Source organism: Lonchura striata, chromosome 1A, assembly GCF_050655825.1.
Source record: "Lonchura striata isolate lonStrDom1 chromosome 1A, ASM5065582v1, whole genome shotgun sequence".
Taxonomy (NCBI): Eukaryota; Metazoa; Chordata; class Aves; order Passeriformes; family Estrildidae; genus Lonchura; species Lonchura striata.
The window spans coordinates 1,545,735-1,616,889 of record NC_140741.1 but is presented as its reverse complement, the minus strand read 5'-3'; the positions used below and the strand labels follow the sequence as shown (position 1 = coordinate 1,616,889).

Here is a 71,155-nt window from a genome sequence, read left to right as displayed (position 1 = left end):
CACAGGCAATGGAGGTGACAATCAGTTCATCAGGGAAAGCAGTCGCTCCCCTGCTGCTCCTTGGGGTCTCTCCCATGGGAGACAGTTCTCCATGAACTTTTGCAGCATGAGTCCGTCTCGCAGGCAGCAGATCCCTGTGAATTGCTGCAGTGTGAGTCCATCCCACAGGCAACACTCCCCATCACACTGCTGCAGTCTGTGTCCCTCCAGTGGGTGAAAGTCCCTTCAGGCTGCTGCAGCGTGGGCCACCCTACCACGGGTACAGCCTTTCAGGGACAAGCTGCTCCAGCAGGGGCTCCTCCTTCCACAGGCCTCCCACGGGGTCACAGCCTCCTCACAGGCATCCCCCTGCTCTGGCATGGGTCTCCTCCACAGGCTGCAGGTGGATCTTTGCATCCCCATGGATCTCCATGGGCTGCAGGGGCACAGCTGCCTCACCATGGTCGCAGAGCAATCCCAGCTCCTGTGCCTGGAACACCTTCTCCCCCTCCTTCTTCACTGACCTCGGTGTCTGCAGAGTTGTTCCTTTCACGTACTCTCACTCCACTCTCCTCTGGCTGCAATTACAACTGTGCAGAAACTTATTTTTTTCTTTTTTCTGAAACACATGATCACAGAGGCACCACCACCATTTCTCATGGGCTCAGCCTCGTCCTGAAGCACATCCATCTTTGGAGCTGCCAGGGACTGGCTCTGCCAGACATGGAGGAAGCTGCCAGCAGCTTCTTGCAGAAGCCGCCGCTCTGCCCCCCACCCTGCTACCAAAGCTTTGCCTTGCAAACCCAGTACAGTTGTATTTAATTGTTGGTCTGTCTGCACAGGCTATTAATGGTGGGGATCTGCCACCTCTTTGTTCCCCAGTACAAAGGTAAAAAGGATGTCTGCAGCTCCACGTCCAGTTTTTGGGGGTAAGGAGAGGAGTAAGCAGCAAAGGATGCACAAACCCAACTCCCATTCTGCCACGTGCCAGGTTTCCACAAGACAGGAACATAACGCACCCTACCTCTGCTCAGAAGAGTGTGGGGAGCCTAAAATTCTCTATCCTAATTCAGTCAGACTGCCCAATGATACGGGCCGAACTGTCAGCAGCCTAAATAGCTTTTCATGGCTGTCATTGTGGTTGGGGAATTGATTCATGTCTGGGTTTCTTGCCAGAGCCTGAGGAAAGGAAGTAGCCAAGACCAGGTGAGAAGCGGTGTAAGGTAGGCAATTAATTTTTGGATTCCTTTGCCACTCACAGAGCAGCTGCTAATGGGCTGGGCTTGGGGAGTCTGGTTTACAGGCACTTGGAAGTGCTGATACCATCTGGTGAAATGTTAGGTGTCTTTTTAAGAGAAAAAAATGAAAGTGTTTCTGTTACAACCGTGAATAAAGAGCCTGGGCGCAGCAGTGACTGCCTAGTAGCAGAGGGACAGAGGCTGCAGGCAGGTTTGTATCCTCCATAGAGCTGGAGCAATGGCAGGATTACTTTGCCTGCACGTTCACTGCTTTGAGGGAGGAACAGGGTAGGAGAAATTAATGTAATAGGAAACAGAAGCACAGACTTGAGACTGTGCCATCTGTTTTGTTGCGTGGTGAAATAAAGCAGGGACATTTGATGATTTTTAAAAATGTATTTATTTAAAGAAAAAAATGTGGCAAATCTTATCAGAAGAGTTTAGGTTTCTGGCAGCTTTACAAGTCAGGTACCCTGTGCCTACATACAGTATTAATAATGGCTTTGCAGTATTTTTGGTTAAAATTTACGTTCATTAAAAAATTCTTCAAAACACTCTGTAATTGGTGAGCAGCATATGAAAGGTTAATGAACATTGAACATGTTTTACAGTTTCCTTTGAGAAGGACCCTTTACATCCGTAAATGCCTGCCTGAGGTGGCCTCTGCTTTAGGACTTTAAAGCTTAAAGAAATCCTACATACAGAAGAAATTCTTCCCTGTTACGGTGACGAGGCCCTAGCAGAGGTTGCCCAGAGAAGCTGAGGCAGCCCCACCCCTGGAATTGTCCAAGGCCAGGTTGGATGGGGTTTGGAACAACCTGCTCTAGTGGAAGGTGTCCCTGCAGGGGATGAGAAAAGCTTTGGGGTCCCTTCCAACCCAAACCATTCTCTGATTCTACGATTGTACATGTTGAAAAAGGAGGCTGTGGCCTTATGTGCTTAGGTACAAACCTCCCACCTATTCTTCTGAACATACCAGTTTAGTCATTTATTCTTTCCTTTGTGCTTTCACAAGAAGCCCTTGTGCCCTTCAAAATCTCCGTAGGAGTTTGTGGTCAGTTTCCAGAATAAACAGGGATGGAAACCCGAGCAGTTTGGTGCATCCCTACTTGCTGCTGGAATGATTGTGGATTTGACTGACAGGGTTTTGTTCCTAAACACAAGAAAAGTTTTATTCCAGTGCCACACTCAAGCGTAGCAGTGGGGCCGTGTGCGTGGCTGACCCAGCAGATGGGGCAGAGTCTTCATAAAGTAAATATATAGTAGCAGTCCTTAAGGATGTGGCCCTTCTGGGAGTGCTTGCATGTTTATGTATCAAAACCGTTTACAGAGAGGGAGGGCCCTTTTAATGCCGTTGAACTGCTACGGAAAAATTTTGGTTTCAAGACCATTTAATTAAGGTTAATGAAGTCTGGGACTTGGGCACTGTATCTCGTGCAGTAACGCACGTCTCTGTTCTTGATAGATGTCTTCCATTTGCAACAGTAGTTACATACTGGGGACTCAAATCCCCATTGTCCCCATGCCTTCAGAGTAGGGCAGGCTCTTGTCTTAATTTTACATTATAATCCTTTCCAAATGGAGACATAATGACGTAATTCATTGTTGCATTTTGAAACAGTGTGGTCAGCGTGAGGATTTGATCGAGCAGTTCCACTCTTCCAAAAGTACTAAGGTGCTTGCAGATATTTGATATTGAGCTATTTTGGCTCTCAATTGCAAAATGAATAGGTCAGGCAAGGCCTTTGAAAGGAACTTAATAGATACATCTCACAGTCACAGAGAAGCAGGAAACTCTTCTGCTAAAATGAGACTGGGTTTATGAAAGGTCGCAGTTAACCTTTTAAAGTAAGTTTTTGCAGGTCTGCAGAGCAAATACTGCATTTTTAATAGGTATGGGGAGAATCTCTGTTTTACTGATAATGCTCCAAGTTTTATTTTTTCTCCAAATTGGAACAGAGCTTCTTGTAAGCTAAGCAAGCCAGCCTTAAGGCTTTTGCTTTATTGCTTCATAGTGAACTACTGAAATAGCAAGGCATTGAGCAGTAAGTACAAGAAGCAGCATAAGCTGCCAAATACTTTATTACTGTTGTTATTATTACTACTGTTGGTGACTTTTAAGTGCTGTCATCATTTTTTCAGAGACTGTTGTGACACAAATAGCCACCCCAGTTGGCTTAACTTAAAAGTTCATTTTTTTTGCCTCTATAAGCACCAATCACTTACAAATTTGGGGAGGGGTCTAAAAAGGACTTCATATAGATACCGGTGTAGGTGGGTGTACAGATGTCTGTACATATTTAGCTATCTATTTATCTATCTTTACATACAGATATATGAAACGCGTATAATAACTATACTTTCCTCCATTCCTAAGCTTCTCCCAGAAGTGCTTTTCTGCTGTATTTGGTGTTGCACATGTGACACGGGGGAAGGGTTAGAAACCTCTGGTGGGGAGACAGGAGTTCAAATGCAGTCTTGGGCCTGGCATCTAAATCAAAACAAGCTTCTTCCAGGCTCCTAAAGCTTGCTCTGAGCCAACAGACACTTCTCTAGGCTACGTGGGCTGGGGTTCTCAGTAAATAAGTGACCGTGTCATTGCATCATATGGAAAGTTTAGATTGGGAAAGCTGAAATTGTCCTCGCTAAACGTTGGCATGTCCTTGTATTTGGTAACATAGAGGCCCAGAGGATGTTTGTCATTGAGTGTCACAGCAGGAAGGAATGCAGGAAAAACCCCTCTTTGGTGGGGTCAGGACAGGATCTGCACCCTGTTATGCTCCTGCCCTGACAGAAGCTCAGCAAGCTCCTGTTGCTCTGTCAGGCCCCTGCAGGAAAGCTTTGAACAATGGTCAACGCAGGAGAGATGTCACAGGTGATGGAGCGTGTTTGTGCCAAGGCACAGTGCAGAAGTGAGCCCTGGCTCCAGTGAATGCCACGTATTTTATGAGTTTTCAGTGTGTTTTCAAAAGTATCCCTTGGAATGCAGAACTGAGGACTAAAACTAATAGCAGGCTCTGTCAGTACTGAGTGGTTTTACTCTGTAATGGTAGAATTCAGTGGCCTCTTCACTTCAAAGGTGTCAATTGAAAGATGTTGCGATGAAAAAGAGGTGGAGATGAACAGTGCTTTGAGAGAGCAGAAATGAAGGTTGCGGGCAATACTGAAGAAGAAGCAGATGCAGGTGGTGAGGGAGTTGGGTTTTTGCGAGAAGAGAGTGTTTCTCAGGAGCAGAGAGCCAGCGGGCTCTCCGGGGACAGCAGTGCTGGGGATGAGGGGAGTCTGTGCCCTGCACAGCTCCCTGGCCCCGTGATGGAGAGTTGTCCCGGTGGCTGTAGCTTGGGGGCCGAGTCTCCATCCTCTCAGCTTACCATGGGAGCCTATCCCAGCCCAGCAGAGCTGCTGGAAATCTCCCTGTATTCGTGCAAGAGCAGCTGTCCATGCAGAATATAGCTCTGGCTTTTGGGGCGTTCATTAGAACATACAATTCAAAACCAAAGGAACTCTCCAGACCTGAAGGCCGATAGGAAATCAGACAGAGTCAGGGTGCCACCAGGTGTAAGGACACTTTCCCTCTGTGTCTCCCTTCTCCCTCTTGTTCTCTCCCCCATTCCTTTTCCATTTTCCTTCCTCCTTCTGTGTCGGCGAGCCGAGCTTTGCCGAAGAGGCGAATGGAGGCGAATGCGGCCGGAAATAGCCGAGCGTGGCCGAAAGTAGCCGAAGCTGGCCGAGGAGGCGAGTCCAGCCGAACGGAGCCGAGCTCTGCCGAGCGCAGCAGCCCGGGCGGGGCTGAGCCGGGGCGGAGCCGGGGCGCCGGGAGGATCCCCTCCTGTTCCTCTCTCTCCCGCTCCATGCTCCTGCCCGTGTTCAGTTACCTCTCTTTCCCCCGTTTCCGTGTCCCCCCCAAACCCGGCTCCTTCCTGTCCTGTCCTGTCCCTGCCCCGCTGCTCCGTTCCATTCCCCCTCTCTCCCTCCTCTGTGCCCCGTCCCTCTTGCTGCCCTGCCGGCCTTTCCCTTCCCCGACCGCTTTCCTCCGCAGCCCGACCTCCCTCCCCGCCCTTTCGCATGTCCCGCTCTCCCTCCTCTCTTGCCGTCGCCCCTTCGCTTCTTTCCCCCGCAGCCGTGGAGCTCGGGGCGCCTGCCAAAATGAAGACCTGTCAAATCCTAGCTCTGCCTTTTGTTTAACGTGTTCTTACTTCCTATTTATGTCATCAAAGAAAGCAAGGAAAGAAGAAATGTGACTGGTTCCCACTATTGCTCCGTGCAGGCATTTTTAAAGGCTGCTGTATTTCTATCCTCTTTTTCCCCTCCAAGCTTGACTTTTCCCCTCCTTTTTCGAGGTCTGCTGCTTTGGGTGTCCCAAACAGGGCTGGGTTCTTCGGCAGGGGTCTTAGGACTCGCTACTGCTTCTGCTTTTTGCGAAGGTGTATCAAAGTGTGCCGGCAAAAGGACTGTTTTCTCCAGGGGAAAGCTTTCTCTCAATGACCATCAATGCACGTATGTGTTTTAGTCGTGTACCCAGACGGATTAAGAAAAGCCGACACCCGTAGCAGATTTCTGTTGGATCTGTGTCTGTGCGAAGTGGGCTGTGTGCTGGAGACGGAGAGACGCTGTTGGAGAGTGGCAACAGCGGCAGGTGTGAGCTGTGAGGATGAGGAGGGCTCAGAGCAGCCCCCGGTGTGAGCTGTGAGGATGAGGAGGGCTCAGAGCAGCCCCAAGTGTGAGCTGTGAGGATGAGGAGGGCTCAGAGCAGCCCCAGGTGTGAGCTGTGAGGATGAGGAGGGCTCAGAGCAGCCCCAGGTGTGAGCTGTGAGGATGAGGAGGGCTCAGAGCAGCCCCAGGTGTGAGCTGTGAGGATGAGGAGGGCTCAGAGCAGCCCCAGGTGTGGGCTGTGAGGATGATGAGGAGGGCGCGGCTCCTCCGGCAGCTGATTTAGGGGGTTTTCCTCGCAATGCTTTTGTACGGAGCTGCTGGAGGAGAGGAGTTTATGGGGGGCTCCCGGGGCTGTCTCCTGGAAGGACAGCGGGCGCTTCGGGCAGGGTCTGGGGGATCACCTGGAAACCCACCTGGATACGTGGAGCCTTGCTCTGAGGAGGAGCCGAGGGACAAACCTTTGTGCCGAGAAGCAGCAGGTGAGCCGGTGCGCCTTTGCAGCCGGGACTTTTCTCCTTTCCCTTTGAAACTTCGTCCTCCTGAGGTTGAATTGGAGGGGGCAGTCCTGTTGTCCCCCCTTTTAAGGGGTTTGGACTGAGGTAAAAAGCCCCCTTTTGCCATCGTTTGAGGCAAGCCGCTTCTTTTCTTCTCTTCTAGGGGACGCGATTGAAGGGAAGCCTACGTTTCTGTGCCCTCGTTGGGGTGAGGTGAGCGCCGGAGCGTGGCGTCAGAGTCGGGGCTTCAGAGGAAGGGAGCTGCAGCCGTGGCAGCGCTGGCAGGGCGGGGATCGGGCTGTGCCGCTGCATTCGGGGCGCTTCTTCTGCCCCCGGCCCGGCAGCGAAGGGTGCGGCGCGGAGCCCTGCCGGCAGTGCCGGGGCTGGCCGGGGCGGAAGGGGAGCTGGGCGCGGCTGGGCTGCCGCGGGCCCGCCGGAGCCGCGCCGGTGCGAGCCGTGCGGAGCCGAGCGGAGCTTTGGCCGGGCCGGCGGGCGGGGGAGGCGGCGCGGGCGCCGCGCCGGTGCCGGCCGGTGCCGCCGCTCCGTCCGCTCCGGGCGCGGGGCTCGGGCGCCGCCGGGGCCCCCCGGGCCCGGTGCCGGCCCCGCCGGGCCGGGGGCAGCGGGCGGGGGTCTGCCGGCGCGGCGCCGCCTCTGCCTGCCGGAGGAGCCGCTTTCCTGCCGGAGCCGCGCTGCGCCCGGGGCCGGGAGCGCGGCTCCGCATCTTCCAGCCTCCCTCGCTGCGCTGCTTTTGAGGCGCTCCTGAGGAGCTCCTGGGATCGGTGGCTTTTGATCGGCGTCGCTGTAGGAGAAGGGCCCCGGGCGCTTCTTGGTTGTTACGGTTCTTGCTTCGGGTGCTCGTGACAAGGTTTTTTTTGGATTGAGTGTTGTTGTTGGATTTCTTTTTGATCGGTTCTTATGTTTTTTAAGGATGCGTTTCTAAAGGTTTACGCTGGTTTTTATGGGTCGTAGCATGATGTAGAGGGTTGTTTTTCAATTCGGTTGTGGAGGCTTTTATTAGCGCGAGTGCATTGTGTTTGTTTTGGTGGGCTTGAGGTAGTGTGCTGTAGTGAATTAGTGAGGTTTTTTTTTTAATCTTGGTAATTGCATTTTTTAAATTTTCCTATAGAGGTTTTGTTCATTTGGTTTGTTTTATTGTTGTGGACGTTTTATTGTTACCGGTAATTTGGGACTTACTGTTTGTGGTTACATTTCTCTTTTGGTGATGTGTTTATTTCTAGGTGGTATTTGTATTTTGATGGTTTGAGGCATTATGGGTTTATTGAGTTAGGAATAATTTTTTTTGTTGTTACTGTATTTATTTGGGTTTTTGTTTCAGTTTGATCTATTTGTTGGTTGCTTTTTATCAGTGGTTTTTTTTTAGGAACTTGTGTATTTATACAGTGGATTTTTTTAGGTAGTTATTTATCTGGGTGCTTCTCTTTTTATTGTCTAGTGGTTTAGGTTTTTGTTAATCTCCTTTATTAGTTTGGTTTTTAAAGCTAACTTAGCAGAATGCTGGTTACTCTTTGAGTTAGTGTAGAGGTACGGTTTTAATTTTTAGCAGCTTTCAGGGTCTGTTGTATGGTTTGAAGTTTAGTAAATTGGTTGGACTTCTTTTTCTAGTGGGTTTTGTGATTTGTTTTGTGGGTTTCTCTAGGGCTGTTTTTTATTTTTGTTTCATTTTTGTGATGTGTCTCACTGACAACTGTTAGTGAAAAGAGTGTAGTGTGGGGTTGTTTTTGCTGGTAGTTAGTTCTATGGTGGTGTATTTTTAGTTTCTGTTGTTTGTTTTTGGGTTTCTTTTGTTAAAGTTTTCATTTTGGGGTTAATTTGTAATTATTTTTAAGGTTTTAGGGCGATTGAGATTTTTTTTTATATGGATGTCCTGTATGATAACAGTTAATTTATTTGCTTTATGTGGCATTGATGGAAGGGTAGAGGACATTTTTGTATAGAATGTGTATTTTAATCATAGTACTAAAATAATACCATGGTAAGAGGGGCTGTGTTTTATTGTTTGTTTCTGAGGTGGTTTGGCATTTTCTTATAGGTTGGGGTTTTTTTTGTTGGCTCGTGGAGCCATTCTGGCTGTTTTTGATGAAATTGGTGGGACTTTGATGCTTTTTGATTTTGCTTTTTTTTTTTTTTTTTTTTTCCTTTTTTGTGGTATAATAGTCTTTTAGAAGAATTTGGATGATTTAAAAAATATTTTTGTTATACTTTTCATCTAATGATGTTGGATTATTACAGATGTTTTGGAGCTTTATTTTTTTGAAGTTTCATTTGGATGAATTTATGCTGGATGGTAGGACTGTGTTTTTATTTTTGGGGCAGTTGGTTGTAGGTGTATTGTATGTTTTTCAAGTGAAAGTAAATCGAGGCTTGTATTTGGTTGTTAGAGGAATGGAGAAAAATGTTTTGGTGATGTTAACAGTGGTGTGTTTTGGGGTTTTTGATTTATAGTAAGTCTGGTACAGTAGTGTTTAATGGTGGAGTTCTTTAGGGTATGATAGTTTATAGTTAATTCTTACTGGTTTTAGATTTGTGTGTAGGTTAGAGGAGGTTATTGAAGGGTAAGTGGGTGTTTTAGATGAGTTTTAGTGTTTCAGTTTATAGAGCATTTTTTGGATGGGAGTTACAGTATTTTGAGTTGTTTGGTGTTGCTGGTGATGTATTGTTGAGGTGGTAAGAAGTATTTGTTGGGTTTTTTTAAAGAAGGTTTATTGTAGATAGTTTTAGATAGTTGTGGTGGGTTGCTTGATTGTTTTATGTTTTTTAGCCTTTTTGTAGTTATTTGAAATATGTTAGAGTTTTTTGGGTTTATTGAAATACTTGATTTTGAGGAAGTTCCTGTTTAGAATGTATGAATTTTTCTTGGCTTAAAATAAAAAATTTATATTCTAGTTATAGTGAGGATTATTTTTTTTTTCTTTTCTTACTGCTATATTTTGTGATATTTGTGTTAGGTTAGTAGTAGGGATAGCTTTACTTTTATACGTTGAAACGAGGGTCGTGCGTACTGGTGTTCATAAAGGTTTAATATTTTTATGGTTCTGATGTGTTAGGTTAATGAATTTATAACGTTTACAAGACTTTTTTTTGTTTTTATTTCAATACAGGCAGGGTTTTCTTAGTTTTCAGGATTTGTTTGGCATAGATTTTAGAGGCGTTATTGAGGGGATAGGACAGGGTGTCTCTGTTAATCTATTTGGCAATTTGGATACTGGGTAAAAAAAATTAATATTTTGGTAGAATTTTGGGGTTTTGTTAGTTTAATTATTTATGAATTTGTGTGCCTGCAGCTGTAGTGTCTCTGCTGCAAGTCTCAGTATCCATTCATGTTTGTGTGCGTTAGGCAGTCCACTCGTGTACCAGCGAGTCCCCCCTGCAAGCGGCCGCAGAGCCGCTCCTTCGCTCTCCTGGGAATTCGGGGAGCGGCACACGGCTCTGCGACGAAGCCTTGATCTTTGTCACTTGGAGGTGACACCAGGGAGCCTCAGGAGCGGCCGAGGAGTTGCTGTAAGTGGGGGAACTACTAGTGAGGGGGACCAGGGTCCACTCGAGTTTTGGGAACGCCGCCTCACCTCGCCTGCTCTTCAGCCAGGCAGACCCTGCCAGGAGGGCGTGGGCGAAGCGTGCGGCCCGAGGAGCCCGGCGTTCTCAAGAGAATAATGGTGAGCAGCAGAATTGCTGAGTTGTGGCTGCTGTGCGGCTGAGATCGTGCAGTGATGTTTGGTGTTCTCGATTGTAGCTGAGCACGGGACCACAGCCCAGTGACCATAGGACATTCCCCGCAGGCGAGGCAGCCTCCATTGCCAGGCGACGTGGATTCTCATCCCCAGATGCCAGAGAGATAAGTGGAGGGCTAAGGCCCGCAGAGGGGGTGAAAGCGGGGTGCTGGGAGGGCATTTTCAATGAGCTTTGGGGATGGGGATGTGCAAGAAGTGTCCCCTTAGATCAGCTAAAGGGAAAGTGTCTGTTTTGATCACAGTGCTGAGGTGCTCAGGGCAGAGCAGTTCTGGTGTGTGTCCTGTCACTTGTCTCTGGTGCACTCTGTGTTCTTTGGGTCTCTCGGTCCTTTCTTCTCCTCAAAAGCTCTCTCTGCCTGTCCTGTGTCACGGGTGTCTGCACGTATTTGTCCCACAACTGCTCTGCCCTGCTGCATAGCCTGTAATAGCACAAGTCCTGGGGACTTGAAATTTGTCATTTGCAGGGTGTAGTTGGGCTCTAGATTGTATGGGGAGATTGACATAACATGTTTGGTGATGCTAAGTTGTCCTGCAGCCATTTGACACTAGTCCTAACTTCCTTTCACATGAAGACAACTCCAATCAGTGGCAGAGAGCCCCCAGTCCTGAGTGAGGGTGTTGCCATGATCAGGTCAGTCATTGTTTGCATTTGCAGGGGCAGCCTAAAGGGTGACCGTGTTACAGCAGTGTTCTTTGCCTTTATTTTTAGGTGGTCCAGGCAGATAGCAGCAGTCAAGGCCAAGTGTGCCAGGTGAGCAGTGGACCAAAGCAGTTGTTTTTGCTCAGCTTTTGGTGGAACTGTAAGCATCCACTGTTGTTTGTGTGCTTTAGGGAATCCACTCAGTGTACTCATACCTCTGTCTCCAACTGGCTGATGGACCGGGTTTCATGCACGTGTGGTCTTGCCAGAAGCATTACAGGACCCTGTGACAGAGCCTTCCAATTTTCCATTTCAAGGTCCCCTCCTGGTAACCCACAGGAATGGGCAAGGAGTTGTGGTGAGGCAGGGAAGAGGAGCGAGGGTACCCTCAAGTTGCAGCAATGCCATGTCACCTTGTCTGCCCTTAACCTAGGTGTGCCTTGAGATGACGGTGTCAGAATCCAAGCGCGCCTGAGGTGTGTGGCCCAAGACTTCTTGGGAGACGGTGAGTAGCAGAATTGTCAGGTTCTGGCCCATGTGCTGTTAAGGTAGTGCACTGACGTTTGGTTTTCTTTCTCTTGGCAGAGCAAGAGATAACAGCCTGGTGACAACTGGAACTTCCCAGACAGGCACGAGGCCTCGTTCTGCACCTGATGGGGATTTGCATCCCCAGATATGTGCAAGATAAGTGGAGACCTACAACCCACAGAGGGGATGGAAGAGGGGTGCCAGGTTGGGACTCCCCAGGAGGGGTTTTTGAGTCAATTTTGGAGATGGGGATGTCCAAGAAGTGTCTCCTAAGGCCAGCTAAAGGGAAAGTGTCTGTTTTGATCACAGTGCTGAGGTGCTCAGGGCAGAGCAGTTCTGGTGTGTGTCCTGTCACTTGTCTCTGGTGCACTCTGTGTTCTTTGGGTCTCTCGGTCCTTTCTTCTCCTCAAAAGCTCTCTCTGCCTGTCCTGTGTCACGGGTGTCTGCACGTATTTGTCCCACAACTGCTCTGCCCTGCTGCATAGCCTGTAATAGCACAAGTCCTGGGGACTTGAAATTTGTCATTTGCAGGGTGTAGTTGGGCTCTAGATTGTATTAGGGGATTGCCTTAATATGTTTGGTGATGCTAAGTTGTCCTGCAGCCATTTGACACTAGTCCTAACTTCCTTTCAAGATGCTGACAACTCCAATCAGTGGCAGAGAGTCCCAGTCCTGGGTGAGGGTGTTGCCATGATCAGGTCAGTCATTGTTTGCATTTGCAGGGGCAGCCTAAAGGGTGACCGTGTTACAGCAGTGTTCTTTGCCTTTATTTTTAGGTGGTCCAGACAGATAGCAGCAGTCAAGGCCGAGTGTCCAAGGTGAGCAGTGGACAGGAACAGTTGGTTTTGCTCAGGTCTCAATTTTTGGTGCAATTCTAAGCATTTATTCTTGATTTTGTGCTTTAGGGAATCAACTCTGAGTGCGCATACCTCCGTTACCAACTGGCTGATGGACCAGGTTTCATGCCCTTGTGATCTCGCTGGAAGCATTACAGGACCCTCTGATGGAGCCTTCCAATCCTGCATGTCAAGGTCCCATCCTGGTAGCCCTGAGGGAATGGCCAAAGTGTTGCGGTGAGTCGGGGGGGAATGAGATTCCACTCGTGTTTCAGCAATGCCATGTTGCCTTGTCTCCACTTAACCTAGGTGTCCCCTGCGATGACGGTGTCAGAATCCAAGCACGCCCAAAGTGTGAGGGCCAAGAACCCGGGCATTCTGAGGAGGATGGTGAGTAGCAGATTTACCAGGTTTTGGCCGATGTGCTGTTCAGATTGTGCACTGATGTTTAGTTTTCTTTCCCTTGGCAGACCAAGAGGTGACAGCTGGAACTTACCAGACAGGGAGATGGCGTTCTTCTGCACCCAACAGGGATTTGCATCCCCAGATATGTGCAAGATAAGTGGAGGGTTATGACCCACCGAGGGGCGTGATAAGCGAGGTGCCAGGTTGGGACTCCCCAGGAGGGGTTTTTCAGTCAGTTTGGAATTGGGGACGTCCAAGAAGTGTCTCCTTAGACCATCTAAAGGCGAAAAGTGTCTGTTTTGACCTTAGTGCTGAGGCATGCAGGGCAGAGCAGTTCCGATGAGTGTCCTGTCACATGTCTCTGGTGCACTCTGTGTTGTTTGGGTCTCTCGGTCCTTGCAGATATTCTTCTCATCAAGAGCTCTCTCTCCCTGTCCTGTCCCCTGGTTTGTCACATCCTGTCCTGTGTCACAGGTGTCTGCACGTATTTGTCCCACAGCTGCTCTGCCCTGCTGCATAGCCTGTAATAACACAAGTCCTGGGGACTTGAAATTTGTCATTTGCAGGGTGTAGTTGGGCTCTAGATTGTATGGGGAGATTGACATAACATGTTTGGTGATGCTAAGTTGTCCTGCAGCCATTTGACACTAGTCCTAACTTCCTTTCACATGAAGACAGTTCGAATCTGTGGCAGAGAGCCCCAGTTCTGGAGGAGGGTTTTCCCATGATCAGGTCAGTCATTGTTTGCACTTGCAGGAGCAGCCTAAATGGTAACCGTGTTACAGCAGTGTTCTTTGCCTTTATTTTTAGGTGGTCCAGGCAGATAGCAGCAGTCAAGGCCAAGTGTGCCAGGTGAGCAGTGGACCAAAGCAGTTGTTTTTGCTCAGCTTTTGGTGGAACTGTAAGCATCCACTGTTGTTTGTGTGCTTTAGGGAATCCACTCAGTGTACTCATACCTCTGTCTCCAACTGGCTGATGGACCAGGTTTCATGCACGTGTGGTCTTGCCAGAAGCATTACAGGACCCTGTGACAGAGCCTTCCAATTTTGCATTTCAAGGTCCCCTCCTGGTAACCCACAGGAATGGGCAAGGAGTTGTGGTGAGGCAGGGAAGAGGAGCGAGGGTACCCTCAAGTTGCAGCAATGCCATGTCACCTTGTCTGCCCTTAACCTAGGTGTGCCTTGAGATGACGGTGTCAGAATCCAAGCGCGCCTGAGGTGTGTGGCCCAAGACTTCTTGGGAGACGGTGAGTAGCAGAATTGTCAGGTTCTGGCCCATGTGCTGTTAAGGTGGTGCACTGACGTTTGGTTTTCTTTCTCTTGGCAGAGCAAGAAATAACAGCCTGGTGACAACTGGAACTTCCCAGACAGGCACGAGGCCTCGTTCTGCCCCTGATGGGGATTTGCATCCCCAGATATGTGCAAGATAAGTGGAGAGCTACAACCCACAGAGGGGATGGAAGAGAGGTGCCAGGTTGGGACTCCCCAGGAGGGGTATTTGAGTCAGTTTTGGAGATGGGGATGTCCAAGAAGTGTCTCCTAAGGCCAGCTAAAGGGAAAGTGTCTGTTTTGATCACAGTGCTGAGGTGCTCAGGGCAGAGCAGTTCTGGTGTGTGTCCTGTCACTTGTCTCTGGTGCACTCTGTGTTCTTTGGGTCTCTCGGTCCTTTCTTCTCCTCAAAAGCTCTCTCTGCCTGTCCTGTGTCACGGGTGTCTGCACGTATTTGTCCCACAACTGCTCTGCCCTGCTGCATAGCCTGTAATAGCACAAGTCCTGGGGACTTGAAATTTGTCATTTCCAGGGTGTAGTTGGGCTCTAGATTGTATGGGGAGATTGACATAACATGTTTGGTGCTGTTAAGTTGTCCTGCAGCAGTTTGACACTAGTCCTAACTTCCTTTCAGATGCAGACAGTTCAGGTCAGTGGCAGAGAGCCCCAGTCCTGGGGTGAGGGTGTTGCCATGATCAGGTCAGTCATTGTTTGCATTTGCAGGGGAAGCCTAAAGGGTGACTGTGTTACAGCAGTGTTCTTTGCCTTTATTTTTAGGAGGTCCAGGCAGGTAGCAGCAGTCAAGGCCCTGTGTGCCAGGTGAGCAGTGGACAGAAGCAGTTGTTCTTGCTCAGGTTTCAGGTTTTGGTGTAATTGTAAGCATCCATTGTTGTTTGTGTGCTTTAGGGAATCCACTCAGAGTATGCCAAGCCCCTGTCACCAACAGCTGATGGCCTGGATTTCCTGTGCTTGTGAGCTCTCAGGAAGTATTGCAGGACTCTGTGATGAAGCCTTGAAATTTTGTATTTCAAGATTGCATCAGAGTTGCCTTTGGCAATGGCTGAGGAGTTGCGGTGAGTCGCCGAGGTAGGGAGGGGGAGCCAAGGTCCACTCGTGTTTCAGCAATGCCGAGTCTCTTTGTCTCTTCTTAACCCAGGCAGACCCTGCGATGACGGTGGCAGCCTCTGAGCCTGGCCAAAGTGTGCGGCCCGAGCGTTCTCAGGAGAATGGTGAGTAGCAGGATTGCTGGGTTTTGTCCATTGTGCAGCTAAGATCATGCAGTGATGTTTGGTGTTCTCGATTGTAGCTGAGCACGGGACCACAGCCCGGTGACCATAGGACATTCCCCGCAGGCGAGGCAGCCTCCATTGCCAGGCGACGTGGATTCTCATCCCCAGATGCCAGAGAGATAAGTGGAGGGCTAAGGCCCGCAGAGGGGGTGAAAGCGGGGTGCTGGGAGGGCCTTTAGGATCAGGTTTGGGGGCAGGGATGTGCAAGAAGTGTCCCCTTAGGCCAGCTAAAGGGAAAGTGTCTGTTTTGATCACAGTGCTGAGGTGCTCAGGGCAGAGCAGTTCTGGTGTGTGTCCTGTCACTTGTCTCTGGTGCACTCTGTTCTTTGGGTCTCTCGGTCCTTTCTTCTCCTCAAAAGCTCTCTCTCCCTGTCCTGTGTCACGGGTGTCTGCACGTATTTGTCCCACAACTGCTCTGCCCTGCTGCATAGCCTGTAATAGCACAAGTCCTGGGGACTTGAAATTTGTCATTTGCAGGGTGTAGTTGGGCTCTAGATTGTATGGGGAGATTGACATAACATGTTTGGTGATGCTAAGTTGTCCTGCAGCCGTTTGACACTAGTCCTAACTTCCTTTCAGATGCTGACAACTCCAATCAGTGGCAGAGAGTCCCAGTCCTGGGGGCGGGTTTTCTTGTATCTTGTATCTCTGTCGGCTTACATTGTATGCACTTATGTTGCACCTACCTGTGTCGGCTTCTATTGTATGTGTGTATGTTGCGCCTACCTATGTTGTCTTATATTGTTTGTGCTTATACTGTATGTACCTACGTTGCCTTATGTTGTTTGTGCTTATACTGTATGTACCTACGATGGCTTATGTTGTATGCACCTCTGTTGTGGCAATTGTGATCGGAGCTGCCTTGCCCGGGCACGTAGTCACGCTCAGGTAGAGCAGTTATAAAGCTTTGCCGTTCATCTGTTCTCTACGGGGTTTGGGGTACAACACTGATGGGCCCAGAGTTGGTATAGCTCCTAGCTCTCAGATAGTCAGTCACTGACCGCCTCCCCTTGTCTCGTAGGTCCCCGGGTCCCTACAGAATTTCCTGGAATCTACCATTTGACATGGAGGTCCTGCGGTCAGAAGAAGCGTTTAAGCATATTCTTCAGTGCAGCGTTTCACGTAAGGGTGGCAGCCAGCGTGTCAGCAGAAGAATGTGTGAGAGTGTGACTGTCTGTGTCTGTCTGTGAGAGTTTGTGTGTGCTTGTGTCTGCAGCTGTGTGTGTGTGTGTGTGTGTGTGTGGAGCAGTTCCAACCTTGTGTGTATGGCCTTTGCCTTTCAGGGGGGGTTTTCATCAGGCAGGAGGATTTTTTGGGAGTCTCTGGAGCGAGTTGCCGTGAATGTGAGTTTGTGCGTAACGCGAAGGGGGCGTGCACGTCGGCGGAGCGTTTTGCGCCGTTTTTGTTCCGGGTGCGTCATAACAATAAAAGTGTTGTGGACTTTTCTGAAATGGAGACACGGTTATATTGTGTCAATATGTATTTTCCTTGTAATACATTATATTGTTCTGTCTTTGCAGTTGTTCCTGTATTTTGATGTATTTTGCTGTATGTAAATTGGACTTGTACTTGTGTGCCTAGGTATGATGTATTCTTTGTTGTATTTGTCTCTGTACTTGCATTTGTATGCATTGTTTCCCTGTGTATTGCTGAAGTTTAAATTAAGGGAATAAAGATTAATCAGCCCTAATAATGATGCCTCTTACCCTCTGTCCTGCCCACCATTCATCTCCTGTCTTTCTTTGGTGTGGTTGAGTCGTATCATTCTCACCCTTTTTCTCCCTTTGCCTCTTACTTTCCTCTTTAGTCTATTCCTCACTTTATCCTTCCATGTGTAACTCTTTGTCTCTGGCTGTGTTTTCCTTTGTTTCCATTTCTAAGACATCTCTATGTTTCTCTAACCCTATTTCCTTCTCACCCTGTCTATTTTCTTCCATTCCTCTACATGTATTTCCCCATGTCTCTTTGTCTCTTTCAATCTAGGTTTCACTATGTTTTCTTCTTTTTTTTCTCTTTGTCAGCCTTTGTCTTTCTAACACTTGCTATCATTGTCTTTGTCTCTGACCCTTTTTCCTTTTCTGTCCAACTTTAACTTTTTTGTCTAACTCTCTATTTCTTTCTCTCTTGAACCCTACCTTGTGTTCAGTCTCTCCATTTGTTTTCCTGTAGGTTTTCAGCTCTATTTCTTCTTTTTCTTGTCTCTCTATTTGCTTTTCTCTTTCATTTCAAGTGCTTCCTTTTCTGATTGTCTTTCACTCTTTTTCTCTTTACCCCACCTTTCTTTCCTCTTTCTCTGCCTTTCTCTTTCTAATCTGACTTTTTTGGTTTTTCTTTTTATCTCTGACTCTTCTTTTTCTTGCTTTGTTTTCTTCTTACTCTCTCCTCTTCCTTTTCTTCTCAGTCTTTCTTCTTCTCACTCTCTCCTCTTCCTTTTCTTCTCAGTCTTTCTTCTTCTCACTCTCTCCTCTTCCTTTTCTTCTCAGTCTTTCTTCTTCTCACTCTCTCCTCTTCCTTTTCTTCTCAGTTTTTCTTCTCACTCTCTCCTCTTTCTTCTCACTCTCTCCTCTTTCTTCTCACTCTCTCCTCTTTTTCTTCCTCTTACGCTCTCCTCCTCCCTCTCTCCTCTTACTCTTCCTCTTACGCTCTCCTCCTCACTCTCTCCTCTTTTTCTTCCTCTTACGCTCTCCTCCTCACTCTCTCCTCTTTTTCTTCCTCTTAGGCTAAATACTTGTATCAAACATTTTAAACAGCTCTTTTATACAGAAGTGAATACATTAAAAGAGAAAGGGAAAGAAAATAACTGGTAATATATTTCAAAAGTCAAACCAGTATTTAATTTCTGCATCAAGTATTGCAATCAAAGACACCTAAAAGATTCACCTTTCCATAAAATCAAGGTTTTAGTTATTGAGATGGTGGTTTACTTATTTAGGTGGTTGTTTTTTGTCCTTCTAACAGCTTGTATTTTTAACTGTTTAGTCCATCAGCAGACAGACACCCTGTCCATCTTAACAGGCCATAAAAATAGTGCAGGTGATGACATTGGTTAGCAACCTTTTCTTCATCATCATCATCATCATCTCACATTAACCTAGAGAGACGAAAGGCACAAGGAATTCAAATTATTAGCTTTGAGAACTGAAATAAAAATCTTCTTTCTACAATTAGCCTACATATAGTGGCATTAGAAATACCACTTTAAGTTCTGAAAGTACCGGAAGGAATTTATACCCAAAGGATCCTAATTCTTTGGTAAGTCAAAGCTGCCATTTGTACCTGTGAACACTATCACTTGGAGAAAATGCAACACTTAGGAAGAGTTTTAATTGTTTTTTTCATTACTTGACTGTGTCATTTTTTCTGAAGTTTTTACAGCTTCTTGCATTCAAATGAAGGAAGATTAAGGCTGGATGGTTAAGGTTGTAATGCAGCATTTCAAAGTAATATTTGTGAAGATGTACTAGAAACTGCATTGCTTAGAAACCTATTATTTCAGTAATCCTTTCTCAGAACTTCACAAAGGTCCTCTTATTGTGTCTCTGATAAATAAAATGTGATTTCTATTTAGAAAGAATTAAGGTAGTGAAGACTAACTAGAGAAGAACATGCAACCTTATAGATACTGAGGCAAAAAATAAAGCAAAATGGTTAGTTGCTGGTTCCAACTGGTATTTTTAAGTCTGTATGGCTAAGCATCTCTATCTTAAATTTGTGATCTTTCTGCAATTTTGTATTTATGGGGCTTATGCCTGTTCAGAGTAATTAGTGTCATTTACATTAGAACAAATACTGAAATACAAAAAATGAAAAGTTATTGGCAAATGGGATACAGAGTAGCAAATCTGGAAATTAGACGCTGCTGATATTTATCTGTAATGAAATTTGGCATAGGACCAGCAATAGCCAGAAGTAGGTAGAATATCCTGTGATACAGCATCTGAAATTCATCAAAACCCCCCCTCCAAATTACCTTTGGTATTGTAAAAGTTTCCATTCTTTTTATTATTTGTACTTTATTAGAGGCATCTTGTCAGTACTACTTTTTCTTAGCCTTATCCGGAGATGCTTTCTTATGTCTGACTCCTGAAAGTCTCTGTGCAGAACCAGAGTTCTGCAGAGCTTTTCCCCCTGTATTCCTTCCCTTTTCTGTCTTCCCAAAAGCTTTTGGGATTATGGCTTTTACACCATAATTTACTTAATTGCCTTTTCGTGTCAGAGAATTCTTATGCATATAACATCTCATTTTTAACTACCTGCTTGGTATTGCTACAACATCAAAGAACTTATAAAATTATTCTTTGTTCTCTTATTAGATTTTTTGCTTTGTCCTTACAGAATCTTCTCTGATAAATAGAAGTGGTAGTGCTTTTTATTTACTGCCTTAATTTCCTGCAATAAAAAAACACTCTATGTTCATTAATCATTCAACGACAAAGGGTATTCTGTATTGGAGCCAAAATTGTATACGTTTCTAAGCAACTACAGCATTTTGCTTTATTTTCTTAAATCTGTTTCAGAGCTTTGATCAAATTGCACTCTCCAATTGTTTTCCAAAGGGTGTAATAAGAGAAAAAAATAACCATTTTTATAATGAAATTTCAAGCCAATAAAATCCTTAAAGGAAATTTGATTCTGTAAATGAGGACTAGGAAGAGGAAGGTCATAAGAAGTTACATCATCTGAGTTTAACCATCCCCTTAGCACACTGATCTAAAACAGGAAAAGCGTATGAAAAACTGCAGAGGTGTCTTCTGAGAAGGTATATGCACATTTCACATACTTCTTGTTCTGTATCTTTCTTCTAAACAGTGATTAAAGCAGCTCCCAGTACAGATCTGTAACAAATTCATGAGCAAATCTGATAAGACGTGTCTTTGAGTAAACTGTGAACCTAACCTGACAACTAAGATAACTAGTTTGTCAGTTGATCTAACCGCACCATTCTTTTCTCCTGTATCTGGTTTCTTTTCTTCAGAATTAACCCAGTACTTTCTCCCCCATCGTGCTTTACAAACAACCTCCCTATCTGCTTTTTGTGCCCTATGAAGCCAAGAGGAGCAGTGATGCACAGGAACACTGAAACTCCAATGTCTGGTCAACTAAATCTGGATGATGCTCTTTAGGAGCAGCAGAATGATTTTCTAACTGCAAAAACTGTTATAATACCACTTATTTAAACTTGATTTCCTGTTCACTTGTGAATTGATTATTTGACCTTAAATTGTTATGGTTTTTTTGACCATAAAGCCAGTTCTGATTTGCTGAGTTGATGCCGTAGAAAATACTTATATTTACATGGTTCAGCTGTTCGCAGGTAAAGTTGCATGATTCAATAGCCACTGGACATGCTGAGTTCTGACTGGCGTGTTAAAATTTTTCTAATATGTGGGAACTCAAAATGTCTCTCAGACATTTTTAGAGGTTCCAGGCCTTGGTCAGAGGCATTCTAGACCCTGGCAGACAGCTGAAAAACAGCTGTGATTTTGAGTTTGAGCCATGGAATGAATTGCCAACTTTGGAGGTGGAACAAGCAATCACAAAAGGTTAGATAGTATAGTAAAAGTAGTTACAAAGTAGAGGGGAAATTTTTTTAGTATTGTACAGGGGGGTTTTAACGCATGTACATGGGGGTCAGAAGTTCTAAGATGGAGGAAAGTGGGCTGATCCTGTTCTTCCTCCTTCTTTTTCCTTACCTCCATGTTCTTGGTGATGTTGGCACTCACAGATTGGTTTAGAGTAGAAAAACACTTGGCAACGTAGGTAGTAGGTATTGGGGAATAATTATAAACGTGTTATACGTAATATATCTTATAAAAGATAGCAGCAGCCCTGGGCGGAGAGGGAGACGAAGAAGGCAGCAGATCGAGAGGATGTCAGGGGCTGTGTGTGCCTCTACCCAGGCCGCTGATCAAACAGCCGCAGTCCAAGAACATAATCTGTTAGATAACTAGCGATAAACTGCCTTGAGACCGAACAGCTAAAGCCTGCGGAGTTTTTCTTTGGAAGCACGGGTGGGAGGAGGAATTTCACCACCACATGAGACCCCAGAGCAAGGCCGGGGTTCTCACAGTAATAAAGATGCACCCTTTGTTTATCCACCTTTGTCATTTATACATCCAGCTGTGAAGCTCTCCAGCTTTGCAGTGCTGTTTACTAGGACAATTGAATACCATAACTTCCCAAATTTTGTGTACGTGACCAATCAATATGCAGATTTTATAGCCATAATTTCACACACAGATAATTTGTTAATTGGGCTGCATGCTAAGCTGAGGAAAGCAACACAGCAAATAGTTTTTGCTTTTTGATAGTTTCTGCCATGTCGAGCTCTCATTCTGTCCATTGGTAATGATTGTACCTCTCATGGGAGGAAATCTGACGGACAAACATACAAAACAATCCACTATTTGGCATAGAGGGAACTAACAACAATAGCCGAAGTTTAATATTTTGCTTCCTTTGTCACCTAAGGGTGTGGAAGGTATTCTAGTTCATTGAGTTTATATTCTGTCACTGATCTTTAGCTGAGGGACACAAAGATATATGTGTTATGCGTGTTTGCATATTTATGTGTTTATATATGCATGTAGATATAGACATATAAAAACACATAAATACACACAGGTGGGGGTGTATGTATATGTATGTATTTATATATATATATGCCTGAGGTCATATGTGTGTGGGATTCAGTTTATGTTCTGTTAAACCCAGCCCTCTGTGTGTGTGTGTGTTTGCACCTCGTCCACAGGAGCTGGTTACAGTCCTGGCTATTGAACTGTTGTTGTTTTCAAGCTGTAATTTATTTGGTAATGATATACAATGTTTCACAGTGATAAGGAGTCAATAATGAATATGTTATGCTTTAACATCATAAAGACATCCTTAGGAAAAAGTCCCTGTCTTTCTCCAACAGTGATCCATATGGTGTGCTACTAAAAGGAGAAGATCTCTGAGTGAACAAATGTGAAATAGTACAGACTTAATCTTTATTGCTCTTTTCCTATCAAGATAGCCTTTGTTGTCTGGCCTATGAAGACACTGCAAGACTACTCACTCATACAGCATTGTTTTATTGTTCACTTTTCTTTTCTCTAAAGCAGACCGGGGTTGTTTTTTTCTTTTTCCTTTGCATATGTCTTAAGAAGTTGACCTTTAGCTTTACTAATGCAATTAATAGTTTTTGCTTCCTATCTCCTATAAATGATGTTGGTGAAATAGGTCACCTGATTTCATGTTCTAGTAGGTACAGTCAGAGAAAATTCTGGCTATGTAAATTATCATATTTAATTAGCATTATTTCTATCCTCTTTATTACACATTTTGCAATACTATTGATTGTTGGACCTAGAGTATCTTTTGTCCTCAAGCCACACACCTAGAAGTCACCTAAATCTTCATTTTTTCTGAGGATAATTCAGCTTGGAATATTTTTTTTTAAATCTAAATTAAGAGTAAATAATTTAAATGGAAGTTTTGACAGGACCACACGTATAAGGTTTTGAAGTATTTCAAGACTACGAAAAATTGCTACCCTGTCATCTGACTTTTTAGTCTTTATCTAAGACATAAACCACGTGTTTGTTTGATGTTTGATTTTTTGTCATAAAAGGAGTAGGTGCTTTATCAATAGACTTTATTTTAATCAATACTGCCTTGATTATTCCCTACATGAATCCAATTTTTATTTCTACTGTCTAGAGTGGGAAAATATGAGAAAGAGTTCCCCACATCAAATCCATCTGCATCATCTCAGAGGCTGCCTTCAGTAGCTTAAACATGACTAAACCCCTCCCACTGTTACACTGGAAAGAGTCTTGCTGACTCAAAACTTTAAAAAAACCTTGTAGTTTTCACTCCATTTAAATGTGTCACTTTTAATAGCAAAACAAGTAGAGAAATTCCAATGTGAACTCATTTTAGAGCAATGACCAAGTATTATGAATATTTGACTGCATTTAATCTTTCAGTTCCTTTTCTTATTGCATCCTTAATCCTACTCCTGAAGGGACTTGGATTTAAATACAGTAGAATTTCCAGTGTTGAGCAAATCTCTGGTTTCATACCTGAAGATCTCCTTAGTTCAAAAATCCACTTTGTAATTAATTTTATTTATGCTGTGCAACTCTGCTTTCCCAGATATTAAAAAACATATTGGCAAAGAATATGACATTATTTCTTGAATAAAATGACAGGAAGTAATGCAGCAAGATTTTCTGCCTTGAGAGTCACCTGACTTCTCCATTCAGTGACTTTATATTCCTATTCAGGGATTATTATACCTAAGAGATCCAGAGTATAGCCAAGAGAATAGTAATAGAGAAGTTCTAACTAATGCTGATTTTCTACTGTTTGTTACTATTTCCTCACCCATAAAAGGCACTTGTAATTAATTTTCTGTTCCCTAGGACCACCTGTAGAAGTAAACTTCACTATTGGTGATGAGATTTAAACACGAAGAAAAAAAGCTGGGTAAGTATGAAGTTGTTAAACTCGCTGTCACAAGACTGTATTGTTGAAGACTGTTACAGGGATGATGGGAGTCTGGGATAAGTTTAGCTATGAAAACTTAGTTCCATTTCATTAAGTAGGCTTAAAAGAAGACCCAAATTGGGTTGGTTTTTTGCTGTTGTTGTTGGGGTTTTTTTGGTATTTTGGTTTTTTTTTGGTGGTTTTTTTTTTGGGTTTTTTTTTTTTTTTTTTTTTTTTAACGGAATATTTTTGGAAAAAATATGAAGTAGTTATCTCTGACATTTCTATTGACAGGTTGCCAAGACATGTCTGGGGAATCGTAATGATTCAACATCTCGTTTGGAAGCAGCAGAAACAGAGACAAGCTTTCAGGTATTCTCTTCCAGAGTAATTTGTGGGGTTTTACTAAAAAGTCTCATGAGATTCAGTTACTTAAAGTATACTTACACATTCTTCACCAAGTTCTGTCTCAAAAGAGAAGACTACTTAATTCAGACTTTGTCTGTGTCTGATTGCAATTGACCTGTTCAAAATGATTTCTGGCTGGTAACAACTTGCAAACTATGAAATATTTGGAAAGCTGGTAGTCAAATGAATTAGTAGTCAAATTACTTAATTTGACAGTGTGATGTGTATAGCCCTGGAAGCAGGAGTAAGGAGAGTTATCCAAAATAATTAAATATTAAATACCTATGTGGTTGTTTTCATACATATATACATAAAATATGCAGTGATATGAAGCTGTATGTAGCATCAGACTTGTATGGTTTTGCACTGTGAAGGTTGTTAATGATGCTTTCTTAGAGATCAGGACCCTTTTCTAGGGACAATTCCATTGCCATGGAATTTTAACAGACTTTTTTATTTCTGTTTATGTATATATGTATTCTATACACCATGTTTTTACCTTTACAGAAGTTTCACAGCCCTCCATGGACTAAACCTGAAGATGAAAAATCACCTGAAAAAAAAGAGAAAAAATACGTAGAATCAGTTAGTACACCAGAATAAAAACTCTAAATGCTGCTAACCTACATTGAAAAATGCCAATCACTTCATGTTCTGCTAGCACAAAGGCATGAAATGTCCCAGGTTTCTAAAGCATGCGTTTTTCACTATTCTATGAATGTCTGTAAATTAGTCTATAACAGACCATTTAGTACCTTCCAGCAATAATCCAAAATTGATGTTTGAAGAAGTGCTTTGTAAAGCAGTCCAGTTTTTGAACTCTTGTTCTACCTTATCAGTAATTGTATACTATAAATTACCTGTTTTGTAAACAACAGTCATTCTCAAGTATGTTTCTCACTGTTTTATTTCATGTAATTTTGTGGCAGATTCGGTTCTAATATTAAGAGGCAGTCAATGTGGAGGGGGGGAAGATATCTGTGTAACCATATTTGAAGTACAATCCTTAAGTGCAACTGCAAAAAGACAACTGTGTGTGTGGGGGGGGGGTCCATGTATGCTTACCTTTTAGTAATTCCATCTCAAATCTACTTACTTACACAATAAAATATGCTTATTGTGTTCTTTCTTTCCTCAGTGCTATCTTAACTAGTTCATTTTTGAACACTGAAAAGCTGACAGAATTGGATTTTAAGGGATGGAGATGGAGAGAATCATTACTTTAAGGATTCAAGCAAAAAAATGTGCAGGTGGTACTGAGTTACAGTGTCATAGCTTGGATGGCAGCCGTGGGAAGTCGGTTTCATCCCTTGTGTTTGTGCTGATCTCGACGGGATGGAATACACTTCCAAGGGGAAAGCCCTGTTTGGTCCACTACAGTTGGCCTTTGATCACTCCATCGGGGAGGATTGATTGGAATCAGCTCTGTCACTCATGGATTCTTTTCGTTTCTCCTTAGTCACACTCTATGACAAGAAAGCAGAAAAGAAAGGGAGAAGAGAGAATGTTTTTCTTTTTTGGGTGCATGTCATTGTTGGTCTAATTTAAGAATTCATATGCCATATCTTTTTGAGATGCAAATCTTTCAGGAATGGATGCAATGCTATCTATCCCTAGCAAGAAGTGTCTTAAGCATTTGTAACTTGTAAACTTCCACCTTTGTCTTAATGCACACCTCAGCACATTTTCAACTAGATTTGAAGTAGTTATAATAATTTACTTTGTCTTGCTTTGTATCAGTTTAAAAGCAAATAGACAAATCTTTTATTTGACTTAGTGATGCTCTGTCTTCAGTTTTAGCATTTAAGACTTTACCTCTCCTTCAACAGTCTCCTTCAATACCTCCTTGTCCTTGCTGGTGTGAAAAATGCATATTTTATGATTGGCTTTTCTCAAAGGCTATAATGAATATTATAAGTGTAATGTTAGAAAGTTATGCTGTGTTCATTTGCTTAAGTAGTGTGTTAAATACAGTTTTAGGTTCTAACATAATGTTAAAATAGAGACTATGTAGGTGGGGAAGTTTTTTTTTTAGGAATGAGATACTTACTTCAAAGAACACCTAAATCTTCCAAAGGAGAGGAATTTATGGCTTCTTATCAGAAGAAGCTAATTTCTTCAGGCCTTACTCGAAGACACCAAGGGATTAAAGGAAACAATTAACATACAACAAACAGAGTTTCTTGTTTAAAATAGAATGCATTCATAACCATAAAGGATATATAAATATGCAACAAGTATATTAGTTTAAGGGTGATTCCTTTATTCACAAGTCATGCTTTTCGTAGCTTAATGTCCGAGAACATCCGGACGTCCGTAATTCTTTACTTTTTTTATTGTCTTGTAATTGTCCTAACTCTAAGCTTTAGTACTCTAATGATATTATTATTTTTATAGCCATTTTATTATTATTAAACTTTTAAAATTTTAAAAACCAAGCGATTAGCGTTTTTTTTCACACTGGTATGAGTAATCTTTCACCCTGACATTTTGTATGTGCTCCTCTACTCAAAGATAGATAGTTGCAGTTTCTCTGCCTCGAGAAAACACAATTTTAAAAACTAAAAAACCTCATGAGCTGACCAAATGATGACAAAGTACGGCTTAAGACTATCCATGTGAAGAGTCAAAACACATGAAATCATGGCTACAAAGTTTATTTCTCTTGATTTCCTGATGCCCCTGGAATGATTTGGGTCTCAGGAGGCACCTGGGAGCCTCCGTTTGTGTCCTGGGCGGGGCCGTGGCTCTAAAAGGGGTAAAGGCTGGAGGAAGGGGGGTCCGGGGGGGAGAGGGAGCAGGGGCTGGGATCGGCGGTGCCCTGGGCATTTGCATCTGGGAGCGGCCGCCGGTTTCCCGATGGGAGCCCTGGAAACGGAGCTCGGAGTCCGTGAGAGATGCGAACGCTGCAGCTGGAGCGCTGAGAATGGAGGCTCTGCCGAGAATGTCGTCTGGTGAGTCTCCCGATGTCCCGTAGCTAATGCTGTGCTGGCACCGAGTCGCCTCATTGCTATTTAAACTCTCTTGAAAGACGCTGAAATTACAAACTGGACTACAACATGCGCGCGGGGAGCTTCGTGTCCCTAAGGAAATGCTTTAGGGATGTGCAGCTTCTGAGCTGCAGCAACAATCCCCGCTCCCACAGAAATCTGCTGGGCCGTGGTTCTAGGGCAAGGGTGCCAGAAATGTGGCACCTTCAGTGCCACCCTAACAGGGATTTCCCTGGGAGCTCTCAGGCTCGGGAGGAAATGGTGTTCCTGCCCCTCTGGGAAAGCAGGGAGCGGGATCGGTGCTGCAGCTGTGTCTTTTTCCCGCTCTCCGCAGCTGTTCCAAGGATGCCCTGGAGTGCTCTGGCTCACGGCAGGATAATCGATCCGTGTGCCTGGGTGCGCAGCTGGGTCAGTCACTGGGCTCCCGTGGAACCCCTGAGGTTGGAAAAGCCCTTCGTGCTGCTGAAATGGCCCCAGGACAAACCTTCCCAAGCTGGAAGCAAAGCCAGGGGCAGGGAGGGAAATCCAAGAGGGTGGTGGGAAGGGCTTTCTCCCAGCTCTGGACGCCCTCAAGGCAGGGGTGATTTCTAAGTGTTGTTAAATGCTGCAGCAGCTCTGTCCCTACGTGAGAGCTGCCTCAGCTTGGGCGAGTGTGAGGATGTCCAGCTCTTCCTCAGGGCTTGGAGCACGGCAGGGTGCAGAGCTCAGGTTAAATCTTGTTTAAACACTTTTAATATCAAAATGTATTAGAACAGAGACCGAGGAAATAACACACGAAAGTCTGTTGCAAGCATAGGTACCAGCTGCCTTTATTAAAGATCCACGTTGACGGATGTTTTGTCAGACCACTCTGAGGCCAGAATGTGTCCAAAAAGCTTCACTAACCCCTTGTTCTTCTGCTGGTAGGGCAGCGTCTGACCCCAGGTCTCGGGGGCTGCGTGGAGAGTCCTCCCTGGAGCAGGTTCACCCCGTGAGGATGAGCCACAGAGGTTCAGTTCTTGGAGCAGGTGAGGATCTCTTTTACTTAGTAATTGCTTTTGCTGGTTTTAATGTCACAGCTCCGGTGTTCCTTCAGGCATTGTGCCCTGCAACAGCACTCGCAGCTCCTGTGCTGGGCAGGGAGCAGTTCTGCTGTGGGAAATGGACTTGCAGAAAATTGTCAGAGTTTGACAGGAGGTTTACATAGTATGTATCTGAATGGAAAATTTGAGATAAGAAACGCTGACTTAGAAATGCCATGGAATAGGACATTGAGAGAGATAAATCTTCCTCACACAACGCACCAGTTTATCAGATTATGCCCTTTTCTGACCCAGAAATAAGGCAACTGAGAAGTGTTTTTAAAAACTTTTATTTCATTTTCAGTCTCACGTGAAGGGTGAGACAATACAGATGTTATAATTCATGCCACCGCAATCAGAAGCCAACTATTTCCTAATTACAATACATTATAAGCGTTTCTTGGCCTATTAGCTTTTGCTACACTATGCCTTAAAACCAATCATCTGAAATTACCCCTCATGAATCTTATTAGAGTGCATCTTTCATAGTTCTATTTCTCTAAAGTATCTAGTCTTATTTACAAACTCATCCTTTAAAACTTGTTTCCAGTTCCATTTCTCTCTCAACAGGGACGTGCAGTGAAGGACGGTGCAGCAGGGAAGGGGAGTCTTTACAAACTCTATCAGTATTTCTCCCAAAATTGGGAGAAATGGGGTGGAGCAGAGATGGGGGTGGTTTGGTTTTGTCTGGGCCGGTTATTCCTTGCGCAACGTTTTAAATCTGTTGTAGGATTTACTCTCCAGTATCTTTCTAACAAAAGCTGACAGAAATTTAGGTCCAGGGTTAGAAGTTGGGTCCATTCGCTGCAAAACCTTGCCCAGGCTGGAGGACCGGGGTGATGGCCGCTCTCAGCAAAGGTTACCTATGAATACCGTGTCAGATTTCCCTCGGTGCTGGGCAGGACAGGTGAGGGCTTGGATCAGGAATTCTGCAAACAAGGCCTGTGTGATGTTGGTTTCTTGTGTTTTTCAGGGCGCCAGGGCTGGCACAAGGACTCGTGCAGGTGCCGCTCTGGCACGGGAGCCGTTGCCCTGTGGAGCCATTTTAAAGGTGTGATTATGGAACATTTTGGAGGCCGTTTCTGGAATTCCATTTGTAGCTGGATCTCGCTCCGAGTGCAGCGGTCCAGGTGAGGGTTCTGACCTCTCCAGACTTGTGCTCACCTTGGTACAGCCTGGAGCTGGAGCAGTTTTCCAGGGAAGTGGAGATGGCTGAGGACCGGCGCTCTGGGAAGCAGGGACCCGCTGGGATTTGCATTTGCAAAGCTGACGTAAAGTTTGTAAAAGCGGCCCGAAATTCTAATTCCTGCGGTTTCTGGGGAGGAGGTGCAGGTCACCCCGAGAGCGAGATCAGAACTCGTTTGTGGCGAGGAGTCTGAAGGTGCCACACCTGGCAGGAGCTGTGTGCTCGAGGCAGTCCCAGCCCCGGAGGGAGGCTGACGGGCTCTGCTCACGGCTGTCCCCAGCTGTCCCCAGCCCGCTGCTCAGCCCTGGAGCTGCTCTGGATCCGGGCTGTCCGTGCTGGAGCGCCCTGCTCCCCGCAGGGCCCTGCCCTAACCCACGCAGAGAGAGCCCTGCCGGCCAGAGTTTCCTTTTTTCCTTTGCGATCGCTGCGCGCTCAGCAGGGAAGGGCCGGGGCTGCTCTTGGGCCGGGGGCACTCGGGGCTCAGGCAAACCCAGCCCCGGCGCGTGGGGGTTCACAGAGCGAGCAGCTGCCGGGGCTCAGGAGCGCTCACGGCTCTTTGTTCCGAGGCAGCCGGAATTTCTGACCCCGGCCTTTATTTGGCTTTTCCAGCCCAGCGCCTTCGCTCGGCTCCGCTGCACCGAGGGGACTTTTGCTCAGCGCCTCCTGTCAGAAGGTGCAAACTCTCCGTTCAGCCCACACAGCCCCAGCCCTGCCCTGCGAGCCCTTCCCCATCGTGCCCACGCGGTTTCTCTCTCGCTCAGCCGGGGCAGGCTCTCACTGACAGCCACAGAAACAGAAGGGATTGCCTTTTATTTCATTCTTTTCCTGCTTAATGCCCGCGTCTTGTACTTGCACATCAATCCCAGCTTCTCCCGAGGCTGCAGATCAAATCTTTCAGTGTCCGTGGGAGTTTCTGGTTTTCCCGTTCCCACGTCTCCCCTCTCCCTCTGTATTAAAAAAAAATAAAATTATTAATGGATTTTGTTAAGCATTTGTTGCATATATTAACATAAAGAAGGTGTTATCGTTATTATTATTATAATAATATAATTTAAATGTATAATTTTGTTATAAGATTTTAAAATTATGGTGTTAAATTTTATTTATTGTTATATTAGTTATTCTTATTTTTGATATTTCTTAAAGTTGTACACTTTTATAAGTAGATTTTATGTGATTAGATGCATTTATAACTTTTATTCAATTTTTATATTTATGTTTGTGTGTTAATAAAAGAAAATTTATTGTTGATTTTTTGTAAAACTGCGTATTTAATATTTTATATTTGTTAGAAAGGTATTTAGTGTAAGGGATGTAGAATTAGATCGTTTATTTAGATAATATTTCAATTGATTTAATTATTTTAGTGTTGTTGAAGTAATAGGTGGTATAAAATGTGATCCTACCATTTTTAAGTTTCAAGGCTTAAAATTACTTTTATATTTTGATTACTATTGATGGATAAATGACTTTTTTGTTTTAAATTGGTAACTATTTTTATATTAAGAGCTAATAATGTAAGGGCTTTTTAATTATATGGATTACTTGTAATGTTTTTTATTGGTATATTAAGTAAGTAGGTAAAGAATGGATTTTTTTTGAGAAGCGCTAGATAAATACAAAGTATTTAAACTTGAAACTTTAGTTAAAGTTACTGAAATGTTTGTTTTAGGTTGGTTAATTGGTAAAGTGATATAATTAAAAGTAAATAAAGTAAAGAGAGTAGAAGTATAATATTTGATAGAATTTTATACTTTGTAAGTTATTAAATAAGATGTTTATAATATTGATTTTTATATTTATAAAAAAACCTAAAGTTTCTATATTTTGGTGGGTGCAGTACAAGACGTCAGGCGTATGTTGCAATTCTCGCGTAATCTACCATTTGTATTTACATAGTGTAGTGTATCTTTGTATTTACATTGGTGTTTTATTTGTGGAGTGGCGAGTGTGTTTTTTGTGTGATCTGGTTTTATGGTCCTTATTGAAATTGACTTGGGTTTTTGTACTTGTTGAGATATAAGTAAACTTTATGTTTTGACATGAGAAATAAGTCTTGTTAAGTTTTGTTTTATAAAATTGTATAGAGACTTGCAAGATAATGGTATAAGTTGTTATAATTTTTCAGTTATAAGCATGAAGAAATATAAGAATAAAATAATGTACGTAGTAAAGAAGAAATTGACAATAATTAGGAATTACTTAGATAACATCTATAATTAGTAACATAGGTGAAATTATATCATTAGTAAGTATTAAAAGATGGTACGTTATTTTAGAGTTTTTAACAGTTGATAAATGTTAAATTAGTAGCAAGTTAAATAATTATGTGTGGATAATGATTTTTTAAGTTTAAAATAAAAATAAGTTTATTTGTTATATCGATAAAGTTAAATTGTTAAGTTAAAATTATTTGAATTTTATTTTTGACGTAGAAAATATTTGGGTTTCTTGTTAATTATTTTATTTAGGTAGAGTTAGGGTTAGGTTCTAGTTTAAATTTTAATTGGTGAATGTTACTTAATGTATTCTTATATAATGTTTCTAAAAATAGTAGTTAAGAGTAAAAATGTTAGGATTAAAGATGAATTACATTATTTAATAATTGGATTTTTTAGAAGTGTTTTTAGAATAGATTTGAGTATAGTAAACTTTTGTTTAAAGATTTGAAAGTGGTTATGGACAGGATTGTGAGTTTGGATTTGGATATTGAGAGTGTGAAGGTGGAGAAAATGTATGAGAGAGCGATTACTTAGTGTGAAACTTAGAAATAGAAATTAATGTTGTAGTCGGGTTTTACATTGAAGTGATTTTGTAATAATAACTGAGGAAAGTGATAAGATTAACAGTCTGGAGGAGGTTTTTAATAAAATATATTTTTTTTTAGTCTTGAAAAATATTTAAAACTGTGAGATAACATTAGGTTAAATTATAGAGTTAGTGTAGAGATTAGTTAGAGGGTTAACTTGTTTTAAGAGCTGTATAAGTAGAGAATAAAAAAAGTAGGAATTAGAAATTTTATGTGTTTTTTAGATCATTATATAAAGAGATAACAAAGTACATGAAAGTTGGTTGTAAATATTATAATAATATTTAATAAATATTGCTTATTATAAAAATTATTATATAATTAGTATATTAGTAGTAAGTGTTTGAAGAAGTTAGGATAACTTTAAAAATATATATTAAGGAAATAGAGTAAAATTCTTAAATAGCATGATATGAATAGTAATTGCTATTTTTTGGTGTTACTTATGAAAGATAAAAAGAGTAGAGATTGTAATGAAGAACAGAATTTTTGATGAAATTGATGACATAATACACTATATTTTTTTAACTTCTGAATAGGTGTTTGTTAGTGTTTTCTTTTAGTTGTTGTAATTTGAGTAGTTTCATTTTTTTTAAATAAAATTAACCATATACTGTATAGTTTAGAGAAGTGATTTTTAATAAAATTTAGGGTAAGTTATATTACATAACATTTAAATTTAGACTGAATGAATTTTGATAGTAAGGAATAATAAACTTAATTTTAATAGATAAAAAGAAACTTAATGTATTTATTTAAATGCATTGACATTTAAGTTTGTTTGATTTTACTAACACTTAACATATTGAATGTTGTTATTTATAAGTATTGAAGGTTTTTTAAGTCTTTTGGTTTTGGAGAAATTTTAGCTTGTTGAGTTGAGATTATTACTTATATCTTTACAGAGTGGTTTTATTTATTGGGAGATATGTTTCTTAGTCATAGATTTTTATTTATGTTACATTTCAAATGGTACTAATTTGTGTAGTGGGTTTTGTTAAATGTAGGATATTGATTGGATTGTTTTATATTTTTTGTGGGCTTGGACAAATGGTTTTTGTTTTTTAAGAGTTTTTGATTTAGAATTTGAAGAGTATTTGGCATTTGGAAGAAATAAAATCGGGGGTTTTTTGGATACGGTCGAGCTGTATTTTTAATGTTAGCAAGGACTAGTTTTGGTACGTTATTTTGATTTTTTTGTTTGCTTACGGGGAGGGTCTCCTGTTAGATGTGGAAGCCTGAGACTGGCACAAGGAATTTTTGTCTAATGCTTGATGAGTCTGTTTTATGGGGAGGAGGTGTTATTTTAAGTTTTATAAAATACACCGAGAATTAGTTAAAATCGTGGAAGAAACATTATGGTAATTAAAGGGCGCTACGTTTAAAGAGCTATAAATCTTTTTAAATAGCTGCTTGACGTAAGGCGAGCTTAATCTCCCTTTTCTGCCCCAGAAAGCATCGGGCACGTCCGCATCAATGGCACCACCTCTGCCCACTGCTCCTGCTCCACCCGACCAAAAGCAAGAGCAAAAGTTGGTCGGGCTTTAAGAACTTGCAATAACTTTGAAGCAAAAGAAATCACGTTTGTCTCCCGCGCTTTTTCCTTTCGGGTGCCGCACTCACCTCTGCGGACACGCGCCGAGCTCTCGCTGCAGGAACCCGTCAGGCCTCGGTGGCTGTGAGTTCACGCTCCTCTCCCCGGGGAATTGAAAGAATTGCTGAGGAATCGCAGAAATGTTTTCTGGAGCCTTTCCCCTTCGGTGCCCCTGTGCTGTGTGTGGGACGAGGGCAGAGGAGCCTCGGGCTGGAAAGGGGCAGGAGAAAGGCAAAGGGACCCGCCGGTGTCCCCAGGGCACCGTGGGGAACACAACGGACACCGCGCGGGCACGGGGAGGTGAGGAGTGACAGTCTGGGCCAAAATCCCAGCTCACCCCAGGGAAATAAGCGAGGGACATTTTGGAGGGGAAAGCTGAGGTCACGAGTTCACCCAGCCCGGCCACGTTGTGTTTGCGCAAAGCGGCACCAGAGGTGAAGGTCAATCCTGAGCCAACCCTGCTCAACCTCTAAGTCCCAGAATAAATTCTACAAGCTGTCCACTGAGGGACTAAAAATACACAAAAGAGAACCAAGAGCATTCCGAGAGCAAACCAGAAGGTTCCTGGCAATCCCGTTGCAGCGATGTCACAGCCTTTTTGACAGAGCTGTAAGATTTTTATTTCAATGCTGCGTTTCTCTGCTGGGATCATTCACTCCGTGGGCTGTGGGGATTTTTTGGGTTTGAACTCCCTCACGGTGGCCCTGACACTGCTCAGGAGCTGGAGGAAGAGCAGAGCCAGCGCTCCTGGCAGGGGCAGGGAGTTTTCCCCCACAGCAGATCCAGCAGCTGCCCTCCAGCCCGGCCAGGAGGGATCTGCTTTGGCTCCTGGCTGCTCCAGGTGACATTCCAGCAGCCTCATCTCCCATCCAGCCCGGCCAGGAGGGATCTGCTTTGGCTCCTGGCTGCTCCAGGTGACATTCCAGCAGCCTCATCTCCCATCCAGCCCGGCCAGGAGGGATCTGCTTTGGCTCCTGGCTGCTCCAGGTGACATTCCAGCAGCCTCATCTCCCATCCAGCCCGGCCAGGAGGGATCTGCTTTGGCTCCTGGCTGCTCCAATGACACTCCAGCAGCCTCATCTCCCATCCAGCCCGGCCAGGAGGGATCTGCTTTGGCTCCTGGCTGCTCCAGGTGACATTCCAGCAGCCTCATCTCCCATCCAGCCCGGCCAGGAGGGATCTGCTTTGGCTCCTGGCTGCTCCAGGTGACATTCCAGCAGCCTCATCTCCCATCCAGCCCGGCCAGGAGGGATCTGCTTTGGCTCCTGGCTGCTCCAATGACACTCCAGCAGCCTCATCTCCCATCCAGCCCGGCCAGGAGGGATCTGCTTTGGCTCCTGGCTGCTCCAATGACATTCCAGCAGCCTCATCTCCCATCCAGCCCGGCCAGGAGGGATCTGCTTTGGCTCCTGGCTGCTCCAATGACATTCCAGCAGCCTCATCTCCCATCCAGCCTGGCCAGGAGGGATCTGCTTTGGCTCCTGCAGGGACAGAACATGTTCAGCTGCTCCAGGTGACATTCCAGCAGCCTCATCTCCCATCCCTGCTCCTGCCCCTCCGGCTCTCAGCTCCCTCCCCACCCGGAGCTCAGGCTCCAGTTAATGTTTTAAAGCAGGACAAGGCGGTGGCTGGATGTGCTCCCGGCCTGTGCTGAGGCAGAACATCTCTCCTGCAGAAGCTCAGCTCCTTTCAGAGCCTCGGCATGTCCGTTTTCCTCAGGAAAGGGATGCACATCCCTGCCTGCAGCACACCTCCAGTGGGACCCACCTGTGAGAGTTTTCCATCCCTTCTGCATCTCCAGCTGGCTCCCTGGAAATCTCCGAACATCATCGCACTCGAACCTCTGATTTCAAGGCATCTCCGAGGCTCTTGCTTGGCATTTAGTACCCGTGAAGGAAGATTGCCTTGGCTGAAATGCTGCTGGTGAATGATGGCCTCAGGCTGGAAAAGAGGGAGGAGATTTGGGGTGGCTGGAACATACCTGGCAGCTGTGTGGGAGCTCGGGGAGGTCGGCAACAGGGATTGCCGTCAGAGCCCCTCTGCAAACGGCCCGTGCCTCCATTCCCAGGTAATGCCAGCCGTTCCCTGGGGTCCCTGTCGGCTGTCGCTGTCGGCTGTCCGGGCTGAAGCATCCCTGCGTGCCTGTGGGGAGCAGCCCCTGGCCGAGGAGCCGCGGGCAGCCCTTCAGCCGTGTCCGTGCCAGCGCTGTCCCGTGCGCCGGTGCCCGTGCCGGGACGTGCGTTCGGCACGCTGCGAGCCACGGGCAGGGCACGGCAGCTCCCGCCCCGCAGAGCCAAGGACAGGAGGTGCTCTCTGCCCTTCGGGGGCTCCGGCGCCTCCAGCCCCGCACCGGGCACAGCCGGAGCGGGAGCAGCGGCCCCGGCGGAGCGGCCGCTCCCGGCCGCGGCGCCGCAGCCCCGCTCGTCCGGCGGGGCTCCCCCGGGGATGCGGACACGGGGCGGGGGAGGCGGGCGCTGCTGCTCGCAGGGGAGCGCGGTGGCCACGGGGCTACCGGGGCGGGGGGGCTCGGCATCCCGCGGGGGCTGCGGGGCGGCTCCGTGTCCGCCCGCGGGGCCGGAGGCGGCGCTGCGGGAGCGGCGGTGCCGATGGGGTCCCGGCCCCGACGCAGCCCCAGCTCCCCGCGGCCACAGCGAGAACGGGACCCGAGCCCCGGCGGGACCCGAGCCCCGGGCCGGCCGCAGCTGGAGCGGCGGCGCCCGTCCCGGAGCGGCTCCTCCCGGCCGCGGCGCTGCCGGTCCGGATCCCAGCCGCGATCCCGCCTCGATCCGCCGGCCCCGGCACCCCCTCCCTGCCCGCCGAGGAAGGAGCGGCTCTGCCCGGCTCCCCCAGCAGACACCGGCGGGCCCAGGACCCAAATCCCGATCCCGATCTCAGCTGAGCGCCTCGGACGCCGCGCAGGCCGGGAGCTGCCCCGATCCGATCCCCGCACGGAGCTCCGAGCGCCGGTCCCGCCGCAGTCCGTCCGAGCATCCACACAGAACACGGGGCGGGCGCGGAGCCGCCGCCATTTACGGGCGGGGGGCGGGGCCGGGGGCGGGGCCAGCACAGGTGCGCGCACAGGTGCGCGGGGCCCCAGCGCGCCTGCGCGGGGCGGGGCCGCGGGTATTTAAACCGCGGGGCGAGCGCGGCGGAGCCATTTGGTGCTGGGCGCTCGGAGCGGGAGGTTACGACCGGTCGGGCTCCATATCTCTGTTTCTTTTGCTTTTCTTGCGCGTTTCTTTTCTTTTGTATTTCTTTTTCTCTGTACCTCTCCTATCTACCCTCCTTTCCTCCCCTCCCCCACCCCCTACACCCTCCCCCCCCCCAAACCCCCCCCCCTCCCTCTCCCCCCTAGCCCTCCCCTCCCTCCCTCCCGGGCGGGCCCCCCTACACCCCTTTCCTTGTCCTCCCTCTCTATTCCCCTACTCACCCCTACACTATCCTGTCCCTCCATCGTGTCCCTGTTCCTTCCCTCCCCAGCCGGGCTCCCCCGTGCCCCCTCCCCCTGCTCCCCCCCACGCGCTCCCGGTTCCTCCTGCCGCCTTTCCGTGATGCCTTTCCCCCTCCACACATTCCGCCTCCTTCCCCAAAGCTGCCTTCAATCTTTCTTTTCCTTCACCCGGCTCTCCCCCCAGGCCCCTCCCCAGCTGCCCTGCACACCCCGACCTCTCCCCACCGGCCCCCTGTCCTCGTCCCCTTCCCCTCGACTGCCGCTCTGCTCCCCTGTTCTCGTTCCCCATTCCCCTTTTCCTTCTTTCCTCGCAGCCGCGGGGCTCGGGGCGCCGCAGAATAAAGCCCAGAGGGCCGGAGCCGGCGCCCCCCGCCCTCGCTGGGGTCCCCACACGGGGCCGGAGCCGCTCTGCGGGTCCCCCCATTGCAGTCTAATACACGGCCCGACACTGCCGGGGTGCGGCTTTCCCGACATCACACTGGGGGTCGGGCTGGGGGTCGGGAGGGGGTCCTGGGGGGAGGAGGGTGGGGGGGTTAGGAAGGGCCCCCTCCGGAGGAGGGGGTCCCGGGGGTGGGGGGGGCCAGGGTGGGCCCCCTCCGGAGGAGGGGGTCCGGGGGAGGGGGGCGGGGTGGAGGGGGGGCCTTCCCCCCTCCAGCCCCGCCCCCTCTCCGGGACCCCCTTCTCCGGACCGGGACCCGGGGGGAGGAGTGGGGGGGGGGTGGGGGGTGGGGGGGTGTGGGTGGGGGGGTGGGTTGGGGGGGGTGGGGGGGGTGGTTGGGGGGGGTGGGGGGGTGGGGTGGGGGGGGGGGGGGGCGCTGGAGGGGACCGCCGGTCGTGTGTTTTTTTATTTCTGTTCACGGCGCAGAGTGACGTGACCCCCTCTGCTACCCCCCCCCCCCCCGCCCCCCCCCCCACCCCCCCTCCCACCCCACTCCTCCCCCCGGGTCCCGGTCCGGAGAAGGGGGTCCCGGAGAGGGGGCGGGGCTGGAGGGGGGAAGGCCCCCCCTCCACCCCGCCCCCCTCCCCCGGACCCCCTCCTCCGGAGGGGGCCCACCCTGGCCCCCCCCACCCCCGGGACCCCCTCCTCCGGAGGGGGCCCTTCCTAACCCCCCCACCCTCCTCCCCCCAGGACCCCCTCCCGACCCCCAGCCCGACCCCCAGTGTGATGTCGGGAAAGCCGCACCCCGGCAGTGTCGGGCCGTGTATTAGACTGCAATGGGGGGACCCGCAGAGCGGCTCCGGCCCCGTGTGGGGACCCCAGCGAGGGCGGGGGGCGCCGGCTCCGGCCCTCTGGGCTTTATTCTGCGGCGCCCCGAGCCCCGCGGCTGCGAGGAAAGAAGGAAAAGGGGAATGGGGAACGAGAACAGGGGAGCAGAGCGGAGCATGCGGGAAGGTGGGGAGGGAGGTCGGGCTGCGAGTAAAGCGGGCGGGGAAGGGAAAGGCCGGCAGGGGGAAAGAGGGACGGGACAGAGGAGGGAAGAGAGAGGGAATGGAACGGAGCAGCGGGGCAGGGACAGGTGAGGGACGAGTGGGGGGGTCGCATTTGGGGGAGGAGGGAGAGTGGGTTTAGGGGAGAAAAAACAGAAATATGGAGAGAAGGAAGGAAGGGTAGATGGTGGGACGGGAGGGGAGGCCGAAATGGGACGAGAAGGAAAAGGAGGAAGACAAAGAAGGGGAATAGGAGCAGAAGGAAGGAAGAGTAGAAGGGGGCACAAAAGGGGAGCGAAAGCAGTCGGCTTTGGGGAGGAGAGGAAAACGGGGGAAAGGCAGGGAAAGAAGGGGAATGGGAGCAGGAGGAAGGAAGAGTAAAGGGGGGGAAGGAGAGAAGGGCGAAGCTGCGGAGCCCGCACAGAACCCACCACCCTCACTGCGCTCCGAGTGAGCAAATGGCGGCTGCAGCGATTCCCGGCACTTAAATAAGCTCGGCCCCACCCCACGCAGGTGCCCCGCGGTCCCGCGCACCTGAGCCAGCGCCGGCCCCGCCCCTGAGGCTCCGGCCCGGCCCCGCCCCTGAGGCTCCGGCCCGCCCGGGATGGAGGCGGGGCCATCGCTCCCGGCCCGCCGGGATGGGCCCGGGGCTGCCGCTTCGGCTCCCGGCGGTGCCGCCTCTGCCCCGGCGGGCGGGTCGGGGTCTCTCTCGGGCCGGAGCACCGGGGCGGCGCCGGGGCCGAGCCGGCGGCGGCGGCGATTTCCCGGGGCTGACCGAGACCGGCCGGGGCGCGGGGACCCCCGTGCCGCCCCAGCACCCCCAAACCCCGCCGCTCCCCGCCGTGCCAGGGAATTTTCTTTTTCCCGGTGCAGGCCGAGACATTTCTGTGAGAAAACTCAAAAGTCAGGGGTACGGGGTCTGAGGGGAGAGAAGAGATTCTGGTATAAATCCAAAACGCGTTGTGAAAAACAACATGGAAGAGCTCATTTGCTCTCCCAGCCCGGTTTCTGTGTGACCGTCTGTGATTCCAGCTGCTCCGCTGGCACTGGCAGCCTGCGGGGCTCGAAGGACTTGCCAGGTGCCCAGCACGACAGAAAATAACGGGAGAACTCCCCGGCTCTGGCAGCGGAGCCTCTCGGCAGTGTCCCGAAAGCCCCGCAGTGCCAGCATCTCTGCATGGAAGCTGAGGGGCTCCAGCGCAGCCCCTCTGCAGCGTTCCTCTGCAGCTGGCACTGCCCAGCGCCCCTGACCAGGGTTTGGGGTCCCTGCACAGCCCCCGGCGCAGCCCCCTGGCTTCTTCCAGCTCCCTTCAGCCAGGATGATTTTCTCGGGGGTAGGAGCACCCAAAGCCAGCGGAACTGGCCTCAGCCACTTTCCGTGGGATCTCTCCTCTTCCTTCCTCACCAAATTCCCACTGTCAAAACCCAGCTTGAGGCACAGATCCCCATCCCCTCAATCTCTCCAAGGAATTGGGCTCGGATTTCCCAATCCAGCAGGGCAGAAATGCTCTTGTCCTTACCGTGCATCCTAATTGCAGTAATGGCTTAAGAAATAATTGAAAGAAATTAAAGGAATGAAGAGAAATTAAATAAGAGCTGCCAGCTCCAACTAAGGGATGCTCAAACCCCTTACCAACAATTCGCTTTAATTAACCGACTCAAACAAAGTAATCAACACCACATTGATACAGTAGGATTCTTTTTAATCGAGTTATAGATAAATATTGCAGAATGTAAAAACCTTTGTAAATCCAGAAACTCTTTCAAGAGATAGACAGGGCACAGCTGCAGAGAGTCTTGGGGAGTTCAGGGGAAAAACCCCAAAGTTTTCAGTGTTTAGCATCTCCCACCCTGTCGTCACTGACAGCAAACACGGCTTCAGCCTCGGGAAAACACGGAGAGTCAGGGATTTTACAGATCCTGGTCTCACCTCAGCCTCTCAGCAGGTACAGTCTGCAGGGAGAGGGAAGAAAAAGGGTCAGAATGGACAGCCTACTTCCAGAAAATCATCACCATTCATAAAGCACTAAGCAGAGCTGTAAGAACTTCCCCAAAGGTTCATTTCCCTGCGGACTGAGGGCTCTCAGTTGAAGCACGGGCTGGACCTGCCACGGACAGACTCCAGGAACCCCAGAAGTAAAAGCCACTGGGCCAATTCCAGAAAACATTCCAAAATCAGGCTCCTAGGATGTGACCATCTCCTCTCTCACCTGGAGGCGGAAGCACAAGGAATGATCTTCCCTCCTGTGGGTTTTCTGGGATCTGCAGTGAACCGCAGGGGGAAGAAAACAAAGCCTGAATATTTCGCACGACTGGAACAGAAAAGTGGGGAAAAGGGAGGCAGGGGCACTGCTGGGGTGATAACTGGGATCCAGCCTCTCCACACCAATGGAAGCAGAGACTGAGTGACAGAGCCTTTGGGACCACTTTGCTGGGATTCATAGGAAAACGGGTGAGTTTTATTTTGGCAATAAAGCCAAGCTGCTTCTCACCTCATCAGCCGGGTACAGCAGCAGCACCCGCAGGAACCTGGCCAGGTGGCTCTGCCTGGCAGAGGGCTCCCCACTTCCTGGGAATTGTGTGCTACAGGGCTGTGCCACTGGCCATTAAAACAGTTCCCACCTGGCCCTTCACAAAGGCAAGGTGCTTTTTCCATACAGCAAATGGTTTTTGAATTAAGAAGGTAACACTATACTCAACTGGAGAAGAAAAAAGTGAGAGCTGTAAAATTTTCCCACGCCAGGCAAAAAAGAAAGCCAAATCAAACCAAAACGAAAAGTAGCATAACAATGAAAAAAACCCCAAAACATATCAAGCATATTTCAAGAGAGTTTAAATCTGAATGAAGTGATTTACTTAGAGGCTTGAAAATCTGCCATGCTGCAAAAATCTAACTGCTGCAATAAAAGCCTTTTCTTACATCACATTTTAGCCCTGAATTTGCAAAAACCCCTGCCAAACTAACAATTCACCACATACAGTTCTTGAGTCATTCCTGTCCTTGAGCACGAGTCAAGCTAAAGTTATGGAGACAAGAAAAACATAAGTGACTCAATGCTGCTCCTTTGGAAATTACAGAATCAGAGGGAGGGTTTTCCTTAGCTTAGGAAAAATGCACAGCCAGTTCAGCAGATACTGAATAGCAGGGAAGTCAGGAGATACGTGCTTTGCTGTCAGAGACAAACATATAAATAAATATTTACATTAAGCCAGAGGTCTACAGATGGTCTGATCAGAAGTCTTGATGCAGAAAACCAGCCCTGGGGTATCCTCTTAAGGGACACAGGAGGAACTCCTTGGCTGGGACACAGCCTCGCTCAGCGCTGCTCCCATGGCTCTCGGCTCTTTGCCAGTGCTTGCAGTGTCCCCGCAGATCCCAGAGGATGGCAGGGCCAAGGCTCCCGTTCGCTCCTCCGGCACTCAGCGAGTGTTTCCTGCCACGCCCCCTGTGCAGAGCAGCCACGCGCGGCTCGCCGGTGCTCAGCCCTGCCTCCAGGGCTTTGAATGGCACATCCACCTGCAAAATAGGCAGGGAGAGCTTCTGGCTCACACGCGGGATTTGACAACACAAAGAGCACGCGTGGGTGTCAGAAAGGGCTCAAATCTCATCTCACACCACCGAGAGGGGGAATGGAACGGAGCAGCGGGGCAGGGACAGGACAGGACAGGAAGGAGCCGGGTTTGGGGGGGACACGGAAACGGGGGAAAGAGAGGTAACTGAACACGGGCAGGAGCATGGAGCGGGAGAGAGAGGGACAGGAGGGGATCCTCCCGGCGCCCCGGCTCCGCCCCGGCTCAGCCCCGCCCGGGCTGCTGCGCTCGGCAGAGCTCGGCTCCGTTCGGCTGGACTCGCCTCCTCGGCCAGCTTCGGCTACTTTCGGCCACGCTCGGCTATTTCCGGCCGCATTCGCCTCCATTCGCCTCTTCGGCAAAGCTCGGCTCGCCTCGGCTGAACTCGGCAAAGCTCGGCTCCGCTCGCCTCCTCGGCCCCTTTCGGCCGCTTTCGCCCACGCTCGCCTAGTCCCGCCCGCTCCCGCCTCCATTCGCCCACTCCCACAGCTCGGCTCCCTCCGCCCGGCCCCGGCTCCCTCCGGCTCACACATTTCCTCAGGGCACCTCAGCACAGGTTGCACACAGAAGCTGTGGCTGCCCCCGGATCCCTGGAAGTGTCCAAGGCCAGGCTGGACAGGGCTTAGAGCACCCTGGCATGGTGGAAGGTGTCCCTGCCCATGGCAGGGGCTGGAACGGGACGAGCTTTAAAAAAAGGTGCCTTCCCATCCAAACCCTTCTGGGATTCCACGAATCTGTGAACCGCTCCCGGCAGAAGGGCTAGATTTCCATTGTGCTTCGAAAATGCTGCTGCAAGAACACGAAGAGAGATTTCAAATACTGTTAAAGTGGCACAACCACATCAAAAATTACGTCTGGGGGTAAAGTGGCAACTCTGCAATTCCAACCTCTGATACCAAGGACACATGGAGGGCTGAATCCTGGAGGTCCTTACATGACAGGATTTCTAGAGTTATCCGTCCCCAGTTTGCTGCTTAGGGTTAGAAAAGGTGGAATTCTGTTCTTAAGGGGTTACCACGTACCATCAACGTGAGAGACGGGGATGCTGATGTTTGATCAGAGTCCTGGAGCAGCCTGGAGCACGCTGGCTTCCCGAACCAGGTCTGCTGCCTTGTCCGTGTAGGGGTAGGGCTTTGTCCTCAGCCTCAGCAGGATCTGTCAGCAAAGGAGGAGAGAAAAGTAGAGTGCACCGGCTCCCAAGTGTGGGGGAACCATGTGCTGCTAAGGAAGACCACGTGCTGAAAGTGGTTGGAAGCCGGGCGGGTTTTGGGAGGACAAATTCCATATTACTTCTGCAGGATTCTGTCTACAGTTCCTGCTCTACAAACCAAATACATCAAACGACAACAACAAACAAACAAACAAAAAAACCCCACATTAAATCAACAACAACAAAATAATTACTCCTACCTCAATAACCCCATACTGCCCCAAACCATTCCAAGGAGGGCGGCAGGAGGGGCTGGCAAAGGCAGGGCCCCGCCGGGCCCCCCTCGCCGCTGCCATCCTTCTCCAGCGCCGCCGCTGAGCCGCCTTCAGCCCAAAACCCACCCAAAAATACCCCAAAATCGTCCTAAATGCCCCCAAAAAACCCACCCAAAACTACCCAAACCCTCCTAAAAATATCCAAAAAACTCACCATAAAATGCCCCAAAACCAGCCCAAAACCCTCCCAAAAATACCCCAAAAAATCCACCCAAAAATATCCTAAAACCCACCAAAGAATACCCCAAAGCCCTCCCGAGAATACCCGAAAACCCTGCCCATAAACACCCTGAAACCCCAAATTAACCACTCTGAACCCCAAAATATCCCTGAGCTCCTCATACCCCAAATTTTCCTCCCCAACCCCCAAATTCCCCCCCGACCCCCAAAATTCACTTCTGGGTCTCGTCCTCGGGGGCCGGCGGCTGCCGGGGCCCCCCCAGGCCCGCGGGCGGCGCCCCCAAACCCGGGGGGAATTCGGGGTCCGAGTCGGGGTCGTCCTCATGAGCCACCAGCCTGGGGACCCAAAAACCGGGGGGAACCCCGAATCGGGGGGGGGGACCCAAAATTGGAGGGGGTTCTGGGGGGTTCTGGAAGGTCTTTGGGGCATCCCAGGAGGACTTTTGGGGTCTCAGGGGGTTTTGGGGGTCCCAGGAGGAATTTCAGGGGTCCTAAAGGGAAATTTGGAGGTCCCAGGGGGAGTTTTGGGGTCCCAAAGAGAATTTTGGGCGTCCCAGGGAGGGCTTTGGAGTCCTGGGGAGAAGTTTGGAGGTTTCAAGGGGTTTTTGGGAGGAATTTTGGGGGTCCTGGGGGGGGGTTGGGGTCCTGAAGGGAATTTTTGGGTTCCCGAGGCTGTTTTTGGCGGTCCCGGGGCTGTTTTTGGGGGATCCCGCCGGGTATTTTTGGGGGTGCCGGGAGTGTTCTTGGGGTCCCCCCTCACCAGTCCACGGCCGGCTCCACTCCCCGGTTCCCGGTCAGCGCCAGCGCCTTCGCCCTGCGGGACCGGGGGGCTCCCGGTTATTTTTGGGGGGTCCCAGAGGGTTCTGAGGGGTCCCTGGGGGTTTTTTGGGGGTCTCGGTGGCGTTTTGGGGGTCCCGGGGGCTCCGGGGCCTGTCCGTGTGTCCCGCCCCCCCCCAATCCCATTCCCGGTGCCGGGTCCCCTCCGGCTGCTCCCGCCCGCCCTCCCCCGCTGTCCCCCCGGTGCCGCCGCCCTCAGCGCGCCGGGCCCCGAATCCCACCTCCAGCAGCGCCTCCAGAGCCGCCCGAGCCCGGTCCCACCGCCCGCCGCCATCACGGCGGCGCCGGGCTCCCGACACGTGGGGGACGGCGGCCGGCGAGGGACAGAAAGGCACAAAGCGTTCCGGTACGGACGGCGGCCGGAACGGGACAGAAAGCCTCCCTCGCCGCTGCCATCCTAATCCGGCGCCGCCGCGGAGCCGCCTCCAGCCCTCCCCTCACTCACAGACATCGCCCCGCTCGCCGCTCGCTGCCGCCCCTCGCCCCGTCTCGGTGATTTTGCCGGGCGCTGGCTGGGGGGCTGCAGTGCCGCCCTGTGCCCACAAGGCGGCAGCACTTTTCAAGCGAGTCCGCGCCAAGCCACTCCCAAGAGGGCGGCCGGGTTGCAGTACCGCCCTTTGTCCACAGGGCGGCAGCACTTTCCAAGCGAGTCTGCACCAAGCCACTCCCAAGAGGGCGGCCGTGGGCGGCGGGGTTGCAGTACCGCCCTGTGCCCACAAGGCGGCAGCACTTTTCAAGGGAGTCCGCGCCAAGCCACTTCCAAGAGTGCGGCTGCGGGTAGAGCGGCTGCACTACTGCCTTGTGTCCACAAGGCGGCAGCACTTTTCAAGCGAGTCCGCGCCAAGGCACTCCCAAGAGGGCGGTCGGGCTGCAGTACCGGCCTTTGTCCACAAGGCGGCAGCACTTTTCAAGGGAGTCCGCGCCAAGGCACTCCCAAGAGTGCGGCTGCGGGCAGAGCGGCTGCACTACTGCCCTTTGTCCACAAGGCGGCAGCACTTTTCAAGGGAGTCCGCGCCAAGCCACTTCCAAGAGGGCGGCCGGGCTGAAGTACCGCCCTGTGTCCACAAGGCGGCAGCACTTTTCAAGCGAGTCCGCGCCAAGCCACTCCCAAGAGGGCGGTCGGGCCGCAGTACCGCCCTGTGTCCACAAGGCGGCAGCACTTTTCAAGCGAGTCCGCGCCAAGGCACTCCCAAGAGTGCGGCTGCGGGCAGAGCGGCTGCACTACTGCCCTGTGCCCACAAGGCGGCAGCACTTTTCAAGTGAGTCCGCGCCAAGGCACTCCCAAGAGTGCGGCTGCAGGCAGAGCGGCTGCACTACTGCCTTGTGTCCACAAGGCGGCAGCACTTTTCAAGCGAGTCCGCGCCAAGGCACTCCCAAGAGGGCGGTCGGGCTGCAGTACCGGCCTTTGTCCACAAGGCGGCAGCACTTTTCAAGCGAGTCCACGCAAAGCCACTCCCAAGAGGGCGGCTGCGAGAGGCGGGGCCGCAGTACCGCCCTTTTTCCACAAGGCGGCAGCACTTTTCAAGGGAGTCCGCGCCAAGGCACTCCCAAGAGGGCGGCGGGGTTGCAGTACCGCCCTGTGTCCACAAGGCGGCAGCACTTTTCAAGCGAGTCCGCGCCAAGGCACTCCCAAGAGGGCGGCGGGGTTGCAGTACCGCCCTGTGTCCACAAGGCGGCAGCACTTTTCAAGCGAGTCCGCGCCAAGGCACTCCCAAGAGGGCGGCGGGGTTGCAGTACCGCCCTGTGTCCACAAGGCGGCAGCACTTTTCAAGCGAGTCCGCGCCAAGGCACTCCCAAGAGGGCGGCCGGGCTGCAGTACCGCTCTCTGCCCACACGGCGGCAGCACCGCGCCGTCCCCGCCGGCACGGCCTCGGCAGCGAACGCCCCAAAGCGTCCGCGCGGGAAAGAACGGAACAAAAAGCCTGCCTGCGACCCGACAGGAACCGAAAGAAAAAAGCTTTACTCTTAAGCTGCAGTTCAACACGCTTTATTTTTATGTTTTTCATATTTATATTCACATTCGGATTTGTAATGGATATTGATGGAAAATTATATTTTCATAATTTCTTACATTTATTCCTATTATATTTTATTTCAGATTTTTATACGTATCCTAATGGATATCTTAATAGAGGTCAGGGGAGGGTGTGTGGCTGGGGGCGGGGCCAGGGGAGGGGGTAAGGACAGGGGTGGGGGTTAGAGGGTGGGGTCAGCATTGGGGGAGGGGGGTCAGCATTGGGGGCGTGGTTAGGGGTGGGGTCAGGGTGTGGGGGAGGGGGTGGAGGGTGGGTCAGGGAAGGGGTTAGGGTAGAGGGAGGATTCAGGGTGGGGGTGTGGCTACCAGACAGACCCCTCCCCTACCCCCCCTATACATATATATATAAATATAAAAATATTGTCAGGCGCAGCAGTGGAAAATTTGATGCTACCAAGGAGTAAAAATTTTTATTTTTACTTTGATGCTCCCAGGGAGTAGAAATTTTTATTTTTAAAGTTGTTTTTCTTTTTTTTTACTTCCTCGGAGCACGGTATTTTCTACTCCTGCTTTTTTATTCTAAGTACAGAAAGGGGAAAAAAGAGAGAAAGAGGAGGAGAGAGTGAGAAGAAGAAGAAGAGGAGAGAGTGATAAGAAGAGGAGAGACAAGAAGAAAAGGAGAGAGGAGGAAGACGAGAGAGCGAGAAAAGGAAAAAGAGAGAGGAGGAAGATGAGAGAGTGAGAAGAAAAAGAGGAGAGAGGAGGAAGAGGAGTGAGAAGAAAGGGAGAGAGATGAAGAAGAGTGTGAGAAGGAGAGAAGAGAGCAAGAAGAAGAGGAAAGCGTGAGAGGAAGAAGAGAGTGTGAGAAGGAAAGGAGAGAGTGACAAGAGGAAGAGAGAGGAGGAAGAGGAGTAAGTGAGAGGAAGAAGAGGAGAGAGAGAGGAGGAAGATGAGAGAGAGGAGAGAGTGAGAAGAAGAGGAGAGAGGAGGAAAAGGAGAGAGTGAGAAGAAAAGGAAAGAGTGAGATGAAGAGGAGAGAGTGAGAGGAAGAGAAGAGAGTGAGAGGAAGAAGAGAGAGGAAGAAGAGGAGAGAGAGGAGGAAGAGGAGAGAGGAGGAAGAGCAGTGAGTGAGAAGAATAGGAGAGAGGAGGAAGAGCAGCGAGTGTGAAGAAGAGGAGAGAAGAGGAAAAGAGCGAGAAGGAGAGAGTGAGATGAAGAAGAGTGTGAGAAGAAGAGAACAGTGAGAAGAAGAGGTGAGAGTGAGAAGGAGAGAGGAGAAAGAGGAGAGAGGAGAAAGAGGAGAGAGTGAAAAGAAAAGGAGAGAGAGATGAAGCGAGTGTGAGAAGAAGAGAGGAGAGAGTGACAAGAGGAAGAGAGGAGGAAGAGGAGTAAGTGAGAGGAAGAAAAGGAGAGAGAGAGAGGAGGAAGATGAGAGAGAGAAGAAGAGGAGAGTGAGAAGGAGAGAGGAGGAAGAGGAGAGAGTGAGGAGAAAAGGAGAGAGATGAAGACGAGAGTGTGAGAAGAGGAGAGAGTGAGAAGACAGGAGAGTGAGAAGACGAGGAGAGAGGAAGAAGAAGTGAGAGGAGGAAGAGGAGAAAGTGAGGAGAGGAGGAAGAGAGTGAGAAGAAAAGGAGAAAGATGAAGAAGAGAGTGGGAGAAGAAGAGGTGAGAATGAGAACAAGAAGAGGAGAGAGGAGGAAGAAGAAGAGAGGAGGAAGAGGAGAAAGTGAGAAAAGGAGAGAGGAGGAAGAGGAGCGAGTGAGAAGAAACGGAGAGAATGAGATGAAAAGGAGAGTGTGAGAAGAAGAGAGAGATGAAGAAGAGGAGAGTGAGATGAGAGTGTGAGAAGAAGAGGAGAGAGTCAGAGGAAGAAGAAAGAGGAGGAAGAGGAGAAAGTGAGAAGAAGAGGAGAGAGGAGGAAGAGGAGAGAGTGAGACGAAAAGGAGAGAGTGAGAAGAAAAAGAGAGTGTGAGAAGTGGAGAGAGTGAGGAAGAAGAGAGAGGAAGAAGAGAGGAAGAAGAAGAGAGGAAGAAGAGGAGAAAGTGAGAAGAAGAGGAGAAAGGAGGAAGAGGACAGAGTGAGAAGAAAAGGAGAGAGTGAGATGAAGAAGAGGAGAAGGTGAGAAGAATAAGAGGAGAGAGTGAGAGGAATAAGAGGAGAGAGGAGGAAGAGGAGAGAGTGAGGAGAAAAGGAGAGAGAGAGATGAAGAAGAGAGTGTGAGGAGAGAGTGTGAGGAGAGGAGAGAGTGTGAAGAAGAGGAGTGAGAAGAAGAAGAGGAGAGAGGAAGAAGAAGAAGAGGAGAGAGTGAGAAGAAGAAGAGGAGAGAGTGAGAAGAAGAGGAGAGAGTGAGAAGAAGAAGAGGAGAGAGGAAGAAGAAGAGGAGAGAGGAGGAAGAAGAGGAGAGAGGAGGAAGAGGAGCGAGTGAGAAGGAGAGAGTGAGATGAAGAAAAGGAGAGTGTGAGAAGAAGAGGAGAGAGTGAGATGAAGAAGAGGAGAGTGAGAGGAGAGAGTAAGAAGAAGAGGAGAGAGTCAGAGGAAGAAGAAAGAGGAGGAAGAGGAGAAAGTGAGAAGGAGAGAGAGAGATGAAGACAGTGTGAGAAGAAGAGGAGAGAGCGAGAAGAAGGAGAGAGGAGGAAGAGGAGAGATGAGAGGAAGAGGAGAGAGGAGGAAGAGGAGTGAGAAGAAGAGGAGAGAGCGAGGAGAAGAAGAGGAGAGTGTGAGAAGAAGAGGAGAGAGAGTGAGAAGAAGAAGAAGAGGAGAGAGTGAGAAGAAGAGAGCGAGAAGAAAGAGTGAGAAAAAGAAAAGGAAGAGAAAAGAGTATGAAGAAAACAGAGCAAGAAAAATAAAAGAGATAAAAAGAGAAACCAAAAAATTCAGATTAGAAAGAGAAAGGCAAAAGAAAGGAGGGGTAAAGAGAAAAAGAGTGAAAGACAAAGAGAAAAGGAAGCACTTGAAATGAAAGAGAAAAGCAAATAGAGAGACAAGAAAAAGAAGAAATAGAGCTGAAAACCTACAGGAAAACAAATGGAGAGACTGAACACAAGGTAGGGTTCAAGAGAGAAAGAAATAGAGAGTTAGAAACACAAAAAATTAAAGTTGGACAGAAAAGTAAAAAGGGTTAGAGACAAAGAAAATGATAGCAAGTGTTAGAAAGACAAAGGCTGACAAAGAGAAAAAAAAGAAGAAAACATAGTGAAACCTAGATTGAAAGAGACAAAGAGACATGGGGAAATACATGTAGAGGAAGGGAAGAAAATAGACAGGGTGAGAAGGAAATAGGGTTAGAGAAACATAGAGATGTGTTAGAAATGGAAACAAAGGAAAACACAGCCAGAGACAAAGAGTTACACATGGAAGGATAAAGTGAGGAATAGACTAAAGAGGAAAGTAAGAGGCAAAGGGAGAAAAAGGGTGAAAATGATACGACTCAACCACACCAAAGAAAGACAGGAGATGGATGGTGGGCGGGGCAGAGGGTAAGAGGTATCATTATTAGGGCTGATTAATCTTTATTCCTTTAATTTAAACTTCAGCAATACACAGGGAAACAATGTATACAAACGCAAGTACAGAGACAAATACAACAAAGAATACATCATACCTAGGCACACAAGTACAAGTCCAATTTACATACAGCAAAATACATCAAAAGACAGGAACACCTGCAAAGACAGAACAATATAATGTATTACAAGGAAAATACATATTGACACAATATAACCGTGTCTCCATTTCAGAAAAGTCCACAACGCTTTTATTGTTATGACGCACCCGGAACAAAAACGGCGCAAAACGCTCCGCCGACGTGCACGCCCCCTTCGCGTTACGCACAAACTCACATTCACGGCAACTCGCTCCGGAGACTCCCAAAAAATCCTCCTGCCTGATGAAAACCCCCCCTGAAAGGCAAAGGCCATACACACAAGGTTGGAACTGCTCCACACACACACACACACACACACACAGCTGCAGACACAAGCACACACAAACTCTCACAGACAGACACAGACAGTCACACTCTCACACATTCTTCTGCTGACACGCTGGCTGCCACCCTTACGTGAAACGCTGCACTGAAGAATATGCTTAAACGCTTCTTCTGACCGCAGGACCTCCATGTCAAATGGTAGATTCCAGGAAATTCTGTAGGGACCCGGGGACCTACGAGACAAGGGGAGGCGGTCAGTGACTGACTATCTGAGAGCTAGGAGCTATACCAACTCTGGGCCCATCAGTGTTGTACCCCAAACCCCGTAGAGAACAGATGAACGGCAAAGCTTTATAACTGCTCTACCTGAGCGTGACTACGTGCCCGGGCAAGGCAGCTCCGATCACAATTGCCACAACAGAGGTGCATACAACATAAGCCATCGTAGGTACATACAGTATAAGCACAAACAACATAAGGCAACGTAGGTACATACAGTATAAGCACAAACAACATAAGCCATCGTAGGTACATACAGTATAAGCACAAACAACATAAGGCAACGTAGGTACATACAGTATAAGCACAAACAACATAAGGCAACGTAGGTGCATACAGTATAAGCACAAACAACATAAGCCATCGTAGGTACATACAGTATAAGCACAAACAATATAAGACAACATAGGTACATACAGTATAAGCACAAACAACATAAGCCAACATAGGTAGGCGCAACATACGCACATACAATAGAAGCCGACACAGGTAGGTGCAACATAAGTGCATACAATGTAAGCCGACAGAGATACAAGATAAGTGAGGACTTGATATAATTCTCCAGAAGACTAATTTTTGAGCCCTATATCCTTTGAGAAGGCAGATGCTACGGAACTACTGTGGTCAGGTGATGAAGGGCTAATAAGATCCGTACGGAAGTCCAAGAGAAGGGCTACCAAAACTGAGAATGAAGATGGATGAGAACATCTCATGTACATCGTCCGGTCCCAAAAAGTAAATATGTAAAGATGCCAGAATAACTGATATCCAGGAAGGTACGTGAGCAAAATATGGCCGATACGGCACAAAATGATGTTGCTAAAGCATGGAGATGTAACAAAGGCCTAAGACACAGACAACGTGACACGGACACAGACAACGTGACACAGACACACATGGAAACTGCCTGGCAATTTCACCTTATGGACCCAAGATTCCTGGCCCAAGATGAGCCATGGGCTGATGATGCCAAAGAAAAGAAAGCCCTAGGGCAGTAGCACTTGATGATGACATGCAACGCCTTTCAAGATGTTAGTGCCAAAGCACTTAAGAGAAAGCCTAAGAAGCTCAGTAGGCCTAGAGAAGGAAGAAATGACTACAGGGTGACTGTAGCTATAGCTCCAGACATGAAGGCGGGCTCCTATGGTGAAAAGATCCACGACAACGTCAAGAGTCAAAGAAGGCCGCCGATGCGAACGTCACGAGAACGCGGAGAGGGATCGGAACTGCCCTGCCCAGCGAAGACTCTGGGGGGGCTGAGGAGAAACCCTCTCCCTTTGCTCCCGAGGGGCCCATCCCACTATGGGCCTCTTCTCCAAGCTAACATCAAATAGCCTCCTGTGATAGTGAAGGTTTTTCCCCCATCTCCCACCTACTGGCCCCAGCACTTAGCTTTTGCAAGACAACCGGATGGAATCCCATGTCAGTTGGATGTGAACGGCGAGATGTTCTGTACATCCGCTTCGGTGCTGCCGTTTCCAAACTTCAGCTACGCTCCTCCTCAGGGTACCTAAGACAAAACAGAAAATGCAACTAGTGCCCACAAAAAGAGGAATCCCTGAAACTCCGACACACCGCTGCCCCAGCTCACCTGAAGTCTCAATTTGACTCCACAGGCTGCCTGGAGGATACCTGAAAAACAAAAAGGTACACACTTAGCATGCTGCTGCATAAGAGTCACCTGTGAGTCACCGTGCCAAAATGCCAACTCACCCGCTCGCCTCTGTTCCTTCACACAGCTAGGGCAGCGACAGCACCTGCAAAAAAACAAAGCAAAAAAACCCACACCGAGATTCTGTGAAAACAACATCCCCCTGCCCTGAAAAGCACACCCACCCAGACCTTACGCTTGCACCCACCTGGCCTTGGACATCCGGACCAGAGATATCTTGCAAGACGACTGCCTAAAATAAAACAAAGTAACTAAGAGTGGATGCTTAGAATTGCACCAGAAATGGAGACCTGAGCCAGAACAACTCCTTCTGTCCACTGCTCACCTGGCACACAGGGCCTTGACTGCTGCAAACTGCCGGGACCTCCTAAAATTAAAGGCAAAGAACACTGCTGTAACATGGTCACCATTCAGGCTGCCGCTGCAAATGCAAACAATGACTGACCTGATCATGGGAAAATCCTCACGCAAGAATGGGGCCCTCTGCCACTGACCTGAACTGTCTGCATCTGAAAGGAAGTTAGGACTAGTGTCAAATGGCTGCAGGACAACTTAGCATCACCAAACATGTTATGTCAATCTCCCCATACAATCTAGAGCCCAACTACACCCTGCAAATGACAAATTTCAAGTCCCCAGGACTTGTGCTATTACAGGCTATGCAGCAGGGCAGAGCAGTTGTGGGACAAATACGTGCAGACACCCGTGACACAGGACAGGGAGAGAGAGCTTTTGAGGAGAAGAAAGGACCGAGAGACCCAAAGAACACAGAGTGCACCAGAGACAAGTGACAGGACACACACCAGAACTGCTCTGCCCTGAGCACCTCAGCACTGTGATCAAAACAGACACTTTCCCTTTAGCTGGCCTAAGGGGACACTTCTTGCACATCCCTGCCCCCAAACCTGATCCTAAAGGCCCTCCCAGCACCCCGCTTTCACCCCCACTGTGGGCCTGAGCCCTCCACTAATCTCTCAGCCATCTGGGCATGAGAATCCACGTCGCCTGGCAATGGAGGCTGCCTCGCCTGCGGGGAATGTCCTATGGTCACCGGGCTGTGGTCCCGTGCTCAGCTACAATCGAGAACACCAAACATCACTGCATGATCTTAGCTGCACAATGGACAAAACCCAGCAATCCTGCTACTCACCGTTCTCCTGAGAACGCTCGGGCCGCACACTTTGGCCAGGCTCAGAGGCTGCCACCATCATCGCAGGGTCTGCCTGGGTTAAGAAGAGACAAAGAGACTCGGCATTGCTGAAACACGAGTGGACCTTGGCTCCCCCTCCCTACCTCGGCGACTCACCACAACTCCTCAGCCATTGCCAAAGGCAACTCTGATGCAATCTTGAAATACAAAATTTCAAGGCTTCATCTCAGAGTCCTGCAACACCTTCCAGAGGGCTCACAAGCACGGAAATCCAGGCCATCAGCTGTTGGTGACAGGGGCTTGGCATACTCTGAGTGGATTCCCTAAAGCACACAAACAACAATGGATGCTTACAATTGCACCAAATCTTGAAACCTGAGCAACAACAGCTGCTTCTGTCCACTGCTCACCTGGCACACTCGGCCTTGACTGCTGCTATCTGCCTGGACCTCCTAAAAATAAAGGCAAAGAACACTGCTGTAACACAGTCACCCTTTAGGCTTCCCCTGCAAATGCAAACAATGACTGACCTGATCATGGCAACACCCTCACCCCAGGACTGGGGCTCTCTGCCACTGACCGGAACTGTCTGCATCTGAAGGGAAGTTAGGACTAGTGTCAAACAGCTGCAGGACAACTTAACAGCACCAAACATGTTATGTCAATCTCCCCATACAATCTAGAGCCCAACTACACCCTGCAAATGACAAATTTCAAGTCCCCAGGACTTGTGCTATTACAGGCTATGCAGCAGGGCAGAGCAGTTGTGGGACAAATACGTGCAGACACCCGTGACACAGGACAGGGAGAGAGAGCTTTTGAGGAGAAGAAAGAGCTGAGAGACCGAAAGAACACAGAGTGCACCAGAGACAAGTGACAGGACACACACCAGAACTGCTCTGCCCTGAGCACCTCAGCACTGTGATCAAAACAGACACTTTCCCTTTAGCTGGCCTAAGGGGACACTTCTTGCACATCCCCATCTCCAAAACTGACTCAAAAACCCCTCCTGGGGAGTCCCAACCCAGCACCTCTCTTCCATCCCCTCTGTGCATTGTAGCCCTGCACTTATCTTGCACATATCTGGGGATGCAAATCCCCATCAGGTGCAGATCGAGGCCTCGTGCCTGTCTGGGAAGTTCCAGTTGTCACCAGGCTGTTATCTCTTGCTCTGCCAAGAGAAAGAAAACCAAACGTCAGTGCACTACCTTAACAGCACATGGGCCAGAACCTGACAATTCTGCTACTCACCGTCTCCCAAGAAGTCTTGGGCCACACACCTCAGGCGCGCTTGGATTCTGACACCGTCATCTCAAGGCACACCTAGGTTAAGGGCAGACAAGGTGACATGGCATTGCTGCAACTTGAGGGTACCCTCACTCCTCTTCCCTGCCTCACCACAACTCCTTGCCCATTCCTGTGGGTTACCAGGAGGGGACCTTGAAATGGAAAATTGGAAGGATCTGTCACAGGGTCCTGTATTGCTTCCCACAAGATCACATCTGCATGAAAACTGGTCCATCAGCCAGTTGGAGACAGAGGTATGAGTACACTGAGTGGATTCCCTAAAGCACACAAACAACAATGGATGCTTACAATTGCACCAAATCTTGAAACCTGAGCAACAACAGCTGCTTCTGTCCACTGCTCACCTGGCACACTCGGCCTTGACTGCTGCTATCTGCCTGGACCTCCTAAAAATAAAGGCAAAGAACACTGCTGTAACACGGTCACCATTTAGGCAGCCCCTGCAAATGCAAACCATGACTGACCTGATCATGGCAACACCCTCACCCAGGACTGGGGCTCTCTGCCACATATTTGAATTGTCAGCACCTGAAAGGAAGTTAGGACTAGTGTCAAATGGCTGCAGGACAACTTAGCATCACCAAACATGTTATGTCAATCTCCCCATACAATCTAGAGCCCAACTACACCCTGCAAATGACAAATTTCAAGTCCCCAGGACTTGTGCTATTACAGGCTATGCAGCAGGGCAGAGCAGTTGTGGGACAAATACGTGCAGACACCCGTGACACAGGACAGGGAGAGAGAGCTTTTGAGGAGAAGAAAGAGCTGAGAGACCCAAAGAACACAGAGTGCACCAGAGACAAGTGACAGGACACACACCAGAACTGCTCTGCCCTGAGCACCTCAGCACTGTGATCAAAACAGACACTTTCCCTTTAGCTGGCCTAAGGGGACACTTCTTGCACATCCCTGCCCCCAAACCTGATCCTAAAGGCCCTCCCAGCACCCCGCTTTCACCCCCTCTGCGGGCCTTAGCCCTCCACTTATCTCTCTGGCATCTGGGGATGAGAATCCACGTCGCCTGGCAATGGAGGCTGCCTCGCCTGCGGGGAATGTCCTATGGTCACTGGGCTGTGGTCCCGTGCTCAGCTACAATCGAGAACACCAAACATCACTGCACGATCTCAGCCGCACAGCAGCCACAACTCAGCAATTCTGCTGCTCACCATTATTCTCTTGAGAACGCCGGGCTCCTCGGGCCGCACGCTTCGCCCACGCCCTCCTGGCAGGGTCTGCCTGGCTGAAGAGCAGGCGAGGTGAGGCGGCGTTCCCAAAACTCGAGTGGACCCTGGTCCCCCTCACTAGTAGTTCCCCCACTTACAGCAACTCCTCGGCCGCTCCTGAGGCTCCCTGGTGCCACCTCCAAGTGACAAAGATCAAGGCTTCATCGCAGAGCCGTGTGCCGCTCCCCGAATTCCCAGGAGAGCGAAGGAGCGGCTCTGCGGCCGCTTGCAGGGGGGACTCGCTGGTACACGAGTGGACTGCCTAACGCACACAAACATGAATGGATACTGAGACTTGCAGCAGAGACACTACAGCTGCAGGCACACAAATTCATAAATAATTAAACTAACAAAACCCCAAAATTCTACCAAAATATTAATTTTATTTACCCAGTATCCAAATTGCCAAATAGATTAACAGAGACACCCTGTCCTATCCCCTCAATAACGCCTCTAAAATCTATGCCAAACAAATCCTTAAAACTAAGAAAACCCTGCCTGTATTGAAATAAAAACAAAAAAAATTCTTGTAAACGTTATAAATTCATTAACCTAACACATCAGAACCATAAAAATATTAAACCTTTATGAACACCAGTACGCACGACCCTCGTTTCAACGTATAAAAGTAAAGCTATCCCTACTACTAACCTAACACAAATATCAAAAAAATATAGCAATAAGCAATAAAAAAAAATAAACCTCACTAAAAATGAAAAATAAATTTTTTACTTTAAGCCAAAAAAAAATCATACATTCTAAACAGAAACTTCCTCAAAATTGAGGCACATGCCCAGGGGACCCTGCTCCTGAGCAGGGACCTGACAGCAAAAAATTCATACAACGAAGGATATATCCCAGACCATAGTTGCCACCATCTCCAGCAGGTGCTGCCCTGACAGTCCCCAGGGAGCCCTACAAACGGACATCAGGAACCTGGACTGGTGAATTTTCTTTTCCATGGAAAATGGCCAAAGGAAGTGCCCAGGGGCCCCTAGCACTGGGCTATGACCTCAAAGCAAAAAATCCTTATATTGAAGGATGGACCCCAGACCGAAGTTGTCCCCTCCCCAAAGTTGTGCCGCCCTGATAGACCCAAGGGAGCCCTACAAACTGACATCAGGAACCTGGACTGCTGAGTTTTCTTTCCCAGGGAAAATGGCCAAAGGACGTGCCCAGGTGCCCCTGGCACTGGGCTGGGACCTGAATGCAAAAAATCCCTATATCAAAGGATGGATCGCAGACCAAAGTTGTCCCCTAATCAAACATGTGCTGACCTGATAGACCCAAGGGAGCCCTACAAACTGACATCAGCAACCTGGACTGGTGAGTTTTCTTTCCCAGGGAAAATGGCCAAAGGATGTGCCCAGGGGCCCCAGGCCTTGGGCTGGGACCTGACTGCACAAAATCCTTATATCGAAGGCTGGACTCCAGACCGAAGTTGTCCCCTCCTCAAATTTGTGCTGCCCTGATAGACCCAAGGGAGACCTACAAACTGACATCAGCAACCTGGACTGGTGAGTTTTCTTTCCCAAAGAAAATGGTCAAAGGATGTGCCCAGGGGCCCCTGGCACTGGGCAGGGGCCTGACTTCAAAAAATCATTTTATCGAAGGATGGATCGCAGACCGAAGTTGTCCCCTCCTCAAACTTCTGCTGCCCTGATTGACCCAAGGGAGCCCTACAAACTGACATCAGGTACCTGGACTGGTGAGTTTTCTTTCCCAGGAAAAATGGCCAAAGGATGTGCCCAGGGGCCCCTGGCCCCTGGTTGGGACTTGATGGCACAAAATCCTTATATCGAAGGATGGACCCCAGACCGAAGTTTTCCCCTCCTCAAAACTCTGCTGCCCTGATAGACCCAAGGGAGCCCTACAAACTGACATCAGCAACCTGGACTGGTGAGTTTTCTTTCCCAGGGAAAATTGCCAAAGGTTGTACCCAGGGGCCCCAAGCACAGCACTGGGACCTGACTGCAAAGAATCCTTATATCGAAGGATGGATCGCAGACCAAAGTTGTCCCCACCTCAAGTTTTGCTGCCCTGATAGACCCAAGGGAGCCCTACAAACTGACATCAGGAACCTGGACTGGTGAGTTTTCTTTCCCAGGGAAAATGGCCAAAGGAAGTGCCCAGGGGCCCCTAGCACTGGGCTATGACCTCAAAGCAAAAAATCCTTATATTGAAGGATGGACCCCAGACCGAAGTTGTCCCCTCCCCAAAGTTGTGCCGCCCTGATAGACCCAAGGGAGCCCTACAAACTGACATCAGGAACCTGGACTGCTGAGTTTTCTTTCCCAGGGAAAATGGCCAAAGGATGTGCCCAGGGGCCCCTGGCCCTGGGCTGGGACCTGAATGCAAAAAATCCCTATATCAAAGGATGGATCGCAGACCAAAGTTGTCCCCTAATCAAACATGTGCTGACCTGATAGACCCAAGGGAGCCCTACAAACTGACATCAGCAACCTGGACTGGTGAGTTTTCTTTCCCAGGGAAAATGGCCAAAGGATGTGCCCAGGGGCCCCTGGAACTGGGCTGGGACCTGACTGTAAAGAATCCCTATATCGAAGGACGGATCGCAGACCAAAGTTGTCCCCACCTCAAACTTGTGCTGCCCTGATAGACCCAAGGGAGCCCTACAAACTGACATCAGCAACCTGGACTGGTGAGTTTTCTTTCCCAGGGAAAATGGCCAAAGGATGTGCCCAGGGGCCCCTGGCACTGGGCTGGGACCTGACTGCACAAAATCCTTATATCGAAGGATGGACCCCCGACCGAAATTGTCCCCTCCTCAAAACTCTGCTGCTCTGACAGACCCAAGGGAGCCCTACAAACTGACATCAGCAACCTGGACTGGTGAATTTTCTTTCCCAGGGAAAATGGCCAAAGGATGTGCCCAGGGGCCCCTGGTCCTGGGATGGGACCTGAATGCAAAAAATCCTTATATCAAAGGATGGTCCCCAAACTGAAGTAGTCCCCTCCACAAACCTCTGCTGCCCTGATAGACCCAAGGGAGCCCTACAAACTGACATCAGGTACCTGGACTGGTGAATTTTCTTTTCCAGGGAAAATGGCCAAAGGATGTGCCCAGGGGCCCCTGGTCCTGGGCTGGGACCTGACTGCAAAGAATCCCTCTATCGAAGGATGGATCGCAGACCGAAGTTGTCCCCTCCTCAAACTTGTGCTGCCCTCATAGACACAAGGTAGCCCTACAAACTGACATCAGGAACTTGGACTGGTGAGTTTTCTTTTCCAGGGAAAATGGCCAAAGGATGTGCCCAGGGGCCCCTGGCACTGGGCTGGGACCTGACTGCACAAAATCCTTATATCGAAGGCTGGACTCCAGACCGAAGTTCTCCCCACCTCAAACTTGTGCTGCCCTGATAGACCCAAGGGAGCCCTACAAACTGACATCAGCAACCTGGACTGGTGAGTTTTCTTTCCCAGGGAAAATGGCCAAAGGATGTGCCCAGGGGCCCCTGGCACTGGGCTGGGACCTGACTGCACAAAATCCTTATATCGAAGGATGGACCCCCGACCGAAATTGTCCCCTCCTCAAAATTCTGCTGCTCTGACAGACCCAAGGGAGCCCTACAAACTGACATCAGCAACCTGGACTGGTGAATTTTCTTTCCCAGGGAAAATGGCCAAAGGATGTGCCCAGGGGCCCCTGGTCCTGGGATGGGACCTGAATGCAAAAAATCCTTATATCAAAGGATGGTCCCCAAACTGAAGTAGTCCCCTCCACAAACCTCTGCTGCCCTGATAGACCCAAGGGAGCCCTACAAACTGACATCAGGAACTTGGACTGGTGAGTTTTCTTTCCCAGGGAAAATGGCCAAAGGATGTGCCCAGGGGCCCCTGGCCCTGGGCTGGGACCTGACTTCACAAAATCCTTATATCGAAGGATGGACCCCAGACCAAAATTGTCCCCTCCACAAAACTCTGCTGCCCTGATAGACCCAAGGGAGCCCTACAAACTGACATCAGGAACTTGGACTGGTGAGTTTTCTTTTCCAGGGAAAATGGCCAAAGGATGTGCCCAGGGGCCCCTGGCACTGGGCTGGGACCTGACTGCACAAAATCCTTATATCGAAGGCTGGACTCCAGACCGAAGTTCTCCCCACCTCAAACTTGTGGTGCCCTGATAGACCCAAGGGAGCCCTACAAACTGACATCAGGAACCTGGACTGCTGAGTTTTCTTTCCCAGGGAAAATGGCCAAAGGATGTCCCCAGGGGCCCCTGGTCCTGGGATGGGACCTGAATGCAAAAAATCCTTATATCAAAGGATGGTCCCCAAACTGAAGTTGTCCCCTCCACAAACCTCTGCTGCCCAGATAAAGCCAAGGGAGCCCTACAAACTGACATCAGCAACCTGGACTGGTGAGTTTTCTTTTCCAGGGAAAATGGCCAAAGGATGTGCCCAGGGGCCACTGGCTCTGGGCTGGGACCTGACTTCACAAAATCCTTATATCGAAGGATGGACCCCAGACCAAAATTGTCCCCTCCTCAAAACTCTGCTGCCCTGATAGACCCAAGGGAGCCCTACAAACTGACATCAGGTACCTGGAGTGGTGAATTTTCTTCCCCAGGAGAAATGGCCAAAGGATGTGCCCAGGGGCCCGTGGTCCTGGGCTGGGACCTGAATGCAAAAAATACTTATATCAAAGGATGGTCCCCAAACTGAAGTTGTCCCCTCCACAAACCTCTGCTGCCCTGATAAAGCCAAGGGAGCCCTACAAACTGACATCAGCAACCTGGACTGGTGAGTTTTCTTTCCCAGGGAAAATGGCCAAAGGATGTGCCCAGGGGCCCCAGGCCTTGGGCTGGGACCTGACTGCACAAAATCCTTATATCAAAGGCTGGACTCCAGACCGAAGTTGTCCCCTCCTCAAATTTGTGCTGCCCTGATAGACCCAAGGGAGACCTACAAACTGACATCAGCAACCTGGACTGGTGAGTTTTCTTTCCCAGGGAAAATGGCCAAAGGATGTCCCCAGGGGCCCCTGGTCCTGGGATGGGACCTGAATGCAAAAAATCCTTATATCAAAGGATGGTCCCCAAACTGAAGTTGTCCCCTCCACAAACCTCTGCTGCCCTGATAAAGCCAAGGGAGCCCTACAAACTGACATCAGGTACCTGGACTGGTGAGTTTTCTTTCCCAGGAAAAATGGCCAAAGGATGTGCCCAGGGGCCCCTGGCCCCTGGTTGGGACTTGATGGCACAAAATCCTTATATCGAAGGATGGACCCCAGACCGAAGTTTTCCCCTCGTCAAAACTCTGCTGCCCTGATAGACCCAAGGGAGCCCTACAAACTGACATCAGCAACCTGGACTGGTGAATTTTCTTTCCCAGGGAAAATGGCCAAAGGATGTGCCCAGGGGCCCCTGGTCCTGGGATGGGACCTGAATGCAAAAAATCCTTATATCAAAGGATGGTCCCCAAACTGAAGTAGTCCCCTCCACAAACCTCTGCTGCCCTGATAGACCCAAGGGAGCCCTACAAACTGACATCAGGAACCTGGACTGCTGAGTTTTCTTTTCCAGGGAAAATGGCCAAAGGATGTGCCCAGGGGCCACTGGCTCTGGGCTGGGACCTGACTTCACAAAATCCTTATATCGAAGGATGGACCCCAGACCAAAATTGTCCCCTCCTCAAAACTCTGCTGCCCTGATAGACCCAAGGGAGCCCTACAAACTGACATCAGGTACCTGGAGTGGTGAATTTTCTTCCCCAGGAGAAATGGCCAAAGGATGTGCCCAGGGGCCCGTGGTCCTGGGCTGGGACCTGAATGCAAAAAATACTTATATCAAAGGATGGTCCCCAAACTGAAGTTGTCCCCTCCACAAACCTCTGCTGCCCTGATAAAGCCAAGGGAGCCCTACAAACTGACATCAGCAACCTGGACTGGTGAGTTTTCTTTCCCAGGGAAAATGGCCAAAGGATGTGCCCAGGGGCCCCAGGCCTTGGGCTGGGACCTGACTGCACAAAATCCTTATATCAAAGGCTGGACTCCAGACCGAAGTTGTCCCCCCCTCAAATTTGTGCTGCCCTGATAGACCCAAGGGAGCCCTACAAACTGACATCAGCAACCTGGACTGGTGAGTTTTCTTTCCCAAAGAAAATGGTCAAAGGATGTGCCCAGGGGCCCCTGGCACTGGGCAGGGGCCTGACTTCAAAAAATCATTTTATCGAAGGATGGATCGCAGACCGAAGTTGTCCCCTCCTCAAACTTCTGCTGCCCTGATTGACCCAAGGGAGCCCTACAAACTGCCATCAGCAACCTGGACTGGTGAGTTTTCCTTTCCAGGAAAAATGGCCAAAGGATGTGCCCAGGGGCCACTGGCCTTGGACTGGGACCTGACTGCACAAAATCCTTATATCGAAGGATGGACCCCAGACCAAAATTGTCCCCTCCCCAAAGTTGTGCCGCCCTGATAGACCCAAGGGAGCCCTACAAACTGACATCAGGAACCTGGACTGCTGAGTTTTCTTTCCCAGGGAAAATTGCCAAAGGTTGTACCCAGGGGCCCCAAGCACAGCACTGGGACCTGACTGCAAAGAATCCTTATATCGAAGGATGGATCGCAGACCAAAGTTGTCCCCACCTCAAAACTCTGCTGCCCTGATAGACCCAAGGGAGCCCTACAAACTGACATCAGGAACCTGGACTGGTGAGTTTTCTTTCCCAGGGAAAATGGCCAAAGGATGTGCCCAGGGGCCCCTGGCCCTGGGCTAGGACCTCAAAGCAAAAAATCCTTATATTGAAGGATGGACCCCAGACCGAAGTTGTCCCCTCCCCAAAGTTGTGCTGCCCTGATAGACACAAGGGAGCCCTACAAACTGACATCAGGAACTTGGACTGGTGAGTTTTCTTTTCCAGGGAAAATGGCCAAAGGATGTGCCCAGGGGCCCCTGGCACTGGGCTGGGACCTGACTGCACAAAATCCTTATATCGAAGGCTGGACTCCAGACCGAAGTTCTCCCCACCTCAAACTTGTGCTGCCCTGATAGACCCAAGGGAGCCCTACAAACTGACATCAGCAACCTGGACTGGTGAGTTTTCTTTCCCAGGGAAAATGGCCAAAGGATGTGCCCAGGGGCCCCTGGCTCTGGGCTGGGACCTGACTTCACAAAATCCTTATATCGAAGGATGGACCCCAGACCAAAATTGTCCCCTCCTCAAAACTCTGCTGCCCTGATAGATCCAAGGGAGCCCTACAAACTGACATCAGGTACCTGGACTGGTGAATTTTCTTTTCCAGGGAAAATGGCCAAAGGATGTGCCCAGGCTCCCCTGGTCCTGGGCTGGGACCTGACTTCAAAGAATCATTATATCGAAGGATGGATCGCAGACCGAAGTTGTCCCCACCTCAAACTTGTGCTGACCTGATAGACCCAAGGGAGCCCTACAAACTGACATCAGCAACCTGGACTGGTGAGTTTTCTTTTCCAGGGAAAATGGCCAAAGGATGTGCCCAGGGGCCACTGGCTCCGGGCTGGGACCTGACTTCACAAAATCCTTATATCGAAGGATGGACCCCAGACCAAAATTGTCCCCTCCTCAAAACTCTGCTGCCCTGACAGACCCAATGGAGCCCTACAAACTGACATCAAGTACCTGGACTGGTGAATTTTCTTCCCCAGGAGAAATGGCCAAAGGATGTGCCCAGGGGCCCGTGGTCCTGGGCTGGGGCCTGAATGCAAAAAATACTTATATCAAAGGATGGTCCCCAAACTGAAGTTGTCCCCTCCACAAACCTCTGCTGCCCTGATAAAGCCAAGGGAGCCCTACAAACTGACATCAGCAACCTGGACTGGTGAGTTTTCTTTCCCAGGGAAAATGGCCAAAGGATGTGCCCAGGGGCCCCAGGCCTTGGGCTGGGACCTGACTGCACAAAATCCTTATATCGAAGGCTGGACTCCAGACCGAAGTTGTCCCCTCCTCAAATTTGTGCTGCCCTGATAGACCCAAGGGAGACCTACAAACTGACATCAGCAACCTGGACTGGTGAGTTTTCTTTCCCAAAGAAAATGGTCAAAGGATGTGCCCAGGGGCCCCTGGCACTCGGCTGGGACCGGACTGCACAAAGTCCTTATATCGAAGGATGGACCCCCGACCAAAATTGTCCCCTCCTCAAAACTCTGCTGCTCTGATAGACCCAAGGGAGCCCTACAAACTGACATCAGCAACCTGGACTGGTGAGTTTTCTTTCCCAAAGAAAATGGTCAAAGGATGTGCCCAGGGGCCCCTGGCACTGGGCAGGGGCCTGACTTCAAAAAATCATTTTATCGAAGGATGGATCGCAGACCGAAGTTGTCCCCTCCTCAAACTTCTGCTGCCCTGATTGACCCAAGGGAGCCCTACAAACTGACATCAGCAACCTGGACTGGTGAGTTTTCCTTTCCAGGAAAAATGGCCAAAGGATGTGCCCAGGGGCCACTGGCCTTGGACTGGGACCTGAATGCACAAAATCCTTATATCGAAGGATGGACCCCAGACCAAAATTGTCCCCTCCCCAAAGTTGTGCCGCCCTGATAGACCCAAGGGAGCCCTACAAACTGACATCAGGAACCTGGACTGGTGAGTTTTCTTTCCCAGGGAAAATTGCCAAAGGTTGTACCCAGGGGCCCCAAGCACAGCACTGGGACCTGACTGCAAAGAATCCTTATATCGAAGGATGGATCGCAGACCAAAGTTGTCCCCACCTCAAAACTCTGCTGCCCTGATAGACCCAAGGGAGCCCTACAAACTGACATCAGGAACCTGGACTGGTGAGTTTTCTTTCCCAGGGAAAATGGCCAAAGGATGTGCCCAGGGGCCCCTAGCACTGGGCTAGGACCTCAAAGCAAAAAATCCTTATATTGAAGGATGGACCCCAGACCGAAGTTGTCCCCTCCCCAAAGTTGTGCTGCCCTGATAGACACAAGGGAGCCCTACAAACTGACATCAGGAACTTGGACTGGTGAGTTTTCTTTTCCAGGGAAAATGGCCAAAGGATGTGCCCAGGGGCCCCTGGCACTGGGCTGGGACCTGACTGTAATGAATCCCTATATCGAAGGATGGATCGCAGACCAAAGTTGTCCCCACCTCAAACCTGCGCTGCCCTGATAGACCCAAGGGAGCCCTACAAACTGACATGAGGAACCTGGAGTGGTGAGTTTTCTTTCCCAAAGAAAATGGCCAAAGGATGTGCCCAGGGGCCCCTGGCACTGGGCTGGGACCTGACTGCACAAAATCCTTATATCGAAGGCTGGACTCCAGACCGAAGTTCTCCCCACCTCAAACTTGTGCTGCCCTGATAGACCCAAGGGAGCCCTACAAACTGACATCAGCAACCTGGACTGGTGAGTTTTCTTTCCCAGGGAAAATGGCCAAAGGATGTCCCCAGGGGCCCCTGGTCCTGGGATGGGACCTGAATGCAAAAAATCCTTATATCAAAGGATGGTCCCCAAATTGAAGTTATCCCCTCCACAAACCTCTGCTGCCCAGATAAAGCCAAGGGAGCCCTACAAACTGACATCAGCAACCTGGACTGGTGAGTTTTCTTTTCCAGGGAAAATGGCCAAAGGATGTGCCCAGGGGCCCGTGGCACTGGGCTGGGACCTGACTGTAAAGAGTCCCTCTATCGAAGGATGGATCGCAGACCAAAGTTGTCCCCACCTCCAACTTGTGCTGCCCTGATAGACACAAGGGAGCCCTACAAACTGACATCAGGAACCTGGACTGGTGAGTTTTCTTTCCCAGGGAAAATTGCCAAAGGTTGTACCCAGGGGCCCCAAGCACAGCACTGGGACCTGAATGCAAAGAATCCTTATATCGAAGGCTGGACTCCAGACCGAAGTTCTCCCCACCTCAAACTTGTGCTGCCCTGATAGACCCAAGGGAGCCCTACAAACTGACATCAGGAACCTGGACTGCTGAGTTTTCTTTCCCAGGGAAAATGGCCAAAGGATGTTCCCAGGGGCCCCTGGCACTGGGCTGGGACCTGACTGTAAAGAATCCCTATATCGAAGGATGGATCGCAGACCAAACTTGTCCCCACCTCAAACTTGTGCTGACCTGATAGACCCAAGGGAGCCCTACAAACTGACATCAGCAACCTGGACTGGTGAATTTTCTTTCCCAGGGAAAATGGCCAAAGGATGTGCCCAGGGGCCCCTGGTCCTGGGATGGGACCTGAATGCAAAAAATCCTTATATCAAAGGATGGTCCCCAAACTGAAGTTGTCCCCTCCACAAACCTCTGCTGCCCAGATAAAGCCAAGGGAGCCCTACAAACTGACATCAGGAACTTGGACTGGTGAGTTTTCTTTCCCAGGGAAAATGGCCAAAGGATGTGCCCAGGGGCCCCTGGCCCTGGGCTGGGACCTGACTTCACAAAATCCTTATATCGAAGGATGGACCCCAGACCAAAATTGTCCCCTCCTCAAAACTCTGCTGCCCTGATAGACCCAAGGGAGCCCTACAAACTGACATCAGGTACCTGGACTGGTGAATTTTCTTTTCCAGGGAAAATGGCCAAAGGATGTGCCCAGGGGCCCCTGGTCCTGGGCTGGGACCTGACTGCAAAGAATCCCTCTATCGAAGGATGGATCGCAGACCGAAGTTGTCCGCTCCTCAAACTTGTGCTGCCCTGATAGACACAAGGTAGCCCTACAAACTGACATCAGGAACTTGGACTGGTGAGTTTTCTTTTCCAGGGAAAATGGCCAAAGGATGTGCCCAGGGGCCCCTGGCACTGGGCTGGGGCCTGAATGCAAAAAATCCTTATATCGAAGGCTGGACTCCAGACCGAAGTTGTCCCCTCCTCAAATTTGTGCTGCCCTGAGAGACCCAAGGGAGCCCTACAAACTGACATCAACAACCTGGACTGGTGAGTTTTCTTTTCCAGGGAAAATGGCCAAAGGATGTGCCCAGGGGCCCCTGGCCCCTGGTTGGGACTTGATGGCACAAAATCCTTATATCGAAGGATGGATCCCAGACCGAAGTTTTCCCCTCCTCAAAACTCTGCTGCCCTGATAGACCCAAGGGAGCCCTACAAACTGACATCAGCAACCTGGACTGGTGAGTTTTCTTTTCCAGGGAAAATCGCCAAAGGATGTGCCCAGGGGCCCCTGGCACTGGGCTGGAACCTGAATGCAAAAAAATCCTTATATCGAAGGATGGATCGCAGACCAAAGTTGTCCCCTCCACAAACCTCTGCTGCCCTGATAAAGCCAAGGGAGCCCTACAAACTGACATCAGCAACCTGGACTGGTGAATTTTCTTTTCCATGGAAAATGGCCAAAGGATGTGCCCAGGGGCCCCTGGCCCTGGGCTGGGGCCGGACTGCAAAGAATTCCTATATCGAAGGATGGATCGCAGACCAAAGTTGTCCCCACCTCAAGTTTTGCTGCCCTGATAGACCCAAGGGAGCCCTACAAACTGACATCAGGAACCTGGACTGGTGAGTTTTCTTTCCCAGGGAAAATGGCCAAAGGAAGTGCCCAGGGGCCCCTAGCACTGGGCTATGACCTCAAAGCAAAAAATCCTTATATTGAAGGATGGACCCCAGACCGAAGTTGTCCCCTCCCCAAAGTTGTGCCGCCCTGATAGACCCAAGGGAGCCCTACAAACTGACATCAGGAACCTGGACTGGTGAGTTTTCTTTCCCAGGGAAAATGGCCAAAGGACGTGCCCAGGTGCCCCTGGCCCTGGGCTAGGGCCTGACTGCAAAGAATCATTAAGTCAAAGGCAGGACCCCAGACAAAATTGTCCCCATCTCATACTTGTGCTGCCCAGATAGACCCAAGGGAGCCCTACAAACTGACATCAGCAACCTGGACTGGTGAGTTTTCTTTTCCAGGGAAAATTGCCAAAGGATGTGCCCAGGGGCCCCTGGCACTGGGCTGGAACCTGAATGCAAAAAAATCCTTATATCGAAGGATGGATCGCAGACCAAAGTTGTCCCCTCCACACACCTCTGCTGCCCTGATAAAGCCAAGGGAGCCCTACAAACTGACATCAGGAACCTGGTCTGGTGGGTTTTCTTTTCCAGGAAAAATGGCCAAAGGATGTGCCCAGGGGCCCCTGGCCCTGGGCTGGGACCTGACTGTAAAGAATCCCTCTATCGAAGGACGGATCGCAGACCAAAGTTGTCCCCACCTCCAACTTGTGCTACCCTGATAGACCCAAGGGAGCCCTACAAACTGACATCAGGAACCTGGCCTGGTGAGTTTTCTTTCCCAGGGAAAATGGCCAAAGGATGTGCCCAGGGGCCCCTGGCACTCGGCTGGGACCGGACTGCACAAAATCCTTATATCGAAGGATGGACCCCCGACCAAAATTGTCCCCTCCTCAAAACTCTGCTGCTCTGATAGACCCAAGGGAGCCCTACAAACTGACATCAGCAACCTGGACTGGTGAGTTTTCTTTCCCAGGGAAAATGGCCAAAGGATGTGCCCAGGGGCCCCTGGTCCTGGGCTGGGACCTGACTGCACAAAATCCTTATAACGAAGGCTGGACTCCAGACCGAAGTTCTCCCCACCTCAAACTTGTGGTGCCCTGATAGACCCAAGGGAGCCCTACAAACTGACATCAGCAACCTGGACTGGTGAGTTTTCTTTTCCAGGGAAAATGGCCAAAGGATGTGCCCAGGGGCCCCTGGCCCTGGGCTGGGACCTGACTTCACAAAATCCTTATATCGAAGGATGGACCCCAGACCAAAATTGTCCCCTCCTCAAAACTCTGCTGCCCTGATAGACCCAAGGGAGCCCTACAAACTGACATCAGGTACCTGGACTGGTGAATTTTCTTTTCCAGGGAAAATGGCCAAAGGATGTGCCCAGGCTCCCCTGATCCTGGGCTGGGACCTGACTTCAAAGAATCATTATATCAAAGGATGGATCGCAGACCGAAGTTGTCCCCCCCTCAAACTTGTGCTGCCCTGATAGACCCAAGGGAGCCCTACAAACTGACATCAGCAACCTGGACTGGTGAGTTTTCTTTTCCAGGGAAAATGGCCAAAGGATGTGCCCAGGGGCCCCTGGCACTGGGCTGGGACCTGACTGTAAAGAATCCCTATATCGAAGGATGGATCGCAGACCAAACTTGTCCCCACCTCCAACTTGTGCTGACCTGATAGACCCAAGGGAGCCCTACAAACTGACATCAGCAACCTGGACTGGTGAGTTTTCTTTTCCAGGGAAAATGGCCAAAGGTTGTGCCCAGGGGCCACTGGCTCCGGGCTGGGACCTGACTTCACAAAATCCTTATATCGAAGGATGGACCCCAGACCAAAATTGTCCCCTCCTCAAAACTCTGCTGCCCTGACAGACCCAAGGGAGCCCTACAAACTGACATCAGGTACCTGGACTGGTGAATTTTCTTCCCCAGGAGAAATGGCCAAAGGATGTGCCCAGGGGCCCGTGGTCCTGGGCTGGGACCTGAATGCAAAAAATACTTATATCAAAGGATGGTCCCCAAACTGAAGTTGTCCCCTCCACAAACCTCTGCTGCCCTGATAAAGCCAAGGGAGCCCTACAAACTGACATCAGCAACCTGGACTGGTGAGTTTTCTTTCCCAGGGAAAATGGCCAAAGGATGTGCCCAGGGGCCCCAGGCCTTGGGCTGGGACCTGACTGCACAAAATCCTTATATCGAAGGCTGGACTCCAGACCGAAGTTGTCCCCTCCTCAAATTTGTGCTGCCCTGTTAGACCCAAGGGAGCCCTACAAACTGACATCAGGTACCTGGACTGGTGAGTTTTCTTTCCCAGGAAAAATGGCCAAAGGATGTGCCCAGGGGCCCCTGGCCCCTGGTTGGGACTTGATGGCACAAAATCCTTATATCGAAGGATGGACCCCAGACCGAAGTTTTCCCCTCCTCAAAACTCTGCTGCCCTGATAGACCCAAGGGAGCCCTACAAACTGACATCAGGTACCTGGACTGGTGAATTTTCCTTTCCAGGAAAAATGGCCAAAGGATGTGCCCAGGGGCCACTGGCCTTGGACTGGGACCTGACTGCACAAAATCCTTATATCGAAGGATGGACCCCAGACCAAAATTGTCCCCTCCTCAAAACTCTGCTGCCCTGATATACCCAAGGGAGCCCGACAAACTGACATCAGCAACCTGGACTGGTGAGTTTTCTTTCCCAGGGAAAATTGCCAAAGGTTGTACCCAGGGGCCCCAAGCACAGCACTGGGACCTGACTGCAAAGAATCCTTATATCGAAGGATGGATCGCAGACCAAAGTTGTCCCCACCTCAAGTTTTGCTGCCCTGATAGACCCAAGGGAGCCCTACAAACTGACATCAGGAACCTGGACTGGTGAGTTTTCTTTCCCAGGGAAAATGGCCAAAGGAAGTGCCCAGGGGCCCCTAGCACTGGGCTATGACCTCAAAGCAAAAAATCCTTATATCGAAGGATGGACCCCCGACCGAAATTGTCCCCTCCTCAAAACTCTGCTGCTCTGACAGACCCAAGGGAGCCCTACAAACTGACATCAGCAACCTGGACTGGTGAATTTTCTTTTCCAGGGAAAATGGCCAAAGGATGTGCCCAGGGGCCCCTGGTCCTGGGCTGGGACCTGACTGCACAAAATCCTTATAACGAAGGCTGGACTCCAGACCGAAGTTCTCCCCACCTCAAACTTGTGGTGCCCTGATAGACCCAAGGGAGCCCTACAAACTGACATCAGCAACCTGGACTGGTGAGTTTTCTTTCCCAGGGAAAATTGCCAAAGGATGTGCCCAGGGGCCCCTGGCACTGGGCTGGGACCTGACTGTAAAGAATCCCTATATCGAAGGATGGATCGCAGACCAAACTTGTCCCCACCTCCAACTTGTGCTGACCTGATAGACCCAAGGGAGCCCTACAAACTGACATCAGCAACCTGGACTGGTGAGTTTTCTTTTCCAGGGAAAATGGCCAAAGGTTGTGCCCAGGGGCCCCTGGCACTGGGCTGGGACCTGACTGCACAAAATCCTTATATCGAAGGATGGACCCCCGACCGAAATTGTCCCCTCCTCAAAACTCTGCTGCCCTGACAGACCCAAGGGAGCCCTACAAACTGACATCAGGTA

General features: G+C 49.3%; 1 long non-coding RNA gene across 1 annotated transcript; it reads right to left on the bottom strand.

Annotated features, from left to right (window-relative positions):
• Positions 1-40,163: 40,163 nt before the first annotated feature.
• Positions 40,164-42,307, bottom strand: LOC144248644 (uncharacterized). The gene is made up of 2 exons (XR_013341955.2): positions 41,682-42,307; positions 40,164-40,431 (listed from the first exon to the last, which is right to left on the bottom strand). It is a non-coding gene; the product is annotated as an uncharacterized LOC144248644 (long non-coding RNA).
• Between the last annotated feature and the right edge of the window lie 28,848 nt (positions 42,308-71,155).